Below are 72,089 nucleotides of genomic sequence, written 5' to 3' on the forward strand. Positions count from 1 at the left end.
CTTCATGAAGTGTTTTCTTGAGCCCGGAAGTGTACTGATTGTAGGGGTCAGGGACCCAGTACTTTCACTAGAAAGTGCCTTTGATGTGGGGGATGACTACAAAGGGTTCTTGTGAAGTAAATGGGTCCCCCTTTCAGGTCTGCCTTGGCTCCAGACTATCAGTGGGACAATCAGCCCCTTTGTGTGGACTCTAGATACTACCCTTTGAGGTGTAAGTGTGAGCCCTTCCCAATCACCTCCCAAGGAAGACCCATCATTTTGCAGATGCAGTTGACTATCCTGTGTTGTGGGTGTTTGAAGGGAATGCACAAGTAAAGCTGTTACGTAGCCTAAGCCAGATGAGCATTGGAGATAGACTGTGGGCATACAGGGCAGTGAATGCAAAGAAATGCCTACTTTATAAAAATGTCATTTTAAATTAGTAGTAATAAATCCGACTTTACCAGTAAAGAGGATTTATTCTTCCTATTCCAATGGTACTAAACATGATGCAGCTACTCCGCTCAGATCTGGAATTACAGCTTAAAGGTATTATAAGGAATTCCCAATTCTGGCCTATGAGAGGTGCCGGCCTCACAGTAATAAAAAATGACTTTGGGTAGTTTTTCATTAGCAGGACATTAGAACTAAAAAGTATCTGTCCTGCCTTATGCTTACATGCCACTCTGCACTGTGGGCAACCCAGGGCCTACCTTAGGGGTGACATATGTAAGAAGAGGGGAGTTCTGGACTTTGCAAAAGGTTTTAAATGCCACGTCAGGGTGGCAGTTAGACTGCACACACAGGCTCTGCAGTGGCAGTCCTGAGACATTTTTACAGGGCTACTTAAGTGGGTGGCACAATCAGTGTTGCAGGCCCACTAGTAGCATTTAGGCCCTCGGTATATGGTATACCACTCTACAAGATACTTACATGTAAATTAAAAATGCCAATTTTGGATACACCAAAGTTACCATGTTTTAGGGGAGTAGCATATGCACTTCAGCACTGATCAGCAGTGACAAAGTGCTCGGAATCCTAAGGCCAACAAAAAGATACAGCAGCAATGCAGAAGGTAAAGGCAAAACGTCTGGGTTAAAACCACCCTAGGGATGCCAGGTCTAACATGTGCCCCCACCCCAGCTGAAAGTGGAGCGAGCTACTCAACCCCTAGGGAGGTCTCCTCCCTAAGGTGGAGAAACCTGGATAGACCTTCAGCACTGGCGTGGTCTACCTCAGGCCTGTGTTCCAGCCTGAAGTCCATACCCTGTAGGGAGATGGACCACCGCAACAATTTTGGATTCTCGCTCCTCATTTGCATCAGCCACCTGAGGGGCCTGTGGTCAGTCTGAATCAGAAAGTGAGTGCCAAGCAGGTATGGCCTCAACTTCTTGAGGGCCCAAACTACAGCAAAAGCTTTCCCCTCTATAGCACTCCAGTGCTGTTCCCTGGAGAGTAGCCTCCTAGAGATGAATGCCACAGGTTGATCCAGGCCTTCCTTATTGAGCTGTGACAATACTGCCCCTACGCCAAGCTCTGAGGCATCAGTTTTGTACAATGAGCTCCTGGATAAGTCAGGGGCCTTAAGCACAGGAGCTGTGCACATGGCTTGCTTTAGGGAGTCAAATGCTTTTTGGCATGCCTCTGTCCAAACCACATTCCCGGGCTGCTTCTTAGAAGTCAGCTCCTCAGTCAAGGGGGCAACAATGGTGTTGTATCCCTTGACAAACCTCCTATAGTACCAAGTGAGGCCCGAGAAGACTCAGACCTCTGTCTGGGTTTCGGGGGGCTTCCAGGCCATGATGGTCTCAATCTTGGCCTGGAAGGGCTGAACCTTACCCAACCAACCAGGTGTCCCAAGTATACCACTGACTTCTGTCCTATTTGGTACTTACTGGCTTTGATAGTGAGGCCTGGTTGTTGCATGGCCTGAAGCACTTCCCTGAAGCGGTAGAGATGGTCCTCCCAGCTTCTACTGAAGACTACTATGTAATCCAGGTAAAGCAGCAGAGAAGGCCTCCAACCCAGTGAATACCTGGTTCACCAGCCTTTGGAAGGTGGCAGGAGCATTTTGTAATCCAAAGGATATCACTTTGAACTGGTAGTGGTCCTCTGTAGTGGAGAAGGCTGACCCCTTCTTGGGTTCCTCAGTTAGGGCGAGCTGCCAGTACCCTGATGTCAGATCAAATGCACTTAAGAACTTGGCAGCCCCTAACCCGTCAATCAGCTCATTCGCTGTGGGATGGGATGAGCATCAGTCTTGGTCACAGATTTGTCACAGAATTGAGCCCTCTATTTACCACATAGAACCTCAGTTTAGGTGTGGTGCCCATTTAGGCAGCTTTTGGTACCAGAACCCCAGGGCTGGACTAGGGGCTAACTGGAGGGTTCTATCACCCCTTAATCCGGCATCTTAGGGACCTCGCTCTTGATGCTGGCCCTTTCTAACAACCTGTAAGTCTTGTGGTTGGCAGGGAGGTTGTCTCCTGTGTCCACATCATGGGTACACAGGTGGGTACCCCCAGGAATAAGGAAGAAAAGAGAGGAGAACTGTTCCAATACTTTGAAGCAGTTCCTCTGCTGCTCAGGCGTCAAGGTGGGAGAAGGGATCACTCCTTCCACAGCCCCCTCCCTCTCCTTGGTGGCTAAGAAGTCAGGCAGAGGTTCACTCTCCTCCTCATCAGCTCCATCAGTCACCAGCAACGTGATGACCTCAGATGTCTCAAAGTGGGGTTTGAGGCGATTGATATGAAGTACCCTATGGGGTTGCCTAGGGGTCTTAATGTCAACCACATAATTGACCTTACTCTTCTTCTCAACCACATGGTAGGATCCGGACCAGTGATCCTGGAGGACCACAGGCTCCACAGGTTCCATTACTCACACTTTCTGCCCAGGCTGAAATTCCACAGTGGTAGAGTTTTGGTTGTCCCACTCCTTCATTACAGTCTGGTGGGCTCCTAAGTTGTCAGAAGCTTGTTTCCACATCTTGGCCATTTGGCTATGGAAGGACAGCATGTAGTTCACCACATCCTGTGGGTCTTTCTTGGAAGCCTGCTCCCATCCCTCCGTAACCAAGCTAAGAGGTCCCCTGACAGGGTGCCCATACAGAAGCTCAAAGGAGCTGAAGCCCACTACCTTCTGTGGTACCTCCCTGTAGGCAAACAAGAAACAGAGGAAGAGGATATCCCACTTTCTCTTCAGGACCTCAGGTAGGCTTTTAATCATGTCTCGTAGGGTCTTGCTAAACCTCTCAACAAGCCCATTGGTTTGGGAGTGGTAAGGGGTGGAGAACTTGTAAGTTACTCTGCAATCTTTCCACATGGATTGCATGTAAGCAGACATGAAGTTGGTGCTCCTGTCAAACACCACTTCCTTGGGGAAACCCACCCAGGTGAAAATCCCCATTTTGCCACTACAGGTGCAATGGTTGTCCTCAGAGGTGTGGCCTCTGGGTACCGAAGTGGATGATCCACCGAGACCAGGATGAACCTGTGACCAGAAGTAGTCTGGGGATCCATAGGCCCAACAATGTAGATGCCCACCCTTTCAAAAGGGGTGCTAATGACTGGCAGAGCTTTTAAAGGAGCTTTCAGCTTCTGCACTGTTTTCCCACTGGCCTGGCAGGACACGCAGGTCCTACAGAATGTGTCTAAGGAGGTCCTCATCTTCGGCCAAAAAAAGTGGGGACAAGTCTTGCAAAGGTCTTGTCTTAGTCCAGGTGTCTTGCCAGTGGTATTTCATGAGCCAGCTCCAGTAGGAAGGCCCTGTAGCATTGGAGGACCACCAGGGCCCTTGTTGTCCCATGCACAGGAGCCTTAGGCTCACTTTGTAGGAAGCCGTCCTCCCAGTAACTGTGATAGCTCCCAGAGACATCACCTGCTGCTTGGGCGTTGTCCTGTTGCCTCATGCGCTCAAGAGTTTGACACTCCCTCTGTGTCCTACAGAACTCCTCCTTGGCTAGTCCTCCTTTCACCTGCCAGTCTGAAGGTGTAGGCAGTGCCTTCCTCAGTGCACTCCAGCGTGGCCTCAGTGGACACCCCATGCATCTTACTTGTAGTACACTCAGGGACTGGTTTTCCATGCCCTCTTCCATGCCCCTTTTAGCAGCTGGCTGGGCCATTGTTCCAGGCCACAGCCCTTCCTGACTCCCTTCTCGGGCAGCCATTGATCTTGTGCTGGCACAGATCCATCAGGTAACCCTGACATCTCCTCATTAGCCTTAAAATCAGCCTCCTTCCAGGCAGAGGACTCTAGGTCATTACCTAACAAACAGTCTACAGGCATGGCAGGGCTTACAGCAACTCTAAGATGACCTGAATACCCCCCCACTCAATGGAACTAGGGCCACTGGATAGTGACCCTCTCTGTTGTCAGCCACCACAACTTGGTGGAATGCATTGGGAATTACCTGCTCTGGGGACACCAATTTATTACTTACCATAGTTATGCCGGCACCTTGTTCCTCAGAGCTTCAATACCTTGTCTACTGATGGTGACCCATTACCTATGCTTGGGAGTATTTGAGGGCCAGTGGAACTTAGGAAACTTAGGAAACATCTCACTGTCACCCAGGGACACTTGGTAACCCCACTTAACCCTCCCCCTATTAACTGCACTATGCTAGCCACCCCTTTGTTCTTAACTTCAGTGGGAGGGTGTGCTCTTTTTGGACACTTGAGGTCCCCCTTGTAGTGTTCATACTTGCCGCACACATAACACTTGGGCGTTTGGGGTTGCTGACTTTTGTCAGGGTAGATTGGTTTCTGATAGTCAATTGGGAAGGTGAACCAGACCCTTTGCCTTGTGAGTTGTTTTGTGAGCCTTTACAGAACCCCTTCTTTTTATCTCTCTCCCCTCTTTTCTCTGACCACCATTTTGGGTTCTCCCCCTGATATCTTTGAGGACACTCTGGTGCTGACCCAGATGTCGGTCTCCTCAGCAAGCTTCCTGGTTTCACTCAGCTTGCTGTACACCTGGTGCAGCTCTGGAAAACAGCTATCAAGCATGTGCTTCTTCAAAAACAAAGTGTACTGCCTATCAAAATCATTCACATTGCTGCTGTTCACCCAACTCTTCAGTGCCTTCCCAGCATAATCTAGAAAATCTACCTAGGTTTGTGTGTTGAGTATGCAACTGACCCAGCATTTTTCCCTATACCTTTCAGGTGTCAAACTAAACTTCTTGACTAAGATGGCTTTCATAGCAGGGTAGTTGGTCTGGTCCCCACCTCTAAAGTAAGAAGGATGTCTTTCCCCACCAGAGGAATGTACCGCCAAAGACTTCCTCCCCTGAACTCCTCTGGGACGCTGTGCACTCTTAGAGCCACTTCATAGGCTGTTATCCACTTACCCATGCCATCTCCAAAGCTCAGAAACTGGGCACCACATCTTTTGGAACGTTGAATTTAGACTTACTTGAAGACACTGCAGGTATGCTGCCACCACTTCCGTTGCTGGATCCCACTTCCTGGGCTCTTATGTCCAGCTCTCTCAAATGGAACTTATGGGTCAATTTCTTCTCTTCAAGAACCAGTTTTCTCTCCTTGAGGGCCTGCTCCAATCTGGCACGTTCCAACCTGAGTTTCCGCTTCTCCCTCCTGTCTGCAAGCTCCCCAGGTGACAGGTTCCTGAAAGAGACACTGCTTCCTGGTTTGGAAACCACTCTTGTTTCTGGCAAACTGTTAGCCCTTTCCGCAGGTGGTTCCACTTCCTCATAGGAATCCAGGATCAGGTCTCTGCCTCTGGGATGTCTTCCCCTGCAACCTGTGCTTCTGCCAAGGCCATCAAAGCCTTCTCTAGTTCCACCTTCTTGGCCTGAGAAATCCCTTGTAAACACTTGAAAGTCCTTGCAGAAATCGTTCTGCTACTGCACAGTGTAAAGTTCCAAACTGGTCAGCTCAAAGTCAACTACTGCATGTGCAAGTACAGCTTCACCAAAGAGAAACATCATTTAGCAGAAAAATTCAAAAAGTCCAATTAGGAAGAATTGAAAAATCAAAAAGAAAAATGCCAATTGGTACAGGTCAGGCAAAAATAGGTCTAAGTGTGGAGTTGATGTGTACACTGAATCACTATGTGGTACTGCATAAACATGAATCCTGTCCTCACCGCTGAACACCAATGTTAAAAATTCAGTCTCCAGTTGGCAGAGGTATGCACCTTGTCCAAGTAGGGACCATAATCCTACTCAGGGGAAGTCCATAACACATCATAAATTAGACTGTGCTCACTCTCTGGTAGCTAGGCACAAAGGAGGCAGGCCTAACTTGGAAGGCAATGTGGAACATACTTGTGCAACACACACACACACACAATAACTTCATTTGATACACCACAGAAAAAGACTTCACACGAATGTAGAAAAATAAAGTTTGTTTGTCTGGTTATTTTTAAGTTCAGCATGCTACAGATCCAATGCACAAATAGTGAAGTATTTACTTTCTGGACCTAAAAAGGTTAATGAGCAAATGTAATAGATCAAAGGGGTGGTGCCAGTGACCTCTACATCACATCATGATGGACTCTGGTTCTATCTTGCTTGTGCTACTCTCGGTGAGCAGTGAGCAGCTAGGCTGGGCAGAGCCGCTCAAGTTGAAATGGAGGCATGCGGCAAAGGAAAGCAGAGATGCTACTGGCAGGTCTCAGATGCGAGCAGCGAAGTTTGGCAAAAGCTGCTTGAGTTGAAATGGAAGGTGAGTGACAAAGGAAAGCAGGGCCACTGCGGCAAGGTGTCAGATGCGAACGGTGAGCTTTAGCAAAAGCCTCTCGAGTTGAAATTGAAGGGCTATTGGGCAGAGATCAGTAGGTAGCAGGGTAACACATCAAAGCAGGGAAGCAGTTCCTGAGAGAAGTAATTCCAGGCAGAGTTGCAATCCTGGCACACTGCAGTCTTTACTCCAGCAGCATTTTCTTGAGTCCAGAAGTGTACTGACTTTCCTGGGTCAGGGACCCAGTACCTATACTAGAAAGTGCCTTTGGTGTGGGGAGGGGTGACTACAAAGAGTTCTAGTGAAGTGCACAGGTCTCCCGCTCAGGTCAGCCTCAGGTCCAGACTATCAGTGGGAGGTAATTAGTTCCTTTGTGTAGGCTCTAGTCACTCCCCTTTGAGTTATGACTGTGAACCCTTCTCAACCTCCTCCCCAGGAAGAGCCGTCAGTATGCAAGTGCACGCAGATGCAGTTGAGTATTGTGTGTTGTGGGTGTCTGAAGGGAATTCACTAGTGTAGTTGTCACCTAGCCCAAGCCAGACATGTATTGGAGATAGGCTGTAGGCACACAGGGCAGTGCGTGCAGAGAAATGCCTACTTTCTAAAAGTGGCATTTCTAAAATAGTAATAATAAATCTGACTTTACCAGGAAAGATCATTTATTACTACTATTGTAATGGTACTAAACATGATGCAGCTACTCCTTTCAGACTGGAAACTACCGCTTAAAGGGATTACAAGGAATTCCCAATACTGGCCCATGAGAAGGGAAGGCCTCACAATAATGCAAAATGACTTTTGGGAGCCATTTAACAAGTACATAAAATGTTCCACCAAGCAGATGTAATTAGGTTTTCAGGAATTCAGGATGTGCAGCTTATGAGTGTTCCACAAGATTTCAGAGAGAAATGCAGCTTTCTGATTAGAAAAAAGTCCTGTATCTCTTTATATCCTTAATAGGTATACGGTATTTTAGAAAGGGAAGGTCTAGCAGGGTAAATTCATCAAAGTAGTAACACAATAACTTATTAATTGTTATCAGTGAATAGAGGAATTTCTTAACTAGTCACTTAAACATTTTATACATGCATAGAAGTTGTATCATATTAACCAGTGCATTAATACTATGCTGAGCGAAACAAGTATCACAGACAACAAGATGAAGCGTTTTTTTTTTACTAGACGTTAGTCAGAAAAGTACAGGAAAAGCTACATTAAAGTGTATGTGCAATCAAAAACATTTTATGGTGCCATTTTTTAATACAAAATATATGTATGTGTATCAAGCACAATCCTTGCTGAATGTACAATGTGTGAAAGAAGATGGTCAAATCCGTTGTTTGGAATATAAGTACTGTCTCTGGAAATAAGATGGAGGTCCCGCTTTTAGAGTAATGGATCAATTGTCTCTATAAATGTTGAGCAGTGGTCTGTAGTAAGAGTTTTTGTCTTTGATTTGTAGATCTTATGAGAGAACTCCTGCTGTAGGAGGTCAATGCGTTTCTGTGATTCTAGGCTTTTCAGGACTTTAGGCAAGTACCATGACCAATGCATTGTCTGCAGTAAATGCCAGATAGATACAATGCCACTCAGCATGCATATGATACCACTAGGTGCAGAGGTAAGTACAAGGGAGCAATTATTAAAGCTGCTGAAGGTCTCATGCAATCCCCCTGCTGCTGCAAGCTGCCCAGGGGAAACTCAGGTTATTGGGTTCTAACCCTATGAGCTCATGGTGTTTTCTCCCTGCTTATAGGGGTCATTGTTTGACGTCCCTGCCCCAGATCACTATGCTTCTGATGGTAGTCCCAGGCAGGGAAACCTAGTGATGGTTGCCCCTTCCTAAGTAGGCTAGAGCTACCTATGACCTGACAATCTTGTGACAGATGACCTGCCAGGCCAAGAATTTCTACTTGTTGAGACAACTGAGACACTGTAAATTAAAACACTGCTGTTCCTCCTCCTCTAAATTATTCAGGTAAACTTCAGGTAGAACAACAATACTGTGGTACAATGTATTGATACCGTGTTTCAGAAAGGACATGTTATATAATCTATATATTAAAACAAACTATATATTCTACTATAAGATCATAAACATGCAAGTTAAAAAGCAATATTCTCTTGATAAAATGTTAAAATAATTTAGAAAGTTACTGTATACCTCTGTGCCATCTGGGAGCATATTTTGAAGTCCTGTGCTCTCATTAAAATTTACTGCATTCAGGGATTTGTTGTTTTGGTTTATGTGAGCACAAACAATTTGGATAATGCATGAAGAAACTAAGCAGGAAACTAAAACCTCAGACACCTAGTATTATATAATTACGTACTAACATTGATAATAAATAAAATATTAAATATAAATAATAAAACATATACTCACTTAAAAGAATATCTCAAAATTGACTCAATCCCCAATCCATTTGAAATTATTGTCCTAACCAATGATGTGCGGTTAAATAACAATGGGTAATACACAGTTAAAAGCTGTAAATAGAATAAACCACAGGCACTACTTACTCATACATGGTTAAAAAGTGAAGATATACTGCTCGAACTGTTATGGAAAAAGAGGAAACCAATGGCAATTACAATACGTTTGATTTGTAACACATCAAGTAAATTAATTAAATGTAATATAGATGAATCTCCAAGCTATATTAAACAAATTCTAAAATGTACTCTCTATTTATGTGTATGGCAGATACATTGGAAACTGCAATTTGGACTCTGAAAATGTTTCAGAAAGAACAAAAGACATTTTACACTATATAACATTTACAAAGGGAGATCTTGATGAAATAAATCAAAACTAATTAGGTAAAATTCCATCTCATATCCTAAGGTAAAAAATACACAAATATATGTGAATTTTTAATGATTGTTATTTCTTAATATACCACTCACAGATTTAAAAATGCCAACAAATGAATCAAGATCCTTCACTTCACGAAAAGAGAATCAATGCTTAATCTGTAATTTGTATTCCAAAGAAAACACAATTATTGAAATAACAATGGAACTACAATTTTTATTCAAACCAGTGCTGTGTAAGGGAAGCTAAATTTAATGATTCTGTTAAAAACTTTATGGAGTATAACTATCTACCTTAAATGACAGAAATTGAAGTTAGAGGTTTAATGGATGATTTAGTTGCAAGCTCACTCACCTATTGTGCACCTGCAGGCAGAATATTAAAAGACTATGCTACAATCCCACAAACATTGGTCAAAATGGGTCTCAAAGTGTTTTGGTTAGGGGAGGGGCCAATGGTCAATTCTAGCTCCAGTCCTGCAAACAGTCAAAAAAGTGAATGAATTCAGAGGAGAGAGTCTATTTATTATTGTAACTCCAGTTCAACAAACTTTGACAAAAGTATATAAATAATGGGGAGTTAATTTAATTGTAAAAAGTGTCTACATTCCTGGGGTCCAATTCCACTAACAATGGTAGAAAATATGTAAATTAAGAGGGACTTCTTTACTATTTTAAATCCAGTCCAACAGCCATTAGGGAATGTGTATAAATTTAAGGGCCGGGCTAATTTACTATTCATACTCCAGTTTTACAAAGATTGTGGAAATTGTCTAATTTCAGGGAAGTTGATTTCCTTTTTTAACTCTACTCCCTCAAACATTGGGGAAAGTGTATCGATTTGGAGAGTATATTCACTATTCTAATTTAAGTCATACAAACATTGAGAAATTAATTCAGAGGGGAGGGTAATTTACTACTCTTACTACAGTCCCACAGAAATTGGGGAAAGTGCATAAATCTAGGAGGTCAAATTTAATATTCTAACTCAAACCCCACAGACACTGAGGAAAATGCATATATCTGCAGCATGAAGGGCTAATTTACCATTGGAACCTTGGTACCACAAACGTTGGAGAAAGTGCATAGATTTGGTTAGGCTACTTACTCACTATATTTTGTCTCATCATATTTTTGTGTCATGATTTGTTCTGTGGACCATAATCCTATTTCAATATGATGTAAAACCTTGCGGGGCTATTCACAAAATAACTTACACTTGTTGAGTAAATCACATGTGTAATTTACTCTTTCAGTTTTGAGTAAATTTACTACTTTTGGCTTTTCACAAAACCTGAGTGTAAAATTACTCAAAAATGTAGACTTATATGTCTCTACCCCCCTGAAAACGTGGTGGAGCATAATTTACAAGTATAAGTTACTATGGAAAAAACAATAATATGTCTAGTACCTCAAATGCCCAAACACTGGTAGTGCAACACCCTCCCATAGAAAATAATGCAGTTACTGACTCAAAAAACCCATACAAGGTAATGTGAAATATAATTAAATTATTTAAAGCAGGTAAAATATAAATACAGATAATTTAATATTAAAAGTAAGTTATAAAAATAGCATGTTTTTAATGTAATTATACATTATTTTACTAACTTTTTCATATTTAAAATTATAGTAACGCTAAAATACAAACAAATTACTTTTCAGTTTCAGTATTTTATTCGTTTGATACTGTGCTAATAAGGCAACACAAACATACATAAAAATCACATACTTAACATTAGAGTCTTCTATACTCAAGTTTCTCTTTATCATTCGTGTCTTCTTAATTTGCCCCAATCCATTCACTAAATATTAAAAACTTATGAAGTATATGTTCCTTGGAACAAAAGTTAACTTCTTTATAAGAATATAGAACTAAAAAACATTCTTGCTAAAGCATACCACTAATTAAGGAAAATACACAATATATAAAAACAGATACAAAAATGGAACCTAGTCATGTTGCCTACTGGAAATCCTTGGAGCCTATCACACAAAGTATGCTGATATAAACATGATAAATAACAATTAAAAATATATAAAACCACAAACTAACATAACTAAAATGTATACATTCCAGCTATAACCTATATTTCTATGGCAATAGAAAAATCAAAACATGTGCAAAGTATTAAACATTGAAGTGCATATAAATAGCCACATATTTTTACAGATGTCAGATTCTCTAACAGAGTGTGCCCACAATCTACTTATTCCGAACAATATCTAAGAACCTTCCAATAACAGGACATAAGTGGCCACCATTACAAATTATTATGTAAACTAGCAAATTGTGTGAATGCCAGATATTGATTTCACTAAATCTTGGTGGTAACAGTTTCTTTCTCTCAACATCAAGTGAGGAACAGAAAACCAAAAGTTGAGCAAGAGTCAGGTTAACATCCATCCTTAAATATACCCAGGTTTGATGCTTTTTAAATACGGTTGTGGGGGTCCTCTGTAGTTGAGTCATATGGGTTCGACCCTGACAAACATTTTGGTCACTTTCTCTAAGTCTCCCTACAGCCAGCCATTTTAGCATAATTTTCCTACATACCACTGATATAACCCTGATTTTAACAACCTTTTCTAGGGCAATGCCTTTGGGTATGTTGGCCAAGAGAGTTGGTATGGGCTCCTTTATGTCATTCTGCAGGCATGTTTTTAACCAGTACTTGAATGACCCTTCTTCAGCTGTTGACTAGCTAAGTAATTTGTAGTCCTTTGCTGACCCTTGAACTTAATATTAGTCAATCCCAATTCCAGTCTCAACCTGCTATTGAGTGTTCCTTTAGTTAGGCTCAAACATTTTTTCAAAATTTTTGTTTCTACATACTGAAGAAAGGCTAATTCCTTTTCAGATAATAACTCACATAGAGTAGAAAGCTAGAAATATTTAACATATATGTAACACATAAAATCTCTACTGATTTGCATCCCATCTTGGAATCAAGCCTCCACAAAGAACCCACCTCTGCTTTTGGCTTCTGTTGTCTGTTGCGATATGTGGGATTTAAAATTAAGATTTGTTTGAAATAGGAGGCTGAAATAGATGTACTCAATTACCATCTCCACCCAGGCCCCATTTAGCCACCACTTTGTCCTACTACCCTGATTTCTATTAGCAAATACCATTATTTTTGTCTTAGTAATATTTTTTATCAAGTCATTTACTTTACAATAAGAGGCAAATGAATGTAACTGTCTTTGCAGGCCCATGGGTGTCAAATCCATTATAGACATGCCACGTGCATAGAACATTGAAGAAATTGTAATACTCCCTAGTTTGGCAGAAAAACATGAGGAACGGAAATAACACCCAGAGCATCCACTACATAAAAAGAGAACAACATTGAGGCTAAGATACAACCATGTCTTAACCTGTTAGGGGTATTTATTTTCCTAGACAGAGAACCGCTATTTCCGAATTAAACCTTTGCCTAGGAATACTCATGGACAATCATAAACAATTTTAACAAGCCTGGTAGCACTTTCGAATTTGCTGTTTTGGCCTAGAGAAGTGCACGATTAATCATATCAATGCTGAGTATAAACTGATGAGTGCCACCTGAAGAGGCTAATGCATTTTCCCAGCATATTCATTGACCATTGTTTTCAATGCAAATCACGGTAGGCCCTCTTCCAAAGCCTAATTGTGTAGCTGGGAGAACCCACTATTTATCCATCCTTTCTTCTAAAGCATTCAGTAGATGTTTAGCATAAAGTTTACTTGGTATATATAGGAGTGTTATCATTCTATATTCTAAGGTAACTTAATCCCTTTCTGTAAATTGGAACTATGATTCTTCCTTTCCATGTTTCTGGAATTATATGTGATGTAATAATAGGAGGCGAACTCTTGAGCCCGCAACTCTTCATCCAGTTTTAATACGTTAGCAGTATGCCCATCTGGCCCTTGTTCCCCGAACCTATATAATCCCTTTATTAACTTTCAGATTTCTAATACAATAGGGATGAAGCCCTCCAAATTACCAGGAGCAGTCTCAGTGAGGTAGGTTTTAACAATCAACTCAGCTGCAGAGTTCATAAGATTTTCTTTAATTTTATACAGAATAGAAACATATTTAATCCAATCCTCCTCTTGTATGGTGGTCATCCAGTTTTTTTACATGACCTGACCCGTCCTTTCGGTTACCAAATTCCAGAAAAGCTGTGATTCTGATGGATACAACTACCTGTGGATTCCTCACCTTATGAATTCTCCAATGTGCCAGCATCCAACGGAAAATCTTCTTCCCAGCTCTCCACGTCGACGAGGACGTCACAATTGCACGGCTCCACGCGACTCCGTCTGACGTCACTGTGCCAATAAGAGGTCTTCGCTGGCGTGCTGACGTCAGTTGCCTTTTTTCCGTGCCTTAGGCACTAACCGTTTTCTCCTAGCTCTCGCTACTGTTGAAGGTGTTCCATCTTGTTTCTGGTTACAATCTTGTTTCTGGTTATAATATCTCCTCCTAGGAAGTCGGGATTTAAGCCTTGTCGAGAGTGCAGGGGTCACATGTGGGTTACTGACCCTCATGATGATTGCCTTTGGTGTTTAAGCTCTGAGAATGACGTTGAGGAGTGTGTATCCTGCCGGAGCATGAATCCAAAGGCTCTGAAGGAGAGAGAAGCCAAACTTTGGCTAAGGCTAAAGAAGCACAAGAAGCGACGTCGTCATGACTCTCGGCGTCGTTCGGCTCAGAGCCGTTCAAGGCCCAGGTCTCCATCTAGATGGCGCTGTGCAACGTGGGAGGTTAGTCCTACTGTGACTACACAACCTCAAAGCCCTCAGGCTTCTCCGGAGCTGTCGGTCTTCAAGGTGGTCGCGCCTCCAGAGAGTCCTCGCTTTTCACCTGTGGCACTGGATTCGGATGCTCAACCGGCGCAAGTGCCTCATGGAGACCAGCAGTATCCTGCCTTCCTGGCTCCATGAGAGGATCCAGCGGCATCTTTAAATGCCATGTTTTCTATGTTTAATGCTATGGCCCCTGCTGGTGCACCGGCTGGTCCCACGGGTCCTTTGGCATTTACGTTGGGCTCCCCGGCTCCTTACAAGGTGGCGCCGTTTATGAACTTCTATCCGGCTGAGACCTGTGGCACCGATGTCATCACCTTATCAGTCGGAGCCTCAGGTGACCATGGCGCTGATGGGATCAGCTCCGGCGCCGGATGGCTCCGGATTAGACCGTAGTCAGCCTTCTTCTCCTGGTCAGCGCCTTCCAGTCCTGAAGCCGGTGTCATCAACGTCGGCTAATTCTATGTCGACGCCAAGGTTCGAGGCCAGGCTGAGGTCGCGCAGAAAAACTTTAAGACTTTTGGAGGAACAGAGGTACCAAAGCAAGTTGCTGGAGGAAGGAGAGATTGTGGATCCTTTGGGGGAATATCAAGGACTTGACACAGCCAGTGGGCTAGACACTTCCCCGGAATGGGACCTTTCTTCTCCAGGGGAGTTTACGGAGGAGGAGGCCTCTTTCCATTCTGTGGTCAGGAAGGTGGCACATTTTTGGGATCTTACGTTGCCTGCTGCAGAGGTCAAAACTAATATTCTAACTGAGGTCCTGCATCCTTCTTCGGCTTCAGCGGATCCATTGCTCCCGTTTAATGATGCTCTTACGGAGCCTATCTTAGAGGTATGGAGGAAGCCTGTGTCGTCCCCAGCTATCAACAGATCTGTGGCAAGGAGGTATAGGGTGGCTCCTGGAGAGCCCGGATTTTTGTCAAAACATCCCGCCCCAGAGAGTCTAGTTGTTCAAGGCTTTTGTTCCACACGGTCTGCACCAGGCTCCTTCCCTGTGATTCCGTCGGACAGGAAGTCCAAGAGTCAGCAAAGAAGACTTTTTCTTCTTGTAGTATGGCCCTCAATGGAGCAAACGCTACCTCTGTATTAGGTAGATATGTGCACGCCCTGATGAATTCAGCTAGGGCTATGGTTCCAGACCTGCCACAGGAGGTGCAAGGACAATTTGGAGAACTCTTGTCGGATGTTCAAGCAGCCGCTATGCAGATAATCCAGTCTGGTCTGGATTCTACTGATTTTGTGGCCAGGGCGATGGGTACCTCTAGTGCTACCAGGAGGCATGCATAGTTGAAGTCCTCTGGCTTTTCCTCGGATGTCCAGTGTGCTCTCTTGGGCTTGCCTTTTGATGGAGAAATGCTTTTTGGTGCTAAAGCTGCCTCTGCCATAGAGCACTTTAAGGACAGTAGGTCCACAGCAAAGTCTCTGGGTCTTCAGGTTTCCACTACTACCCCTTTCAGGTCCTTTCAGAGGTTCAGGGGGTTTGGGCGTGGAGCCGTTTACCGTGGGAGACCTCAGTCCACAGTCCAACAGCCTGCCAGCCTCCCTTATAGGACCTTTAGAGGGCGGGGGAGGGTTCGGACAAGAGGGGCCACCCAGCAGCAGTCTGCATCATCCTCTTCCTTTGGAAGACCACAACAAGTGAAGCAACCCTAGTTTTCTGCCCATTTTCAGCCATACCTGTCCTGTAGGGGGAGGATTACATCTTTTTCTCTGCGAGTGGGAGTTAATCACATCAGACTCCTAGGTTCTGAACATTGTGAGGAAAGGATATGCTCTTCCTTTTCAAGAGTTTCACCCTCCCATCCCTCCCCTTCCCTCGTTTTGTTCAGAAGACCATCTCCTGTTGTTGCAGCAGGAGGTTCAAATCCTGTTATCAAAAGGTGCAGTGGAGTTGGTTCCAGAGCAGGAATGGCGTCAGGGTTGTTATTCGAGATATTTCCTGATTCCCAAGAAGAATGATCGATTGAGACCAATCCTGGACCTGAGGATTTTGAATTGGTTCCTCAAACAGGAGAAACTCAAGATGCTGACTCTGGCGCAGGTGCTTCTGGCATTGAACAAAGAGGATTGAATGGTGTCTGTCAACTTGCAGGATGCTTACTTTCATATCCCTATACTCAAGTCGCACAGGAAGTATCTCCGGTTTGTGGTGAGGTCAAAACACTACCAGTTTGTGGTCCTTCCGTTTGGTCTTACTTCAGCACCTCGAGTCTTCACGAAGGTGATGGCGGTGGTTGCGGCAAGTCTTAGAAGGAAGGGAATATCTGTATTCCCTTACCTGGATGATTGGTTGATCAAAGCCAAGTCTCCAGAACTCAAGCTGCATCACTTGCAGATGACAACTCAGTTGTTGTTCAGTCTCGGCTATTCGGTAAAAGTGCCCAAGTCTCACCTGGAGCCCTCTCAGTGCCTCCTGTTCATAGGGGCAGTACTGGATACAACATTGAATCAGGCATATCCTCCTCCTCAGCGGATTCAGGACATCCAGGCATTGATTCCAATGTTTCGAAATGGAGCGGTTGTTCCAGTCCTCAAGGTCCTATGCATGCTCGTGCTGTTCGCTTCTTGCATTCTGTTGGTCACTCTTGCACGTTGGCACATGAGAGCTCTCCAATGGTGCCTCCACAAGCAGTGGTTTCAGCACCAAGGGGATCTCGAGGAGTCGATAACGATCTCCAGAGATGCTGCAGCGGATATACAATGGTGGGCTGTGGACAGCAACCTTTCTCAAGGAAGGCCGTTTTCACTGCAACCTTCGGTGGCTAGGGTTATGACGGATGATTCCACTCTAGGGTGGGGAGCTCATCTGGGGGACCTGGAGATCAAGGGTCGTTGGTCTCCAGTGGAACAGACTTTTCATATCAATCTGTTAGAATTGCGGGCGATACGTCTGGCTCTCAAGGCCTTCCTTCCATCCCTTCACGATCAGTCAGTTCAGGTCCTGACGGACAACACTACCACGATGTGGTATATAAACAAGCAAGGAGGAGTGGGGTCGTACCTTCTCTGCAGAGAGGCTCTGCGCCTCTGGTCCTGGCTTCAGGACCATTGGATTTGCTTGGTAGAGAATCATCTGGTCGGAGTTCTCAACGCACATGCGGACACTCTCAGTCAACATTTCTCGGCCAATCACGAGTGGCGTCTCCATCCGGATCCGGTCCTTCACATCTTTCAGATGTGGGGTTCTCCAAGGATAGATCTGTTTGCCACTTGGGAGAATGCGCACTGCCTGTCATTCTGCAGCCTCCAGTGTCCGGTGCAAGGGGTTTTGGGGGATCTTCAGATCTCTTGGTGCAACCAGTTGCTTTCCGCGTTTCCCCCCATACCCTTGATTCCTCGGGTTCTGAGGAAGATTCGCCAAGATCGGGCTCAGGTCATTTTGATAGCCCCAGATTGGCCAAGAAGGGTGTGGTACACAGAACTTCTTCAACTCTCACTGTCCCCTCCAATCCATCTCTCTCTCAGGGCAGACCTCCTCTAGCAGTCGCAGGGGCAGGTTCCACACCCCAACCTCCAGAGCCTGCAGCTTCATGCCTGAGATTGAATGGACCAATCTGAGTTCTTTCTCTCTTCCACCAGAGGTAGTGGATGTTATTTTATCAGCCAGGCGACACTCCACTAAGGCTGTTTATGCCGGCAGGTGGGCAAAATTTGTAGCTTGGTGTGGAGAGAAGAAAATTGATCCTTTGAGGGCCCATCTGTCCGATGTTGTGTTGTTTGCATTAGCTTTAGCACAGAAGGGTTGTGCAGTTGCTACTGTTAAAGGCTATTTGGTGGCACTGTCAGCCTTTCTTTGCCTTCCGGATCAACCCTCCTTGTTCAAATCGTCCATTGTTATTAGGTTCTTAAAGGGTTTAACTAATAAATTTCCTCCCACTCCTTTTCTTATGCCTCAGTAGGATCTGAATCTCATTTTAACTTTTTTAATGGGTTTGCCGTTCGAACCCATGCATTCTTGCCCGTTAAGATTTTTAGGGCCAGATGTAGGAAACTCCAATTTTGCGACTTGCAAATTGCGAGTCTGACCGACTCGCAATTTGCAAGTCGCAAAATTGGATGCAGAAAGGTGTCTCAGACACCTTCTGCGACTCGCTATGGGGTCGCAAAGACCCACCTCATCAATATTCATGAGGTGGGTCGCAGTTTGCGACCCCATAGCGAGTCCCTGCACTCACAGGGATGGTGGCCTGCTGTAGTCAACAGACCTCCATGTCTGTGACTGCTTTTTCAATAAAGCAGTTTTTTTTTTTCATTTTGTAGCCCGTTTTCCTTAAAGGAAAATGAGCTGCAAAATGAAAACTAAACCGCAACCATTTGGTTTCGTTTTTTTCAGAAGACCACTGCCTGCTCTGAAAAAATATTTTTTTCGGCATTTACAAAGGGGAAGGGGTCCCATGGGGACCCCTTCCCTTTTGCGAATGAGTTGTGACACTGGTGGTAACTGCGAGTTGGTTTGCGACCGCATTCGCGGTCACAAAGCAACTCTGAATGGTGATGCGGTCGCAAATAGGAAGGGAACACCCCTTCCTATTTGCGAGTCGCATTCCCAAATTGGGAATGAGCATCGCGTTCGGCCGTTTGCATGCTGCAAACTGTGTTTTTCGCAGTTTGCGACATGCAAACGGCTTCGTACATCTGGCCCCTAGTTCTTAAGACGGTTTTCTTGATAGCTATAACATCAGCTAGGCGTGTTGGTGAGCTTCAGGTTCTTAGTGTTAAACCTTCCTTTACTTTATTCTTTCCTGATAAAGTGGTGCTGAAAACCAGGGCCTCTTTCCTACCTGAAGTTGTCACTCCTTTTCATATGGGGCAGTCTATTACCCTTCCATCTTTCTACACTACTCTTCACCCCTCGAAGGAGCAAGAGAGGCTCCATCGTTTGGACCCCAGAAGGGCTCTCAGTTTTTATGTTGAGAGGACAAAAGACTTTTGCTTGGAAGACGAGCTATTCGTGGGATAAATTGGAAAGAGGAAGGGCCATAAAAGAACAATATCCAAGTGGGTCATTGTTTGTGTCATGGTTTGCTACTCGTTGGCAAAGAAGGTTCCCCCTGAGGGTATTCAAGCCCATTCGACCAGGGCTAAGTCTGCCACTTCGGCCCTAGCTAGAGGGGTTCCGGTGGTGGATATTTGCAAGGCAGCAACTTGGGTGTCCCTCCATACCTTTGCAAAGCATTATTGCTTAGACTTGGAGGTTAGGAGGGACGGCCATTTTGCACAATCTGTAGTGCAGGATTTCTTGGTGTAACCAGTCAGGCACCCACGTCTGAGTGCGGTACTGCTTTGGGACTCTATTCATAAGGTGAGGAATCCACAGTTAGTTGTGTCCATCAGAAGAACAAGTTACTTACCTTCAGTAATGCTTTGTCTGGTGGATACATTAGCTATCTGTGGATTCCTCACAGTCCCACCTGCCTCCCCGTTGCCTGTCTGGTCATACCAAGATTTTTGTTTTACAAGTGTATATAGGTTTTGGTGAGTATGGCCCTCATTACAACCCTGGCGGTAAATCCCACTTTCCGCCGTGCTGATGACCGCCAGCGTACCGTTGCGGTGGTGTAATTCCACTACAGGTATTACGACCCACATCTCGGAATCCGCCACAATACAGACACCCACACAAGTCCGCCACACCAAAGGTCAGTGATATACTGGCGATACCAAAACCTACACCGTCCCGCCAACAAGAATACGCCCACACTATCACGAACCACGAATCAACGCAGCAGTCTTACAACCACGGTAATCCATTGGCGGTACACACCGCTGCGCTCAAAATACACACACATTTACAAAACACAACCACATTGGACAATTCAAAATACACACACCTGACAAACATACACACACCACACCCACAACACTATAAAACACACACCCACATTACCCACAAACCCTTACAAAGAACAATTTTAGAAGAAGCCCAGAGAGAGAGATTAGCAAACTCAACACCAGCATCCACAGGCACACAACACCATCACTCATACAACATTCACGCACCTCAAACAACACACACCAACACATCCCCCACACATCACAAGAGACAGCACCTCACACATCACCCACACCTCATCATGGCACCTCAAAGACTCCCAAGGTTTTCATGAGGAGGAGCTCAGGGTCATGGTGGAGGAAATCATCCTGGTAGAGCTACAGCGATCACAGGTGCAGCACACTTCCATTGCTAGGAAGATGGAGCTATCGCGGAAAATTGTCGACAGGGTCAACGCAGTGGGACAGCATCCAAGAACACAGGATGACATCAGGAAGAGGTGGAATGACCTACGGGTGAAGGTGCGTTCCGTGGTTTCAAGACACCAGATTGCTGTACGGAGGACTGCCGGTGGACCCCCACCTCCTCCCCCACAACTAACAACATGGGAGGAGCAAGTCTTAGCAATACTGCATCCTGAGGGCCTTGCAGGAGTAGCAGGAGGACTGGACTCTGGTAAGTCATATCTTTACTACTATATCCCCCACCCCACCTGCATGCCATCACATACCCCCACCCTTACCCTCAGTCCCATCACTCCATCATCTCACATATGCCCCACTATCACAACCCACTCATCCCAATACCAAGGCCCTGCATGCAACACCTATGCATGGACCACCATCACCAAAGGATGTCCAGTATAGATACCCACACAGACCCCAAACCAACTATCACAAAAGGGCAAACACTATTATGCAAGCACAGGAGTAAAAATGTAAAATGTAAATGTAAATTAGCACTTGTATAGCGCACTACTCACCCGTTAGGGTCTCAAGGCGCTGTACTCATACCACTATGGAACCCCTCCTGGCTTTTCCCTGTGAGGCACCCACTCCTGAGCACCCCCAGGGTGAAGCCAGGCATCCAAACGCTGTTGGGGCCGTTGTGGAGATTAAGCAAGCTATTGCCTAGAGTTGCAGAGTGGGACCCATGAATTAGATTAGGCACCGAGGCGAGAATTATCTGGTCAAGGGGAATTGAACCCAAGACCTGCCGAAGCGGGACTTGAACCCTGGTCTTGAGCCAGATCTCTGCTGCAGGGTCTGCCGCTCTAACCATTGAGCCACACTTCTGTTTACACACAATTGAGTAGAAGGTACCTCACCCAATGCACAAGATGGCACACACAGATACTAAAACTATGCATTTACACCCCAACAGGACCCATACCCAACGTCACCGGACAGGAGGTGCCAGTCATATCCAGTCCCCCCACAGAAGAGGTCAACAGTGATGACAGCAGCTCTGCATGCCTGGATCAAGATGACCAGACCGGCCCATGAGGGACCTCGGGACAGTCAGTTCCCCTGGCACTGTCACAAGCCACCACAGAACCCCCCCCCCTCAGGAAACACCACCACAGCACCCACCCAGTGGGCCCATCCCTCTGTCCCCAGGACAGGTCAATCAGCAGTGTGTCCACCACTACAGGGAACCCAGGCAAACCCACCAACCCAAGAAAATCAGGGACCTGGGGTCAGTGACAGTGGGCACACGGTTCAGGGGACAGAGGCACAGGATAACAGGGAAGCTGAAACTGAGAGGACTGCTGTGCGACAAGGGGAAGACAGGACCAGGGAACCCACTCTCCACGAGGCACTCGCCAACATCATGGGAGCATACCACCATTCCCAGGAGAACATGGGCACGGTACTGGCCAAGTTTCAGGAGACTCAGCGGCTGCAGGAGGAACACTACCTTGGGATCAGGGAGGACTTGAAGTCCATCAACAACACCCTGATCACCATTGCAGGGGTGCTGGCAGACCTTGTCAATACCATGAGGGACACAGTGGGACACAAACGGTCCCCTGACACTAGCCTGGATGATGAACAGCCCTCCATGTCCGCCGGCGCTAGTGGACAGGAGGCACCGCCACATGACCAACAGGCAACCAGCACCCCACCCCCTGCAGAAGGAGAACCACCCCGAAAACGGTCCCTGAGATCCAGTTACAAGACAGAGAACATTGCCAAGACCCCCGCCAGGAAATAAGACCCTCCCTTCTGTCCCACTTGGTCACCCTGTCCACCTTAAACTGCCATTGCTCCCCTTCCTATGCCCCATTGGACAATGCACCTGTGAGACCAAGAGACTGGACTCTGCCATGGACAATCGTCCACCATCACCCCAGCCCATTGCACACCCCCCTCCACTTATTAGCACAGAAATAAACACCCTTGAATCATAAAACAATCTGGAGTCAGTCTATGCTTTCACAAATGTGTAATTGCAACATCTTTGAAATATAGCAATGTCAATGTACTTGTTCACATACCAATGTTACACAGCAGTAGGCCAGCAGTAAACATAGTGAGACCCAGATCTGTGAAATGGAAAGCCAAGGTGACAAGTCAGGGTCCATACACAGAGGTAAAAAGGCAGATTTATGCTAGGTCCTACAATAGTATGAAATGTGGGAAGCAGTTCCATCATCTTACCTGTGGCTCACTGGAAGTATTGCATGATGATGTTGTTTTGGTTATCTACATCTTCTTCTTTTGCCTCCTCTTCTTCACTGTCCACAGGCTCCATAGCTGCCACAAGACCACCATCAGGCCCATCCTCCTGCAGAAAAGGCACCTGGCGTCGCAAAGCCAGGTTGTGCAACATACAGCAGGCCACGATGATCTGGCACACCTTCTTCGGTGAGTAGTATAGGGATCCACCTGTCAGATGGAGGCACCGGAATCTGGCCTTCAGGAGGCCGAAGCTGCACTCTATTATCCTCCTAGTTCACCCATTGTAGTGTTCCTCTGCCCTTGTCCTGGGATTCCTCACTGGGGTCAGTAGCCATGACAGGTTGGGGTAACCAGAGTCACCTGCAAATATCGAGGTACAACTGTTAGACATCCTCCAAACATTAGGGAGTCTCCCATACCCAGACAGCAAATGAAACTGTGTGGGGACTTTAGGTTCACCTATTAGCCACACACGGTGCCTCTGGAGTTGCCCCATCACATAAGGGATGCTGCTATTCCTCAAAATGTAAGCGTCATGTACTGAGCCTGGATACTTGGCATTCACATGGGAGATGTACTGGTCTGCCAAACACACCATCTGCACATTCATAGAATGGTAGCTCATTTCCTAGAGGGGGTCTTGGTAATTGTCTCTGGCTTCTGTCTGGATTGCAGGAAACGTTTGCGGGTGGTTCACCTTCTGCAGTGGGAGGGGTACTGGTGGCCTGTGAGTCCTGTGGCAGGGCCTCCTGGCCACTAGCGGCAGCGAAGGTGGAAGGCTGTTCAGATGTCCAGCTAGTGGAAGGGGCCCGCTGGTGTGAGACTGCCTCATCCATAATGTTGGCCATGTCTGCCAGCACCCCTGCAATGGAGATCAGGGTGTTGTTAATGGCCTGCAAGTCCTCTCTGATCCCCTGGTATAGTCCCTCCTGCGGCCGCCTGTTCTCCTGCACATTGTCCAGGATCTGGCCCATCGTCTTCCTGGGAATGTTGATAGGCTCCCAGGATCTCGGCAAGTGCCTCCTGGAGAGTCGGTTCCCTGGGCCTGTCCTCCCCCTAGCTCACAGCAGTTTGCCCAGTTGGGCTGTGCCTCTGTCCCCTGAACCGTGTGCCCACTGACCCCAGGTCCCTGATTGTCTTGGGGGCAAGGTGTGCCCTGGGGTCCCTGCAGAGGTGGACACACTGCTGTTTGACGTGTCCTGGAGACAGAGTTATGGGTATGCTGGGTGGGTGCTGTGGTGATGTCTCCTGATGGGGGAGGCTCGGTGGTGGTGTGTGACTGGGCCTTGGTAACCGGCTGTCCATTGTGAGCATGATGCATGTGGCATGAATGCATGGAGTTGTGTGTGTGAAGGCCTTGTGTAAGGGGGGTAGGTGGATGTCCTCTTGGCGATGTACATGTTGTGTGCTGGGGCATGTGTGTGGAAATGTTGATGGGAACAGGTATGGTGGGCCATATGTGTAACAAGCAGGACTGTTTGTCTAATGGTATTTTCCTGTGTGTTTCCTCTGCAGGTCAGCGCCCATCAAAAGAAGGGTATATGGTGTGCCATCACCAAGGAGGTGCAGACCCTGGGAGTCTATGGCAGGCAGAGCACCCACTGTCTCAAACGGTGGGAGGGCCTGAGACCCTAGGCACGGAAGACGGCGGAGGCTCCGCTGGGGATGGCCTCCCATTGAGGAAAGGCGGCACGTTGAACCCTGACTTCCCTGATGGCACGCTCACTTTGTGGCCTATCCAGAGCTGGATGGGCGCTTGAGGGCATCACAGCAGCCACAAGGGGGTGAGTACAGTGCCCATTGTTACAATTTATGCCTGGTAGGGTGGTATCCGGGTGGGGGATGTGTGTCAGTGAAGGCCCCTAGGCAAGGCCTGACATTGTGTGAGTGTGTTCCCTATGTGTGAGTGTGCTGTGTACACCAACAGTGGTGTTGGTGCAGCCATTGACCCAGTGTATCCTTTGTCTCTCCCCCCCTTTCTTGTTTTGTCGTGCTGTCCTTATGTGCATTAGCATCATCTGGCGGAGGAGCAGGGGCACCGGCGACAGAGGGCGATGCATCCCACAGGACCCAGGAGGTAGAGTTTACTGACGGAGAGGGCACCAGTGGGACGGAGGGCGAGGGGAGCACCACGGCGGAGACTGGAGGGGACAGTTCAGACACAGATACCGCCTCCGATGTAAGCTCCCTTGTGATGGTGGACACTTCTGTGACCACCCCAGCTACAGGTACAGTCGCCACCCGCGTACCAGCACCGCCCTCCCAGCAGCCCCTCAGTGAGTCCCATGTGCCCGCTCACACAGGAGGGTGGGCATCTCCTTCGCCCCAGGCATCTCAGGCCCTGCCCCAGTGAGCCCTGCTGCCCTGAGAGAGGAGGCTATTGACCTCCTGAGATCCATCTCTGTAGGGCAGTCAACCATTGTGAATGCCATCCAGGGGCTGGCAGCCCAGATGCAACAATTTAATGTATTCTTGGAGGGCCTTCACACTGGATTGGTGGCCCAACAGAGATCGATTCAGGCTCTGGCCTCCTCTCTGATGGCAGCCATTGTCCCTGTTTCTTCCGTCCCCCCTCCAACTTCCACTGCCCACTCCCATTCCCCTCAACCCCAACCTAGCCCAGGCACACATACTGACAAGCATGCACACCTGAAATCACCCACGAGTGTTACAGACAAACACAAGCACCACACTTCATCCCACAGGCACTCAGACAAACACCATCCAGTTGGAGACATAATAAAGTCCACTATTTCCACTGTTTCCCCCTCCTCCCCCTCGACCACCTCCATCCCAGCCACATCCACACTCACACCTGCATGCACTACATCAGCATCCACTACTGCCATCATCACCACACCAAGCAGAACACACACCTCACTTGCAGACAACTCTACAACATCCAATCACACGTCCCCTGTGTCCTCTCCCACTGTGTCTGTCCCCCTCTCCTAAGTACACAAACGCAAGCACTCAGACACCCAACAAACAGCCATTCACCTCACAACAGCATATAGCCCATGCACTCCAGCAGACAGACACCTCCAACAACTACTCCTTCATCCTCCACTCCCATTCCTTCTCCCTCTTCCCACCCCAATGTCCCTAAAAAACTTTTCCTATCTACCATTGTCCTCTTCCCTATCCCTACACCCCGCCCTGCAGGTATGGCCAGGGTATCATGAACCCAGCCAAGCTCCTCAGCCACACAGTCCACAGGCCCAGTCCTAACCGCAACCACTCGTGATGGAAAGGGATCCAGGCCACATGTACTGAAGGGGAAGGAGCCTGCACCAGCCAGCCTAAAGGGGAAGGAGCCTGCCCCAGTAGACAAGAAGGGCAAGGAGGCTGCCAACTGAAAGGCCAAGAAGCCTGCACCTGCCACCAAAAAGGCCAAGGAGCCTGCACCAGCAGGCAGGAAGGGCATGGAGCATGCACCAGCAGGCAGGAAGGGAAAGGAGCCTGGACCAGCAGCTGTGACTGAGCCCCCACCGCCAACCATGGTTGTGCATCTGTCTGAGGGTGCAGGGGATGTGCAGGAGCCTCCCCCCACCAGCACCACCACCACAGTGCATCCATCCAAGGGTGCAGGGGATGTGCAGGAGCCTCCCCCCACCAGCAGCACCACCACTGTGCATCCATCCGAGGGTGCAGGGGATGTGCAGGAGCCTTCCCCCACCAGCAGCACCACCACTGTTCATCCATCCGAGGGTGCAGGGGATGTGCAGGAGCCTCCCCCCACCAGCAGCACCACCACTGTGCAGCTGTCCGAGGGTGCAGGGGATATGCAGGACCCCCCCCCCACCAGCAGCACCACCACTGAGCAGCCATCACCGCCGGCGGACACTATGTAATCCTGCCTCCATAGGCTTCTGTGTGGTCTGCCCCATCAAGAACCAGTGGGCAAGACACCCACCTGAGAGACTGTGGCCTTGTACTCCCCAGGATGAAGCACAGGGCATGTTGCCCCATCCAGAACCAGTAGGCAAGACACCCACCTGAGGGACTGTGGGCTTGCACTCCCCAGGATCAAGCACAGGGCATGTTGCCCCATCCAGAATCAGTGGGCAAGACACCCACCTGAGAGACTGTGGCCCATCACTCCCCAGGATCAAGCACAGGGCATGTTGCCCCCTCCAGAACCAGTGGTCTTGTTCCATCTCCCGGTTGAGGGGCCCCCGTCCCCCTGAGTTGCCTGCCTATTTATCAACTGATGCACCTGCAGTGTTCTCTCCATGTTGAAGCAGGTGACAAGTGGGGCCTTGGACTTTGGCCTGTGGCCATGTGGTCCATGCAAATTGAGGACTGGGCTGTGTCCCTTTTTCTGTAAATTTGTAAATATCTGTTATATTGCCTAACTAATTATTTATTTATCTCCGACCGCCAGGGTCGTAATGAGGGCCATAGTGTATTTACTTACCTCCTTTTGGAGGGTTGCCTCTCTAGTATTTTCTGATACTGTGTTCCAAAAATAAAGTACCTTTATTTTTGTACAACCTAGTGTTTTCCTTTGTGTGTGTAAGTACAGTGTCACTGTAGTGGTATTGAATGAACGTTGCATGTCTCCTAGATAAGCCTGGTCTGCTCATCCACAGCTACCTCTAGAGATCCTGGCTTCTAGACACTGCCTACACTTCACTGAGAGGGGATACCTGGAACTGGTATAAGGTGTAAGTACCACAGGTACCCACAAAACACCAGGCCAGTTTCCTACAGGAGCCATAGAAAAAGTCATGTGAAACTAGAAAGGAAGGGGCTTCTAGTCCTGTTTCTTCTTAACAAGAAAAAAGTCTGTGGAAGGAGCCCCATTCTGGATTTAAGAAATCTAAACAAATATGTAAGGAAACAAACCTTTATCATTGTGACAATTCAAAACATCCCCCTACTTCTAAATCACGGAGATGGTATGAAATCTTTAGATCACAAGGGTGCTTACTTTGATATTCCAATGAACCCCATGCAGTGAAGGTTTTTAAGTTTTGTTGTAGCTGGCAGCTGTTATCAGTTCAAAGTTCTTCTTTTCGGCCTGAAATCAACTCCCTGTATTTTCATGGAATGACTCACTCTGGTAGGTGCTTTCTTAAGACAGAAAGGTCTTCCCATATCTGGACGATTGGTTAGTAAAACCACATCCTCATCAGGCCGCCAAAAAATCAACCAGGGCATGCCTGAATCCTTTTTTTAAAAAAATAGGCCTTATTCTAAACCTACAGAAATCAGTTCTTTGACCTTTCAGAAAGATAACATTTCTAGGTGCTATTCTGTATACTATAGACGAAAAGGCAGACCTCAGAAAACAACAACAAACCAAGTCAATATCTTTGGAAAGCACAATACAAAGAAAAAAGTCTGTTTCTGTTTGTCTCATCAAATCCCCATTAGGAATTACGTATTTGTGCATTCCTCTGGTGCTGTGTTGCCGCCTTCGAATACAGCATTTTTTGGATCCTGATTCAGGAACATTTTGATGATAAAATTGAGATCACTCCAAAGATGAAACCAGCTTTTCCATGGTGGACGAAGGAGACAAATCTTTAATCAGGCTGACCTTCAAACTTTAGATCCTGCATTTTGTAATTACAACAGATGCATCCCTAGAAGGTTGGGGAGCTCCTCTTCAAGATCTGGAAGTCAATGGCAAATGTGAGTCACATCAACTAAGTCTACATATCAATCTCCTAAAGGTCTAAGCTATAGCATTGAGTTTATACACGTTCCTCCCGAGGATAAGAGGATCAATGGTACTTTCACGTACAGACAGTACCACATCAATGCATCACCTCAACAAACAAGGAGGTACCAAGTCTCCTGCATTATCTTAAGAAATACAAAGAATATGGGATTGGTCAGTACACAATCAAATACCTCTAAAAGGAGAACATGTACTCGGGAGACACAATATTCTAGCCATCACATTAGGCAGACTGAAGAGTGCCTGCCACGAAAGAAAAAATCAACCAAGAGATTCTGCACACCATTTTTGCTCATTGGAGCAAACCAAACCTAGACCTCTTTATGACTCTCCAAAACCAGAAATGCAGGTTCTACACAAGCTGGCATCTACAGCCAGGGTTGTGGGGAAAGGCGTTTTTATTAGCATGGTCAGATATCTTTCCTTAGGCTATACTTCTACTGCCGAGATTTCTCAGCAAGAAAAAGAGGGAACCATACCAGATTATTCTTATAGCTCCAAAATGGCCAAGACAGAACTGGTTCACAGAGCTACGTCTCCTATCAGAGATTGATTCTCAGATTCCAGGAAGCAATTCCTGCCCCACCATTTGTCTTATGGCACATGTTGTCTTAATTGCCTAAACTGTGACAGTGTGATATTGCTATTTTCATGAGAATCTTCGCTGTGCCGCCATAGAGGGTTGTCTTATGCATGTAAGCGCAATTCTTGTTTTTGCCCCAGGGTCCAGATACACAATAGCATGGAGATGTTGAATTTCTGAATTGCTTTGGGAAATTCTGAGTCTTACCCGTGCACAACCCTAGTGGAAACCTATTGAATTTGCCTGCTCCACTGCATCGGTACACTACCCCCCATAGCAAGATATTTTATGATCTTAAAGTGTGCTCCCTTGAGCTCCATAACAAATTTATAGAGGCCCACTCAGACAGAGAAAAGCCTACATTTGCCTTGATGCATACATTTGAAAAGGGCCCCTATGTGATGCAGCACCGTGACCTCATTTTGAGCCTCCTCCACCAGTATGAAATGAAGAGTTATATGAACAAAACCCTGGCAACTGTTCTTTCAAGAACCTTATAACTAGAGAACCATCGAGGACAGTGGACTCCTGGGCTTCCATGAGTCCTACTTAGAGGGTCCGTGACTGTGTTGCAAAATTAAATAATGTTAACATTAATCAATTTGGATTAATAAGTACATATAAATAAAGAAGCAAAATTGAAAATTTGCAAACGTTTTCTATATTTGATTGTAAATTACAAAAAATATTTCCATGTTTCAGCACTTGTTTTGTGTATGCTTGTTTTTGTATTTTGTGTATTGTTCTAAATCATAGACATTTCTTAACCTGAGGGTCCTCAGCTTCCAATAATAACTCAGTGGGGGTCCGTAGATTCCAGTAAAGATTCAGTTGGGGTACACAGAAATCAAAAGGTTAAGAACCACTGATCTAGGCCCTTTTATGTACTTTACCATGCATCATGGGTCCATACAGGTAATTTTCCTATGTTGCATACTGTCTGCCTTCTCGTTCCTTCTCATAGGCTGGAAGGACTGGTTCTCAGTACTATTTCCAATCAACATAACACGTGATCAGACACCTGTGTGCTCACACTCTGTGCAGTTTCACCGTTCCCAACATGAATGCTTGTTTGTCAGCAGTCTTCGAATTTTGCTTCTATGAGGAAGCATCTTGTCTACAGCATGTTGGCTTCTCGAACCAAGACAAATCTCAGCCTTGCTTCTTGTTTTGCTGCAGAATCATTCCATAATTTCTTAATAGTAATGTCAACCCGGAGTACCTTGCTCATGTCGTCACGGCTCGTGTTCCAGAAAACGAATTATGACCTATTCCTATCCCTAGAAACTAATAACCCTGTGTCTAAGTGCTAATCTGAGTTTACACAAACACCAATGCTGTGCAAGCAGCCATCATTGTAGATTGACCATGGATGCCCTTTATTTCCAGACATGGTAAGTAGTGGGAGTGCCTTGCCTGGCTATTTAGCCTGAGAAGCGCGGCACTTTCTAACTGGCACTTGTCTCAAAGGGGAAAGGAACCTTCTAAAGATTTCGCATGTCAAAACGTATCCATCACTTTTCCTCACTGTCCCTTTTACCTTTCATTTTTAAAACATCATAAAATAAAATCTTTGAAAAATGAGTAAACACAACAAGCAATGAACTTGATTTGCCTTCATCCATTGAGCCTTCTTGATTTGCATAGTAAAGACAACATAACTCTTAAGTTCATTACAAAAACATTTTCATTCCTTTAAAGGCTGTCCTACTGATAAAGAATCACTGCGAGAATACATCGCCAAGAAGAGAGAAATGTTTCTGGCTCAGGTATTGCACAACAAATGTTCCTTACAATTCTGATAGATACATACTATGAATCATTAAACCGTGTTCAGTGCAGGAAAGGAACCAATCACTGTTTGATAAATGATTTCCATTTTGAAGCATATATATTCTCTTAAAGTTAATAATGTACTCCATTGCATACAAAATTTGGGCACGTCTTCCTGGATGTCAGCAAATAAATGTCTTCATTTCAGAGCTGGCGCTATCGTTAGACTAGTAAAGAGCAGTTGTACCGGGGCCCTTGGGATGAGCTGCGCTATTGTTATGGCAGTATCTAACTACCCACCCAGGAGGAGTGATAGGGACACTTTCCTTCCTCTTTTTAACGTCCATGTTCACCACTGATAGGCTATTGTGGCAGGTAGGAAACACGATGCATGCGATATATTAAAATGTCACGCAAAGCAGCAAGACAACTTGCTGTGCTGCTTTGCGTCACAGGCAGAGAGCAGGAATGCACCATATCTACTAAAATATGATGCATTCCTGCCCTCTCCCTGCTCTGGTTCACAATGCAGGAACCCTTGCACCATGGTGCACAGGTTCCTGTATTATTGACAGAATTGTTTTTGTGCAGTAAGTGACTCCTTCCTGCACAATCCTTGGAGACATTTTCCTCTTTCTACGTGTGCTCCAGAACACGTAGATAGAGGAAATAACGAGGAGAAATGAAGATATTTCTTCTTGTGGCTCCTTTGTTGGGAATGCATACTATTTTGATGCAATCCCAGGTTTACTAACCTTAGCAAATCTGGGATTGCTTCAAAATCCATGGGTGGATGCCTGGGAATGCCCATGCTTCAATCATGGAACGCCTTTCCAAAGCAGAGTAATGCAAGGCAGCGATTCAAGCATGGTGGCTTTGCATGGCTTTCTGAATCTCACTTAAGCTCTTGTGTCACCCTGCGTGATGTTAGGGCAACGCAAGGCCTTAGTAAATCTGGTCCCGATTCTACAAAGCCTGCGTTGTAAGTTTTTTATCATTTCAGTGTCAGTCAGTTAACTTGGTTATATTTGAACACACAGGCCCTCATTTTGTCATTGGCAGTAAAACCTGCCTACCACCGTGGTGACGGCTGCCAAAATACTGTAACCCGCGGCTACCATCCGTCCGCCCTATCATGGTCACTGCTGGACTTCCACCACAAGAAGGGCGGAAATCCAGCAGTGATCATACTAGCGGACTGTGGTAAGCTGGCACTGCTACCACCAGCTCCACCACCCAGTTGAACGCCGCCAGCCGTATCATGACCTGTGATACGGCCTGGCGGTGATCTGCTAGCAGGCGCTGTTGGCGGTAGCAACGCCCCTTCCTGTTCCCTGTCAGAAGACCTCCTAGAACAAGGTAAGTTGGGCTTCCGACAGTGGAGGGGGGTGTTGTGTGTGTGTCTGTGTCTGTGTGCATGAATGTGTGAGTGTGTGTGTGAATGCATCTGTGTGTGTTGTGTTGTTTGTGTGAGTGTATGCGTGTGAGTGAAGGCGTGTAAGAATGGTGAAATGAGTTTGTGTCTGCATGTCAGTGTGATTGTGTGTAAGAATGTCTGTGAACATGTCTGGAAGTATGCATGTGTTAATGCATGTATGCCAGTGTGTGAGTGATTGGGTGAATGCATGATGCCTGTCTGCTGGTTTGTGCGTGTATGGGGTTGGGGGAGTGAGAGGATCGGAGGCGGTGGGGGAGAGTTTTGATGGAGGGCGGTGGGGGAGCCACCTACCGGTGACAGGGAATTCCCTGTCACCGGTAGGGCTCCCCGCCATGGTTTTCATTGCGTTTCTAACACCACGAAAACCATGGTGGTAGACAGGTGCAAAATGCCGCCAGTGGTACTATGCCGGCCGCCTGGCTGGAGATTGACCGCAGCCAACCCGCCATTCTCATAATGTGGCGGTATGTACTGCCAGCCTGTTGGGGGTACTACCGCCACATTAACACTCGCCGCCAGGGTCATAAGGACCCCCTCAGTCTCACCTCGGAAATGATCTTGTCATGCAAGTGTAAAATATCAAGCAATCTAAGGAACCACAAAGAATGCCTTCTGGAATAGGTATCTATTTCTGTACAACTCATTATATAGATGTAAGAGAGATATCTGTACCACAGAATTCATGCTACAAAAAAGTACAGGGGCCCACAATTGAATAAGATAACTGTTGAAAATGATATGTCATTACTTTCATATTTGTTAAATTACTATCTGATTTTTTTGGATGTGGAAAATCTTTGAATGAACACAAGACTACTGTCGAATGAATTGAAAGAAATAAACCCAGATTTGCACAATTTTTATTTGACCTTTGTTATGAAAAGAAAAACGTTTCATGCTATGTGCACATTTTATAATAAAAGCGTTGTTGGACCTGGCTTTTTGACAGGGACATCCCCAAACTTTTTGCCTCCTTCCTCCTATTTTTTCTGACCTGTTGTTGTTGACTTTTGACCTCTGGGCACTTTACCACTGCTAACCAGTGCTAAAGTGCATATGCTCTCTGTGTAAATTGTACTATTGATTGGTTCATCCATGATTGGCTATTTAATTTACTTATAAGTCCCTAGTAGAGTGCACTATATGTGCCTAGGGCCTGTAGATTAAATGCTACTAGTGGGCCTGCAGCACTGGTTGTGCCACCCACCTCAGTAGCCCCTTAACCTTGTCTCAGGCCTGCCATTGTAAGGCCTGTGTGTGCAGTTTCACTGTCACTTCGACTTGGCATTTAAAAGTACTTGCCAAGCCTAGAACCCCCCTTTTTCTACATATAAGTCATCCCTAATGTGTGCCCTAGGTAACCCCTAGAGCAGGGTGCTGTGTGGGTAAAAGGCAGGACATGCCTGTGTAGTTATATGTCCTGGTAGTGTAAAACTCCTAAATTCGTTTTTAACCTACTGTGAGGCCTGCTCCCTTCATAGGCTAACATTGGGGCTGCCCTCATACACTGTTGAAGTGGCAGCTGCTGATCTGAAAGGAGTAGGAAGGTCATATTTAGTATGGCCAGAATGGTAATATAAAGTCCTGCTGACTGGTGAAGTCGGATTTAATATTACTATTCTAGAAATGCCACTTTTAGAAAGTGAGCATTTCTTTGCACTAAAATCTTGTTGTGCCCTTCAATCCACGTCTGGCTGGGTTTAGTTGACAGCTCCTTGTGCATTCACTCAGACACACCCCAAACACAGAGTACTCAGCCTCACTTGCATACATCTGCATTTTGAATGGGTCTTACTGGGCTGGGAGGGTGGAGGGCCTGCCCTCACACAAAGGACTGCCACACCCCCTACTGGGACTCTGGCAGACAGGATTGAACTGAAAGAGGGCTTGGTGCATTTCTTAGACACTCTTTGAGGTCACCCCCCACTTCAAAGGCACAACTTAGTATAAAACAGGGCCTCTGCCCTACCTCATCAGACACTTGCTGGAGAAGAAACCTGAACCAGAAACTACATCCTGCCAAGAAGAACTGCCTGGCTGCTCAAAGGACTCACCTGTCTGCTTTATACAAAGGACTGCTGCCTTGCTGTTGGCCTGCTGCCTTGCTGAACTCTTGTCTGGCTGTGAATGTGCTCTCCAAGGGCTTGGATAGAGCTTGCCTCCTGTTCCCTGAAGTCTCAGGACCAAAAAGACTTCTCTTTTTCACTTGGACCCTCCGTGCGCCGAAATTTTCGACGCACAGCTTGTTCCGCGGTGAGAAAAATGCCGCACACCGACGCTGATCGACGCGACGCCTTCGGGACGACCAGAACTTCGACGCACGGCCTCGCAAGGACAACCCCGCCCGACTTCCAGAAGATAAATCGACGCGACGCCTGCCGTGAGATTGAAACTTCGACGCACAGCCCCGCAGAACGACACGCAGCCGGAAAACAAGCAGGAAAATCCACGCACAGACCCGGGACATCTGGTAATCCCCGCGATCCACAGAAAGAGACTGTCCGCGTGCCGGAAAACGAGCACGACTTCCCAGCGTGAAAAATAACGACGCAAGTCTGTGTGTGCTGGGGAGAAATCGACGCACACACCATTTTTCCACGTATCTCTTCTCCTGTGGCCCTCTGAGGAGATTTTCCACCAGAAACCAGGTACTTTGTGCTTGAAACAGAATTTGTTTGCTTTTTAAAGACGTAAGACACTTTGGCGGTCATTCTGACCGCCGAAAGACCGCTCCGTGGTCAAAAGACCGCGGCGGCCATTCTGGCTTTCCCGCTGGGCCGGCGGGTGACCGCCAGAAGACCGCCGGCCGGCCCAGCGGGAAAGCCCCTTCAACAATGAAGCCGGCTCGGAATGGAGCCGGCGGAGTTGCAGGGGTGCGACGGGTGCAGTGGCACCCGTCGCGATTTTCACTGTCTGCACAGCAGACAGTGAAAATCTTTGAGGGGCCCTGTTAGGGGGCCCCTGCACTGCCCGTGGCATGGGCAGTGCAGGGGCCCCCAGGGGCCCCACGGCACCCGTTCCCGCCATCCTGGTTCTGGCGGTGGACACCGCCAGAAACAGGCTGGCGGGAAGGCGGTCGGAATCCCCATGGCGGTGCTGCAAGCAGCACCGCCATGGCGGATACCCTGGGCCAGCGGGAAACCGGCGGGAAACCGGCGGGAAACCGCCGGCTTCCCTTTTCTGACCGCGGCTTTACCGCCGCGGTCAGAATCGCCCAGGAAGCACCGCCAGCCTGTTGGCGGTGCTTCCGCCGCCCTCCGCCATGGCGGTCATGGACCGCCAGGGTCAGAATGACCCCCTTTATATCACTTTTCAGTGATATCTTTATAAATTCATATTGCAACTTTGATCGTTTTGACCTGCAAATACCCAGATAAATATTATAGATTTTTCTAAACACTGAGTGGTGTATTTTTGTGGTGTTATATTATGGTGTTGTATGATTTATTGCACAAATGCTTTACACATTGCCTTCTAAGTTAAGCCTGACTGCTCGTGCCAAGCTACCAGAGGGTGGGCACAGGCTGATTTTGGATTGTGTGTGACTTACCCTGACTAGAGTGATGGTTCTTGCTTGGACAGAGGGCAACCTGACTGCCAACCAAAAACCCCATTTCTAACAAGCGTCATTATGACCTTTTTGTGGCAGCCAAGGACATACAATTTATCTTAATACATTACCATTAGAAACAAGAATTCAAGAGCGAAAACATAAAAAAAAAATGCTAAATGTCTTATGCGGGAAAAGTGAAAATTCCAGTTAAACGCAGCCCTTTTCACAACTGGTATAATTCTTAAACTGGCTGCTAGGCGTGTGTAATGCTATGAGGAGGGTGTTGCATAAAAGGTGATTGGAGGTTCATTGTGTGTCAGAATTTTTATCATTTTGAGCAACAAACAAAGGTACTGACTGGCACACAGCAATGTAGTATTTTGCCTGAATAGACTGAAGATGTGTTTTTTGCATTTCCAGTGTCTTAGTCCAACTATTCAGATAGTTATTAGCTCTCAAGTGTGATTCTTGGAAGATCGGTTCTTTCTTTTATCCTTTCGATGTGAATGACAAAGTGTGACTAAGGTTGGTCACATATACTACAAATTCAAAACACTGAAACCAAAGAAACATGGCAACACCTAGGGTTGAGAGCAATGATAAATTCTGGGTCCGCAGTCAGCCAACATGGTTTTACCAGGTGGAGAAACCACTATTGGCTCAAGCAGGGACTACAGGAAGCACCACACCTCTGCTCACTGCCACCTCCCTCCTTCACCATGGGGGGGGGTACAGTGTTTAATTTGTGCTTGTTGTTTCCAGTGCCGAGCACCGGCCTTTATTTTTGAGGGCCTGCACTTATGGTTTTTGCCTCAAGCATTTACTGCGAGCAAAAGACACAGATGGGATAAGATGGAAGAAGAGAAAAATGAAAAAGTGTTAAAATGGGAGAAAGCAGAAAGCTGCAAGAATGATCTAGAGGAGGCAGTGACTTTAAATTGAGTGAAGAGGCCCCAGATGACTTCAGGATTACCCTGCCACAGTATTCTGTGTTCGCACATTTAATTGCAGCAACCGCATGTTTAAGAGGAGGGCTTTAGAGACCGGCACGGTTTTATTCACAAATTAAGCACCTTGGGGGGTAGATAACACTCCCCATAGTACTGCTGTGCCCTGATGTGCCCACGCACTACAAAATTATATAGAAAGAGAAAGAGAGCGAGGGCGAGCTGGCCCTGGAAAAAGCCCCCCTCTGCTGCTGGTTTATGTTTACAGAGGGAGCTGCTGGGGAGGAGGGACTGAACACGCACCCATAGTGTAAGACAAACGGGCAAATACTAAAAAAAAAAAAAAAGTCCCTTACAGAAGAGACAAACAGGACATAGCGTAATTCTACAGTACTTTGTGCTGCTCCCAAAGAGAAAAAAGCAGGACAAAGACGCAGAACTGACCACTAGCAAGCAAGGATTTTCAAAGGACACTGGAACCAACAAATGAAATCACTGGAACACACAGTAGAAATATACTTACAAGTATACAACATGTCGAATTTTAATGCTCGACCTAAAAAAGGAAAAAGGAAGCGCATTGTATTTTCAACACAGGGGCACGCGTGAATAGCTGTTATTGTTTAAAGTTTCCACACATTTGGGTACAGCACATTAAAAAGGGAAGTGCAATGAACATAGTCAGTTCTATTTATCCATTTGTATTCAAGGCTTCAACGCTGATGTGCACAGTATATAAAAAAGGAAGCGCACAGATTAAAAGGCAGTTGCCATTTATCTATGTGGTTATAATCCATGGCTTCAATGCTGATGCGTACAGCATATGAGAAGGGCGGCACATAGATTAAGAGACAGAAATCTGTCGTACAACACTGATGCACACGCAGACTGAATGCATAATGTATTAGCAGTTATCATACTTTTGGTTTAATTGTTATTTAGGAATACATTACCCCGCATTACAAGTTTGGCAGTCTTTCAGCAAGACTGCCGTGGTGGCGGCCACCAAAAGACTGCCAGTGTTGGCAGTATCCTGCCCGCCATATTAAAAGTCCACAATGAAGATCGTAAAAAAACAGCCACAAATCTGACGCTGCCAGGACACTGGCAGGCGTGAAAGATGCGGTTCCACTACTAGCACCGCCATGCAGACTATATTCCACCCTCCAGATTACGACCCACAAATCAGCACAGTGGTTCTTGCACGGCAGAAAACCATTAGCGAAGTGAACTGCTGCGTACAAAAACCCACCTCAGCCAGAACACAACACCACATTGGACAGTACGAATACCCACACCTGAGACACATAAACACACCACACACACCTGCTCAATCCACTGTATAACACCCCCACACAAACCACAATCCTTTGCAACCACAACTACTAAAACAGACAGCGAGGAGCGCACAAACGGAAGACTCTGCATTTGTACACCTTAGGCACTATCACACTCAACACTCAGCACACACCACACAACTGCACCATCAAGCACCACCCCACCAAGCACCCTCCACTTCACCCTTGCACACAACACACACCACTACCCACAACAAAACCACAATGTCCCGTCAAAAGCACTCACGCTTCACAGACAATAACTTGAAGGTCATGGTCGATGGAATCTTCAGGGTAGACCCACAACTGTTTGGAGCACAGGTCCAGCAAACCTCCATAGCTATGAAAATGGAATTGTGTCAGAGAATTGTCGACAGGGTGATCTCAGAGGGCAACCATCCATGCACAAGGGAGGACATCAGGAAAAGGTGGAGCGACCTATGGGGGAAGGTCGTTCCATTGCATCCAGACACCAAATTGCTGTGATGAAGACTGGCGGTGGGCCCCCACCTCCTTCCTCAGAGTTTGCAACATGGGAGGAGAAGGTCTTGGACATCCTGCATCCTGAGGACCTAACTGGAATACCCGGAGAACTGGACTCTGGTAAGTAATTATCACTCCCCTGGATACTCCTGTACTCCTGTCCAGCAAGCTTTCCCACCAACCTATCACTTCTCAAGTAACCCTATCATCCACTTCACCTCCCACCCAATCACCTAATGCCCCTCCCCTGCATTCCACACCACCACACAGTCAAAATGCCCATACAGTCCCTTCCAAGTGCACGGATAGCACTACCAATAACAATCACTACAACTTCCACAATGCACCAGCCCATCTACATCAAAACCTGCCATGTCCACTTCACAGTGCAACTCCTGCACGTATAACTTTTGCACCTGCTACACCAACTGGATGCTTCAAATGAGGACCACTACATGGCAATGACAGCAATGCAATCCTCATACCTCAAACCTCCATGGAACAAGGTACCTATGTCACAATCTACTACCCACAAACAATGTCTGCAGTGCTGCATCTGTAATTGCCATAACTGGGAATCAAGTCAAGCCACTCTATGCATCAGACAAAGAGACAACCAAGAACACCTCCACCATGTAACCATCTTCCACTCCATCCTCAGGTACCCATGCCACTGCCACCATGGAGAGGATGCCAGAGACAGCCAGCCCTCCCTAGGCTGAAGGCCCCAGTGAGGACAATGCCTCTGGATGTCTGGACATTGACGACTTACCTGGCATATCAGAAACACCTGGCTATTCCACCACTCCCAACCTCACCCTGACCACATCCAAACCCCCTACGCCCTGTGGCATCAACAGCACAGCCAATCCCTCATCCCCAAACCTGTGTCCCAAAGACTGTACAATCAGTAGTGTGCCCCACAGTACAGGGACCAGAGTCGACCCCTCACACCCAAGACAATGAAAGTCCTGGTGACACTGTGAGTGGTCACAAGGTGCTTGGGGCACAGGGGGCATGGGAGGGTACCTGTGGGCCAGAAGACAGGACAGCCATTGGAGTCAACCGACCAGAAGGACATCTTTTAACTCCCTGGAGCATACCAGCAATCCCAGGACAAGATGGGCCAAATTTTCACCATCTTGGGGAAAACCAAAGGCTGCAGATGGAATACCACCAGGAGGCAATGCAGCAGTGTCAGGCCCACAGAGCCACAATGGCCTCCAATGCAGAGGTCCTCAGGGACCTCACCACCATCCTGTGTGCTTCTTCCACCCACCAGCAGATCCCTTCCACTAGCCATACACCAACTGAAACCATGTTCCCCATCCGTGGCAGGGTAGTTCACTGGTGTTAACAGCCAGGGAACGTTAGGATAGCCTGAGTCACCTGTGTGAATAAAGGTAGGACCTGTTAAGATGCAGGTACAGCCACTGGGAAAATCGTGAAGACAGGTGCCACAACAGAGACACACATCCAAGTGCATACATACCAATGAGCCAAACCCTCTCACTCTGTAGTTGTGTCACCATTTGTGGGACATTGCTGTTCCTCAGAATGTAGGAATCATGAACAGATCCTGGAAATTTGGCTTTCACTTAGGAAATGTACTGGTCCGCCAGACAAACAACCTGAACATTGATGGAGTGATAGTTATTCCTATTCCCATACACTTGTTAATTTGCACTGGGAGGGACTAAAGCAATATGGGTGCCATCAATGGCCCCTCTCACATGAGGGATGTGTCCAATGTCATAGAAGTCTGCCTTCACAGTGGGCAAATTTGCAGGTTGGGGAACCTGATGTAGCTGTCCAGATATTTCAGAAAAGCACACATTACATCCTTCAACACAAGACCGAACATGGGCTTTTACATCTCTTCTGCCAAGCCCACTGTAACCTGAAAGGACTCTGTGGCAAGAAAGTGTAGCACTGAGAGGACTTGTTCTGTAGTAGGGATGGCATTGGGATTACAAATGGCAGGCAATAGAGCTGGCACCAACTTGGCACATAGATCCACGATGGTCAGACGATTCAGACGATAGGTCTGGATGATGTGCCTTTCTTCCAGGGTAGCAAGGTTGACTAGCAAATGGTACACTGGTGCATTTCTCAATCTCCCCATGACAGGCTATCCAGGATAAAGAGGAGAGAATGTAAAATGTGATAAGCACTGCACACATGTTGTCAGAACAATTTCTTGTGGCACACACCTAATACTGTAGACATGTCTGAACAGTTGACACATACTATTGGGCATGCAGAAACGTCATATTAACCATCCATGCTGCCCATTGCTGGCCCTGTACAATAGATAGTGGCACACAATACATTTGTAATGTTCCATGTTGTGTGCACAGATAGGTCCTCCACAGACCATGTACGTACTAATGCCAGTGACCTATATGGTTGCACCGCCTATGAGGCACCGAGTAGCTGAACATGCGCTTCATGTGACATCCACCCATATAACAGCACTGTGCTATGAATGTCACATGTAAAAGCCTAGCCATATTGGCAGAACATAGGCCTGGTCAGCATTCTGGACATATAACTACCATGACACACTTATTTTTCTGCAACAAGCCATTAACTATTCATAAAATGGCAGCCACCTTGCCTGCTTGCTCAGGACAGGCGAAAGTGACCTAATTCCACCGGTGTAAGTCATCATGGATGTAGGCAGTCGCAACCACTGTGTGACTTCTCATTGGTCTACATTGCTGCCAATAGGGGATTGGGGCCAAAGATGATCACCGCCGGTGGTGACGGTCATGTATGTGGCGGCCGTGACCGCCATTGTCTGCCGCCTAGCTCACTTGACTCCTGACACTCCTGTAAGAGACCTCCACGATGTGAGCTGCTGTGTACTGTCTCTGGGAGCCAACATGCCACGTCCTGCAGGTGATAGGGCCCCAGCCTTCACCCGAGAAGAGCTTGAGAAGCTGTTGGAAGGGGTCCTTTAACCCTATATGCACAGCTGTATGGGGCACTAGAAGAGCAGGTGAGCCCAATGTCACTGCCCTGTGTGATAGGAGTATGTGTCAGGGTGAAGGGCATAGGCATACCGGCCAGGGAGTACATGCATTCAGGGGGCATGGAGTTAAGGCATGTGAACCGTTACAATGGATTTTTGGGGGCAGATGGTGTGTCTGATGGCGTGGGGCAGATGGTGTGTCTGATGATTGGAGTCCATTGTTGTTGATGTGGGGCCAGTCATCATTACTTTCTCCTTCTGTCTGTGTCACCCATCCAGGTCAGAGCCCATCAGAAGAAGGGGATTTGGCATTCCATCGCCTAGCAAGTGCGGATCTTGGGGGTCCATAGCCAGCGGAGCACCCATTGCAGAAATCGATGGGAGGACCTGAGACGCTGGGCCCAGGAGACCGTGGAGGCCAACAAGGGAGGGGTGCCCGTGGACCCTGACCTCCTCAATGGCCCTTATTTTGGCAATGGCCTACCCTGAGGTGGATAGGCATTTGAGGGCAGCACAGCAGCCACAAGAGGGTGAGTACTGACAGTATCCTGGGACTTGACAGACCTTAAATGGGATTGGGGGGCTTACTGCTGGGTAAATGTGATTGTGGTCAATGCTACATGCACATTCACATTGGGAAATGGGTATCTGTCACCCTGGCAGAGTATCTATTGTAGATGTGTGACCATACTATGCTCTCGGTGGATGTACATTTCCCATTTCCATTCCTCTCCATGTCTAATGTGTAGATGCACAAATGACATGAGCACATGTATGACTCCATCCTGGCCATACAATGGTTGTGATTGCTTGTATCACCCTAAGTATTGTATATGACCAGCTCCATCCATGTGTATTAGTGAATCTGAGGTGTAAGTCCAATCCCATCTGTGTAGCCATCCTTTATGTGTGACTGTGTTTCTATCCGAGGAAATATACATTGTTTACTATAGCTGGCATAGACTGATTGTGGGGCTGGCATTACAGTTCCACCACATGAAGGGCCTCAGTGGGACAGGAGTATTGCCCTGATAGTTGACTATACATATTTATGTAATCTACAGAGTGTAGGGTATGTGTAGGGAAACAACCATGGGATACTGATAAATTATATTTTATGAGGGTATATTGCACAGATATTACAGTGATCGGAGCTATTATTGTGGGGATTTGGCCTTTCAACAGTGGGATGGTAGAAGATGTGGTAAGTTCCATGGGGGTCCCTGATTTTTCACCCTTGTGTGTTCATGCCATGTATGGCAAAGCCCTAGCAATTTCTATGTTGCAATACAGAGTAACTGCCTTCATCATGTCAAAATGTTAAATTGAGTGCACATCTGACGTCCTATGACTATTGCAGCTTGGCTTGGGCAATAGGTTGTGTCAGAATCGAAGTGGTATTGGTATGGCATGACATATTGCAAGTTCGTGTGATGATCATTACCAATCCAGGCTCCTTAGGCTGTCTTATGTGGTAGTGGGATGTGTAAATGTAGAACAAGCTGTGGTATTTGTCCATGTGTGACACATGAAACCACATTATTCCCCTCTAAGATGTATCTTGTCTGGGCTCAGTGACAGGGTATGCCATTTGTTGAATGGTGTTTGTGTGTGGCAGTAGTTGTCATGGTGCGTAGTCAAACTACTGTTCCTGCATGTGTGATGGCATTGAAATTGGTCCATGATGTTGTATGTGTGTTCCAGGGGTACATATGTTGTCACACTCTACCCAGTGGATGTGTGATATGTGGTACATAGCCCATGGTTGATGCAGTGAGCAGTATGCTGAGTAGTGATGGATGTTTTGGGGGTCTGCTGCTCTGACTGTCATAGGGTCTGACTGGTGAAATTGATAAACCACAGATTCACATGGTACACCTCAGATGTGACCTGCTTGGGTGTGTGCCTTGTATCTGCAGGATCCAAGTAGCACTTCATTGTGCCATCACTGTACTGAGTGGGCAGGCAGGTAACATGACAGCTAGATGCTGTGTGGTCTGTGAGTGGAGTTTTCTACAGTGTAATTTACATGTGACAGTGGACATGGAGTAATCAGGTGTAACTGTAGAAGCCTGAAGTGTTGTGTTCTGTCAGCTGTCCATCCAGTGGGTGAAGGTGAAAGGAGAGGTGAGATCTGTATTCAGCCATGCTATAGATACAGCATCCAGGGCATGATGTGCCAGCTAATATGCCTTTGGTTGGCATCATGGGGATGACTCTAGTAGTACAGTCCTACTTAGGTATTGTTGTAGGTGTGAGTGTTAGCATACAGTTGTGGGTAGTAGTGACATGTAAAAACATGATGTTGGTTATATGTATTGTCATATGCAGTTGCCTAGCCATGATATGTAATGTAAGTGATGCAAATGTTCATATGTGTATTTGAGAGGTATGTTTTGACCCTTTTCCACCCTATCTTTCTCTCTCTCCATCCCTCTCTTTCTCTTTCTTTGTGTGCATCAGCATCATCAGATGAAGGAGAAGAAGTACAGATGAGTGGTGAAGCAGCAGCCCACGCGACCGTTGGAGCTGGTACCAGCCATCTTCGGATTCCTCTGCCGGTGGCGGACCCGTCTGGGAACACTCCAGTACCATTATTGTCTGCCACTCCCCTACTAACACCGCCCTCCCTGTAGCTCCCCACCCAGCACACGTGCCCGCTCATCCAGCAAGGTGGGCATCTCCTTTGCCACAAGCACCTCTGCCCCTGCCTCAGTGAGTCCTGCTGTCCTCAGTGAGGAGGCTATTGACCTCCTGAGGTCCATCTCTGTGGGTCAGTCCACCTTTGTGAATGCCATCCAGGGACTGGCAGCTCAAGTCCAGCAGAGCAATGCGTTCATGGAAGGCATTCACAGTGCCCTGGCTGGCCTCCAAAGATCTTTTCAGGCTCTGGCCTCCTCATTGACAGCAGTTGTAAGAAAGTATTCGGAATGCAGGTAAGTTCAAATTCAGATTTATTTAAGGAGAGCAAACCAGCGACAGCCTCCTACTCCCAGTTTCACTCCAACTGCCAACATCTCTTCATTCCACGTTCTGGAACCTGCGGTGTCCAGTTGCTATGGAGCTAGCAAGTCCGACACCACATCTCCCTTCCTTAACAGTATTCCAACAATATCATGGCTACAATCTTGCAAAGAAGGTTAAACAGAAAATGTAACTTAAAGGAAGTGACAAATTATCCATGTGAGGAAACAAAGGTAAACATTACATTAAGATTATCCAAAACGACCCAATTACTACAGCTAACCCCGCTTTTCCTTCCCTATGTACAGAATACTTAATAGTATACACATTGTAGTTTATCTTCACATAACAAAATCATTACATTTCCTTGATAACAATACTTTCCTTACCTTACATGTTGTAATTTGTGAGTTTGTTTCTGGGTCATTAGCAACCCTTTGCATATCAGGGATATTCCCCTGAATGCTAGGAATCACTGCCCTTGACTCTGAAATACTAGTATGGTGTGTTTCTTTGTAAATTGTATCATCCTATGTCCATTCCATGTCATGTGTGTGTATATCCTTCCTATTACTGAATTTCCAATCCATGATTTCATTACATCTGGACATTCTGCCAAAATGGCATATTGTTTATCACTTAACAAGGCTGACTTGTTGTAAACTTTTCTTACTTGTAGTGGTTCTGAAAACTTGGCACAAACTTTCCTCATCTTGTGTCCTACACTTCTTGCATTTCCCGCATGTTCTTTTTAACCACAGAAGGTGACCATTTACTGCAAATCTTTTTATCCTACCAAACTAGATTATCTTTAGTGAAGTGTTCCCTACCCCTTAAACTTCTATAAGGACTGTATCCAAATCATGTGGGGGTTATTCTATGTGCCCAAATAGTGCTGTTCAGTTCCTTCTCCCAATCCTTTCCCGCACAGATGGCAGCTTGTATACTACCCATTAGTACCTTGTTAAACCATTCTACGTCCCCATTTCCAGCTGGATGATAAACAGGGGTTCTTTTAGCAATAATTCCATTCCTATTTAGGAACTTATAAATTGTGGCCCATTGTCGCTCTACACTTATTTAGGAATATCTTCTCTTAAAAATAGACCTTCTAGAAAAGCAACCACTTATTTCTCCTGTGTTTCTCCTTTATCATAATCTCAGGCCACTTAGAGTAGTTGTCCGTGGCGACAACTATGTGCTTAGATATTCCCCACTCATTCAAAATGGGTCCTAATATGTCTATGCTCACTTCTTCCCATGGGCATTCTGGGAATTTACGTTCTCCCAAGGGGGGTTTAAACACAATGTAAGACTTGTCAGCATTGGTGCAAACCACATAATTCTTCACAAATTTCTCAATTTTGACATCAACTCCGGGCCATCAATGCAAGGATTTTGCTCTTTTCTTCAATTTTACAATTCCTAAATGCCCCTCATGACTTATTTAAAAAATTTGTGATCTTAGCCCTTCAGGGGGTACTAGTCTGTCCCCTCTGAAAATGTACCCTGCCTCACTCAAGGATAATTCATCTTTAATTTCCCAATACTTCCTGCACTCGTTTTGTAGTTTGTCTTTCCTTGCCCAACCTTCGATTATGAGCTGTTTGATTAAACTCATATTCCCATTCTTCTTCTACTATAGCACTGTATTCATCATTAACGATTGACACACTGTAATTATCTTATTCATTTCCAATTTGTTCCTCTAAAGGTAAAGGAGTTCAGTTAAATATTCTGTGACCTTATTGATTTTCTCCAGTAAATATTCCACATCATACACATAATCCAACAATTTTTAATTAATTCTTGCAATGCGTGGTGTTGCTTTGAGATTCCCATCTGAAGTAAGTACCTTCACTAGTGGTTTGTGGTATGTTGTTAGTATAAGTCTTGATCCCCCATATGTACTGCCTAAATTTCTCCATGGCCCACACCACTGCTAACATCTCTCTCTCTCAATTACTGAGAATTTCTCTTCTGCTGGTGACAATGAACTGTGGTGACAATGTTGTGTGCACTGACTTTAAATCCATGGAAAGGACTGGCTCTGCAAATATCCTGTTTAATATTCTCAAAATTTGTTTGTAATTGCTCATCCCAATTAAATTCTTGCCTTACTTTTAATAGTTGTCTCAAATTATGTGTTTTCATGGTAAAATTCTAATACAAACTTAGCATAAAATTTTGCAGGTGAATCACTAATGGCCTTGATAATGTCCTTCTTGGGTGTGATTCCCTCACTTCCAACCTCATGTCCAAGATAGGTTACCAAATACACAGAGTATTTGCATTTCTTTAGCTCGGCTGTCAAGCCCACAGCTTCTTCAGTATTAACATGAATTTGTAATCATTTTCCTCCCTGCTGTGACCCATAACCAAAATGTCATCTTGAAAATAAATTACTCCACCTATCCCTTTGAACTGATTAAACATGTACACCCTCACTACAACCCTGGCGGTAAAATCTGCTGACCGTCGTACAGACGGCCGCCAACATACCGTGTCCGTGGCAGAAATCCACTACGGGTATTATGACCCACACTCAGAAATCCTCCACAATACAGACACCCACACAAGTCCGCCACACCAAAGGTCAGTGATAAACTGGCTATTGCAAAAACCACACTGTCACGCCAACAGAACTACACCCACACTATCACGACCCACAAATCAACGCAGCGGTCATTCAACCACATTGGCGGTACACACTGATGCGCTCAAAATACACACACATTTACAAAACAGAACCACATTGGACAATTCAAAATACACACACCTGACAGACACACACACACACCACACCCACACACTCACAAAACTATAAAACACACACCCACATTACCCACAACCCCTCACAATGACAATTTTGGAAGAAGCAGAGAGAGAGAAAAGCAAAGACAACACCAGCATCCAGAGGCACACAACACCATCACTCATACACCATCCACACACCTCAAAGAACACACCCCTACACATCACCCCACACATCACATCAACCACCACCTCACACATCACCCACACCACATCATGGCACCTCAAAGACACCCAAGGTTCTCTGAGGAGGAGCTCAGGGTCATGGTGGAGGAAATCATCCAGGTAGAGCCACAGCTATTTGGATCACAGGTGCAGCAGACGTCCATTGCAAGGAAGATGGATCTATGGTGGAGAATTATGGACGGTCAACGCAGTGGGACAGCATCCAAGAACACGGGATGACATCAGGAAAAGGTGGAGCGACCTACGGGGGAAGGTACGTTCTGTGGTATCCAGATAGCAGATAGCTGTACAGAGAACTGGCGGTGGACCCCCACCTCCTACTCCACAATTAACAACATGGGAGGAGCAAGTCTTGGCGATCATCCATCCTGGGGGCCTCGCAGGAGTAGCAGGAGGACTGGACTCTGGTAAGTCAAAACCTTACTACTTTATCCCCCACCCTACCTGTATGCCATTACATAATCCTCCCTTACCCTCACACCCATCACCCGAAACAACCCACAGATACCCCACTATCACAACCCACACATCCCAATACCAAGCCCTACATGTGACAACAATGCATGGACACCCATCACAGACCTGCATGGACACCCATCACCACAGCATGCCCAGTAGAGAGACTCACACAATCACCACTCACACAAGGGCCAAGGCAATAATGCAAGCACAGTAATAGAGGGAAACATACCCATTGCACAAGATGGCACGCACAGATACAATAACAATGCATTTACATCCCAACAGGACCCCTACACAATGTTACCGGACAGGAGGTGCTAGCCATATTCAGTCCACCCACAGAAGAGGCCCACAGTGATGACAGCAGCACTGCACGCCTGGATCAAGATGACCAGCCCGGCCCATCAGGGACCTCTGGACAGTCGGTTCCCCTGCCACAGTTCCAACCGACCACTGAACCTTCCCCCTCGGGAAACACCACCACAGCACCCACCCAGCAGGCCCATGCACTGTCCCCAGGACACATCAGTCAGCAGTGTGTCCACCACTACAGGGACCACATGCAAACCCACTAACCCAGGATGATCAGGGACCTGGGGTCAGTGGCAGTGGGCACACGGTTCAGGGGACAGAGGCACAGGACAACAGGGAAGCTGGGAGGACTGCTGTGCGACAGGGGGAGGACAGTGTGGTAGATTGTGAGATTGACAGCAGAATGGATAGAATGTTAGATGCAGTGCTGTGTTCTCTTTGACATCATATTAGAGTGTTGGGGATGGACGTTCTTGAGGGATTCTGGTGGATGTCGGTTGGATTTGAGGATAGGTGTCTCTGATGGTGTTCCTGATCTGTGGATGGGATACTCTCAATAAAGAGCCTACTGAACTTACTCTGGATTCAACTTCATTACAGACAGGCCCAGGGAACCTACTCTCCACGAGGCACTCTCCAATATCATGGTAGCATACCACCATTCCCAGGAGACCATGGGCACGGTACTGGCCAAGTTTCAGGAGACCCAGAGGCTGCAGGAGGAACAGTACTTGGGGACCAGGGAGGACTTGAAGTCCATTAACACCACCCTGGTCACCATTGCAGGGGTGCTGGCAGACATGGCCAACACCATGAGGGAGAAAGTGGCATACCCCTGGGCCCCTGACACCAGGTCGAACGATGAACAGCCTTTCACTTCCGCTGGCGCTAGTGGACAGGAGGTTACGCCACAGGAACAACAGGCCACCAGCACCACACCCCCTGCAGAAGGAGAACCACCCCGCACACGGTCCCTGCGATCCAGGCACAAGACAGAGAACATTGCCAAGACCCCCACCAGGAAATAGGACTCTCATGATTGTCACCCTTCTGTCCCACTATGTCACCCTGTCCACCTTGAACTGACATTTCTCCACTTCCTATGCCCCATTGGAAAATGCACCTGTGAATCTACCATGGATATTGCTCTACCATCACCCCTGCCCATTGCATATCCCCCTCTACTTATTAGCACTTAAATGAACACCCTTGAATCACAAAACAATCTGGAGTCAGTCTGTACCTTCACAAATTTATTATTACAACCTCTTAGACAAATATCAATGTAAATCTTCATTTGCACATACCAAAGTATGACAGTTGTTGGGCAGCAGTAAACATAGCAGAAGGCAGAATGTGGTACCCAGATCTGTGAAAAGGAAAGCCAAAGTGAACTGTCAGGATCCATACACAGAGGTAAAACGGCAGACTTATACAATGTCCTACAGTAGTCAGATATGAGATGAGCAGTGCCAGTCTCTTACCTGTGTCTCACTGGAAGTACTGCATGATGATGTTGTTTCGGTTGTCAATATCTTCTTTCTCTGCCTCCTCTTTCTCACTGTCCACAGGCTCAACAGCTGCCACGAGACCAACATCAGGCCCAGCCTCCTGCAGAAAAGGCACCTGGCGTCGCAAAGCCAGGTTGTGCAACATACAGCATGCCACGATTACCTGGCACACCTTCTTGGGTGAGTAGTATAGGAAGCCACCTGTTAAATGGAGACACTGGATTCTGGCCTTCAGGAGGCCAAAAGTCAGCTCAATAATCCTCCTACTTCACCCACGTGCCTCATTGTAGCGTTTCTCTAACCTTGTCTTGGCACTCCTCACAGGGGTCAGTAGCCATGAGAGGTTGGGGTAACCAGAGTCACCTGTAAATGTCGAGGGATATCTGTTAGACATACACCAACCCTCAGGGACTAAACCATACCCAGACACCTATTCGTACTGTGTGGGGACCTTGGGCTCACCTATTAGCCACACACAATGCCTCTGGAGTTGACCCATCACATAAGGGATGCTGCTATTCCTCAAAATGTAAGCGTCGTGCACAGAGCCAGGATACTTGGCCTTCACCTGGGAGATGTACCAGTCTGCCAAACACACCATCTGCACATTCATTGAATGTTAGCTTTTACGATTTCTGTACACCTGTTCATTCCTGGGGGGGATACAAATGCCACATGTGTACCATCAATGGCACCAATGATGTTGGGGATCTGTCCTAGGGCATAGAAGTCACCTTTCACTGTGGGCAAATCCTCCACCTGGGGGAAAACGATGTAGCTGCGCATGTGTTTCAGCAGGGCAGATAACACTCTGGACAACACGTTAGAGAACATTGGCTGAGACATCCCTGATGCCATGGCCACTGTTGTTTGAAAGGAACCACTGGCCAGGAAATGGAGCACTGACAGGACCTGCACTAGAGGGGGGATACCTGTGGGATGGCGGATAGCAAACATCAGGTCTGGTTCCAATTGGGCACACAGTTCTTGGATTGTGGCACAATCAAGTCTGTAAGTGATTATGATGTGTCTGTCTTCCATTGTCGACAGGTCCACCAGGGGTCTGCACACCGGAGGATGACGCCATCTCATCATCTGCCCCAGCGGATGTGGCCTATGGAGGAGAATGGTGAGCAGAGGGTCATGTACCACATAGTTTGCACAAGGGTTTTGCACTAATGTGATTAAATCAGTGTGTGGCGTTGTCTGTCCATATTTGTGCCTAAATGTGCTGTGATGCAGTTAGGTGCCCTGCCATGTGCCACCCTGAAATGGCAGCTGCCTGACCTGTAAGGAGGGACAAGGGGAAATTAGGTAACTGCGCTGGCGTTGTGGAGCGTTGCGGTGGGCGGTCAAAGACTGCCGCACAATTCAGCATTGGCTATCATTGGGCCCTATGGGTTCCAGGAGCCAATGACAATGTACGCCAGCGGTGACGGTACGCACCGCCGCAGACGTGACCACCATTTTCTATCTGTTCGCATACTTGATACCTGACCTTCAACAAGAGAGGACCTACATTGCAAGTGCTGCTGTGAGCTCAGTCTGGAATCGACAATGGCTCGAGTGTCTGGGGAAAGGGCCCCTGCCTTCAGTGTGGAGGAGTTGGAGAGAATAGTGGATGGGGTCCTTCCCCAGTATACGCTACTCTACGGTCCTCCAGACAGACAGGTGAGTAAACTGTGAGCATGATGCGTGGGACATGAATGTATGGAGTGGTGTGGCTGGTAGAAACATGTTGGGGGGGCTTACGCCTGCATTTGAGGATGGTGAGTGTATGTGTGTCAGGGCATGTGTGGGAACTGGTGGCCAATAAGTATGATGAACCGGACGGGGGAGTAAGTTCCTTTCTTACTGTACCTTTCCTCTAGGTCAGTGCCCACCAGAAGAAGGGTATTTGGCGTGCCATCGCCAAGGAAGTACTGACCCTAGGGGTCTGTCATAGACGGAGCACCCACTGCCGCAACAAATGGGAGGAGCTGTGCCACTGGAGCAAGAAGACAACGGAGGCCCAGCTGGGGATGGCCATCCAGCGTGGAAGGGGTGCCCGTCGCACCATGACCTCCCTGATGTTCCGGATCCTGGTGGTGGCCTATCCGGAGTTGGATGGGTGCTTGAGAGCATCACAGTAGCCACAAGGGGGTGAGTACAGTCTCATCCAGCTGACTTCGTTCATTTTATGAGGTGTCTAGGTGGGGGATGTGGGCTGTGGGTTCCCCTAGGCCAGGGCAAACTTGGTAGGGTAGGCCCCTTGTTAGGCAGGCTCTGTGGCACTCCAACCCCAATAGTGGTAGTGGCCATCTACAACCAGTCAGGCTCCTGTGGGTTCCAGGTGTGCAGCACATGGGTTTAGGCATGGTCCCCCATGGGCAGGTGATTTTCCTATGAACATTTAGTACATGGCCTAGTGCATAGGGCAGCTCCCTGTGTGTTGTGTCCGCCAACCGTAGTGGTGTTGCTGGCATTGACCATGTGTCTCCTCTGTCTTTCCCCCCCTTTTTTTTCCGTCACCCTGTCGTTGTGTGCATTAGCATCATCTGGCGGAGGAGCAGTGGCACTGGAGCAGGAGGGAGCTGCAACCCACATGGCCCAGGAGGGTGAATGTATGGAGTCTGAAGGCACCAGTGGGACTGAGGGCGAGGGGAGCTCCACGATGGCGACAGCAACTCCTCCTCTGATGGAAGCTCCCTTGCGGTGGCGGGCGTATCTGTGCCCACCGCAACAACAGTTACAGCTGCCACCCCCCCACCAGCACCGCCCTCCCAGCAGCCCCTCAGCATGTTTCCCGTGCCCGCTCACCCAGTAGGGTGGGTATCTTCCTCGCCCCAGACACCTCAGGCCCTGCCCCAGTCAGACCAGCTGCCCTCAGTGAGGAGGCTGTTGACCTCCTGAGATCCCTCACTGTTGGGCAGTCAACCATTTTGAATGCCATCCAGGGTGTCGAGAGGCATTTGCAACAAACAAGTGCATACCTGGAGGGCATTCATTCTGGCATGGCAGCCCAACAGAGAGCATTTCAGGCTCTGGCCTCAGCACTGATGGCAGCCATTGTCCCTGTGTCTAGCCTCCCCCCTCCAACTTCCTCCACCCAGTCCCAATCCCCTCAACCCCAGCCTATCCCAAGCACACCTTCAGACCAGCATTCACCCAAATCACCACACAAAAGTGGCTCAGGCAAACATAAGCACCACACATCTCACAGGCACTCACACAAGCACCATTCCCATGCAGACACACCGACATCCATTGCCTCCACTATGTCCCCCTCCTCCACGTCCTCCACCTCCCCCCAATCTCATCTCCACTCACACCTACATGCACTACATCCTCAGCCACTACCTCCATCACCAGCACGCCCATCACTACACACCGCTAACGTGCAATCACCACCCCCACTACCATTCACATGTCCCCTGTGTCCTCTCCCAGTGTGTCTGTGAGCCCTTCTGCCAAAGTACACAAACGCCGGCACACACCCATTCAACAGCCATCCACCTCACAACAGCCCCCAACCCATGCACCTTCACCCAAACTCAGCAGACGTACACCTCCTACAACCACCACCTCTTCCTCCACTCCGAAACCCCCTCCATCTTCCTGTCCCAGTGTGTCTAAAAAACGTTTCCTGGCTTCCATTGACCTCTTCCCTAAACCTCCCTCCCCCCCGGCCTTCCCCTAGGGCCAGGTTGTCTATAGCCCAGACCAGCACCTCAGTCACCAAATCGTCATCCACTGTGGTCCCTGCAAGTCTGGGAGGATCGAAGGGGGCACACACCAGGGTGGCCAGTGTGCCACCTACTGAAGCCAAGGACCATCCAATTCCATCACCTGCCAAGATAAAGAAGGGGCCAGCATGCAGAAGAGAAGAGCTGCGCCACCCACCCATCAAGGCCTCATCCAGAACTAAAGAGGACAGTGCCAAGGTTCCAGCAGTGACTTCCAAGGTGGGGAAGGGACACAAGAGCAGAGCAAAGTCACTTCAGGGCACGGAGCCTCCGGGTGAGGGACTGGTGACCCCCATTTCTCAAGACAGCCCGGCAACCTGTACCGCGGTGAGCAACTCCGCAACGACCGCCACCTGCACCGCCATTTGCACTGCCACCTGCACGGCAGCTGCTGCTACTACAGTCACCAGCATCATCCCCAGTGGGCAGCCTTCTGAGGCTGCAGGAGACGGCCTGGTGTCTCCCTCAACTACTACAGACACCTGCACCATGGGCAGCACTGGCAGCATCTCCGCTGCAGATACCGCCGCAGCCACCGTCACCTGCCCCGCGACATGGCCAGGCAGGGCCACTACAGCGGACATCAGCACCATCCCCAGTGGGCAGCCGCCGAGGCTGCAGGAGACGTCCTGGACCCTGCACACACTACATGAGCCACCACCACCAGAACTGGCACTACCAGCAGTTTGCAGCCTAAGTCATCGCAAGTTGGAGTGTGTCTCTGCCTCCATGAAGTATCATGCTACCTGTTACTGGAAAATCTTGTGGCTCAGACACCCAGGTGAGGGAATGGGAACTTCCACACCCCAGGTGCAGCATCAGTGGCCACCAAGCCCCTTCCAGAACCAGTGGAGAAAAGCATCCACTAACCCAGTCCTTAGCAGGATGAAGCACTCTGGGTATCAAGCCCCCTCCAGAACCAGGGGAGAAAAGCATCCACTGACCCAGTCCTTAGCAGGATGAAGCACTCTGGGCACCAAGCCCCCTCCAGAACCAGTGGAGAAAAGCATCCACTTGAGAGACTGTGGCTTTGCACTCCCCAGGAGCAAGCAGTGGGCAACCCACCCACTTGAGAGACTGTGGCTTTGCACTCCCCAGGACCAGGAAGTGGGCAACCCACCCACTTGAGAGACTTAAGAGACTGTGGCTTTGCACTCTCCAGGACCAGGCAGTGGGCAACCCACCCACTTGAGAGACTGTGGCTTTGCACTCCCCAGGACAGGAAGTGGGCAACCCACCCACTTGAGAGAGTTGAGAGACTGTGGCTTTGCACTTCCCAGGACCAGCAAGTGGGCAACCCACCCACTTGAGAGACTTGAGGGACTGTGGCTTTCCACTCTCCAGGACCAGGCAGTGGGCAACCCACCCACTTGAGAGACTGTGGCTTTGCACTCCCCAGGAGCAAGCAGTGGGCAGTGCACCCACTTGAGAGACTTGAGAGACTGTGGCTTTGCACTCCCCAGGAGCAAGCAGTGGGCATGGAGCCCCCTCGAGGAGCAGTGGCATCGTCTCATCATCCGGCTGAGGTGTCCCCCCTCCCCTTCTCCCTGAGGTATCTGTGTGTTTTCCTCCTGATGCCCCTGCAGTGTTCTCTCCGTTTTGAGGCAGGTGTCATGTGTGGGCTTCACCCATGCTTTTTGGGACCAATGGTCCACGGACATTTAATGGGACAGTGTACAGACTTCTGTACTTGCTGTTAATATTTGTATATACTGATGATTATAAGTTATCTTGGCCTATCTGATTGTTTAATTTGGTCCTTGCATTCTTCCAGGGGGTGACGGGGTGTATCCGTGATGTGATTGGATATGTGTGTGTGTGTTGTTGTGGGTGGGGGTTAGGGGGTGCGGGTGTTGCGTGTGTGTGTCACTCTCTTTTCCCTCCTCCCCTCCCCAGTGTGCTAGGTGCAGTACTCACCGTGGTCCTCACTGCCGTCTTTGATGTTCCTGGTAGATGAGGAGGTAGACCAGCATCGGCAGGACCTGTAACTCGGGCTCCATGGTGTCCTGGTTGTTCGTAAAGTGTCGAAAGGTGAGTGGTTTCCCTCTGTGTTCTGTTTCCGCTGTGCTTTTGATGGCGTTTTTACTGCCCCAGAAAAGCTGGCGGATTGGTGCCTTGTAATAGTACCGCCGCGGTGTTTGTTTCTACGGCTGTGGCGGTCGGAGTGTTAAATTGGATGTCTGTGTTGGCGGTTTCCACCATGGTCGTAATTTCATTTTCTTTCTGCCGGCCTCTTGGTGGTGTTAGGATCAGGATCAGGAGGTAGAGGAGGGAGGTACCCAGTCAGACTCAGAGGAGTCCCCTGAGGTTGCTGGGGAGGGTTCTTCCAAGGACCTGCCAGATAACATGCCACTGGTAGTAGTAGGGCACTATGTCACTCCGAAAGGCCAGGTTACTAGGGTCCAGACAGTTAGGGATAGGTCCAACTCTGCCAATTCCCACCTTTCTTCTGTATATCACAATTCCCAAGCCTCCCACCCTGAGGATAACTTAATGGAAAGGGAACTCAGAAAGCTGAGGTTGGAAGAGGCCAGGCTGAAGCTTAAACAGCAGCAGCTGGCCTTAGACAGGGAATCACTGGATGTCGAAAGGGAAAGGCAGAGGTTGGAGTTAGTTCCCCATGGTGGCAGCAGCAGTGTTTTTGAAAGCAATCCTGTTAGAGAGCAAGATTCCAGAAACCTGCATAAGATAGTTCCCCCTTACAAGGAGGGGGATGACATTAACAAGTGGTTTGCTGCACTTGAGAGGGCCTGTATGGTACAGCTGGTCCCTCAAAAGCAGTGGGCTGCTATCTTGTGGCTATCTTTCACTGGGAAGGGTAGAGATAGGCTCCTTACTGTCAGAGAAAGTGATGCTAATAACTACAAAGTTTTGAAGGATGCACTCTTGGATGGATTTGGCTTAACCACTGAACAATACAGGATTAAATTCAGAGACACCAGAAAAGAGTCCTCTCAAGACTGGACAGACTTTGTAGACTGTTCAGTGAAGGCCTTGGAGGGTTGGTTACGTGGCAGTAAGGTGACTGACTATGAAATAATAAATCAAAGTACACTGTTCCAAGACTTCACTGGCTTAATAGGGGACCTGAACTATCAGGAGCAAGAGCCCTCAAGCATCACAATGGATGGCAAGTATCATCATCGGGAAGTGCTCCTCACTAAGCCGGCTGTGCAATGCTTAGTGGGCTCCCCGAAGGGGGCTCTTATGCCATATTGCTCAGCTAGAGTAAGCGTAATAGCCTACGCTAGACGTGAAAAAGTGGAGAGAGCAGGAAAACCTGTTAAAATTGGTTATTCATCATACCAAAACATCAAAAACTTTAATCAGTACAGGGTAGATGAAGACCAAGGTTAAAAAGAATAGGTGAGAGTCAAATAAGAGTACAATGCTCGAATGACTCTTCAAAATAACAAGTAAATATAGAGTGAGGAACTATAAATTACCTAGTGCCTCTACATATCAAGGCCAACATGTTTCACGTCCTAACGGTCCCACTGGATCCATTGACGCTTCATCAGGACCAAATGCAAATCATCTTCTCCAAAAAACAAACTCCGATATAATAATCAAAATATCTAAGTCTCCTGACTAAAAAAGGTGTAGCAGTAACTTACATTATAGTCACCTAGTCAGGATGCCCTAAAAGACAGAAAAACATGAACAACACTGTACATCAATGAAAATTAGGTGTGCTGAAAAGTGTGGAGTCACACATCACACGTGGAAAGTGCAAAAAGTGCAAAACCAAAAGGCAGTAAAAAGGCTTACCATCCCTTATTTAGAGAGTAGGCTCCTTGGGACACATGTACTGTGGACTTAAATTAATCTCTGTTCGAAATAACAAAACATAGTGAGATATATCCACCTAGTATGTGTAATACATGAGAATAATCTGAGCCCTAATTAGTCATTTAGCCAAAGTATAATACAATGCAGTGGTGTGGTGAATAGTGGTAACCGTGTATCTCCTATAGTAAATGGGCAAAACCACTTCATATGTTAAAATTGTCATCAAAATTGAGCACAAAATTGTTAAAGAAATGCCCCTAATTGAAGGTACTGCGGCCACTAGCACGGTAAATATAGACGGAGATCTATTGTATCCAAATCAGAATGTCGATATGTAAAATTACTAAAGAAACGGAGGAGAAAAGGGGAAACTTACTGATCAATGAATGGTCCCGCATTCTGGACCTACCCTCGGTACAGCGTCCCGCATGCATGGTATGCGAGCGTTGTCTGAATTCTTAAAAAGGTAGCGCGGCGGGAGGCAAGGGAATTCCTTCCAGCCTGCGCGTTTCACCGAAGTATTGAAACAAACGAAGGACGTACGGGAGGCATGGGCGTAATCAAAATAAACAAAGGACTATATTCCATGGGTTCCTTTCAATCGGAAAGTCAAAAATAGAGAAAGGAACGGATCAAAAGAGGGTTTTTGAGTTAAATCAAGGTCGGCAGCCCATAATTGTGAAAAAGGTGATTCCTTAACTGAAAAATCTTTTGGTGTTAGTTCAACCAAAGAATTTTAGATTGACAAAAAAAGAAAGAAAAGGGAGTGTTAACATGGACTTATGTACACGCTATACAAAATAGATCATCATTATGCTGAAAGGGTAGTAGATAAATGATTTAGCTATCAAGGTAATATTATGCGCAGTTGTGCAAATAATCAATAGAGCTAAACCACAAGGACACATTGCTCAACAATATTAGGACAGGGACGTCCAAGGAATATCATCGTTCAGCCCATTAGTGTTAGTCCCTAATTTAAAAATCCATCTTTGTTCAATTTTGAAGAGGCTTCCTGAGTCATCAGGGCGGATGTACGGGACATCTATTACTACCCACCACATCTCATCCGGTGTGTGGGGTGCCTCAAGGAAATGAGCACATAATTTGGTAGTGACTCTTTTGCATCTGATGTTGCTTCTATGTTCATTGATGCGTAACTTAATCGGTCTAGTAGGCATCCCAATATAGCGTAAATTGCAAGGGCATGTAATCATGTAAATACAGTTTTTAGTATTGCAATTTGTATCTTTCTTGAGATACCAGGTACCTATAGGATTAAGTTGGATTGTTTTAAGATGTTGGGTCAAAGAGCAAACATTACATGTGCCACAGGGGTGATGACCCTGTACCGGGGGAAGATCCCATAATGTTCATTGACTGGGTACCGGGTACACTGGTCGTGGTCTGGTGTGGACTAAAATGTCCTTAATGTTTGTTGTACGTTTGAATGCGAAGAGTGGTCTTGGTAACTCAGTGCCTCCACATGTGAGTATTGGCCAACGTTTGTTAATCAATCTCTTGATGGAATTAGACAGTGGTGTAAAAGTGGAAACACATGTCAGTCTGGTCTGTGATGTTTTTTCTATAGTTGTCAATAGGGCGTCCCTGTTGTTGTTCCTAGCTCTCTTCCGTGCCTGATGTACCAGTTTAGAAGGATAGTGGCGTCTGAATAGTTTATCTTCCAGTATATCTGCTTGCTCATCAAATTCTTGGGGTAAACTTCAATTTTGTCTTCATCGTAGGAACTATCCTACTGGAAGATTATCCCTTAGGGATTTTGGATGGTGACTGTCATATAGTAGAAGTGAGTTACGGTCTGTGGGTTTTTGATAAATACTGGTAGACAATTTACCATTGTGAATGGTGATTATCAAATTTAGGAAGGGTAAATGAGTGGCCGACACCGAGGCAGTAAATTTCAAAAAGGGGTCAAGGGAATTGACCCAGGTTATGAAATGATCTGCATTTCCAAGTGGGCCCTGCCATATAATCAAAATGTCGTCAATATAGATTTGAGGATCCTGGAACAATGGACCAAGTGCTCCCAAAAGCTAGGGGTAGCAAGGGTAAATCCTTGCCCACTATCCCTCCCTCACCAGAAGATTCCCCTTTTGAAGAAAAGGAATCCTCTCCCTGTGCAGACCCTACACCAGATGAGCTGGCAGCAGACACTGCTGGGCTTTTGGGTGCAGGGGGGCCTACTAGGGAAGAGCTGAGTGTGGCACAGCAGACCTGTCCCACACTAGAGGGTTTTGAGACAGCAAGCTGTCAAACAGCAGAATGGGGATGTCAGTGATAGCCATAAGGTGTATTGGGAAGACAACCTCTTGTATACCCTAAACCTGGAGCTGCCAGGAGATTGGTCATCCCTTTCCAATACAGAGAGTTTCTTCTTACCTTGGCACATGACATTCCCTTGGCTGGGTATCTGGGCCAAAGTAAAACTTGGGACAGGCTTGTTCCCCTGTTTCACTGGCCTCATATGTCAGAGGACACCAAAGAGTTTTATCGCTCTTGTGTGACCTGCCAAGCCAGTGGCAAGACTGGTGGCACTCCAAAGGCCCCCTTAATTCCACTTCCTGTGGTTGGGGTACCCTTTGAAAGGGTAGGGGTTGACGTAGTTGGCCCCCTTGCCCCTTCAACAGCTTCAGGCAATAGGTTTATCCTGGTCCTGGTGGTAGTGGACCATGCCACTAGGTACCATGAAGCCATCCCCTTAAGGTCCACTACAGCTCCTGCAGTGGCAAAGGCCCTCCTGGGTATCTTTTCCAGAGTGGGCTTCCCTAAGGAAGTGGTGTCAGACAGAGGTAGTAACTTCATGTCTGCATACCTCAAGGCAACCCCTAAGGTGTCCTGAGCTGAGGTGACTCTGACTTTTAGAAATCCTCCATCTTGCAGATGGAGGATTCCCCCAATAGGATTAGGGATGTGCCCCCCTCCCCTCAGGGAGGAGGCACAAAGAGGGTGTAGCCAGACCTAAACACACCCCTAAATTGAGTATTTAGGGGCCCCCAGAACCAAGCAAGATAGATTCCTGCAACCTGAAGACGAAGAAGGACTGCTGACCTGAAGCCCTGCAGAGAAGATGGAGACACCAACTGCTTTGGCCCCAGCCCTACCGGCCTGTCTCCCCACTTCAAGAAAAACTGCAACAGCGACGCGTCCCCCAGGGTCCAGCGACCCCTGAAGGCTCAGAGGACTACCCTGCATCTAAAAGGACCAAGAACTCCTGAGGACAGCGGCCCTGTTCCACAAAGACTGAAACTTGCAACAATGAAACAACTTTTAAAGGACTGCACGCTTCGCGCCGGAAGCGTGAGACTTTCCACTCTGCACCCGACGCCCCTGGCTCGACCTGTGGAAAAACAGCACTACAGGGAGAACTCCCCAGCGACTGCGAGCCCGTGAGTAGCCAGAGTTGACCCCCCTGATCCCCCACAGTGACGCCTGCAGAGGGAATCCAGAGGCTCCCCCTGACTGCGACTGCCTGCTTCAAAGAACCCCACGCCTGGTAAAGACACTGCACCCGCAGCCCCCAGGACTTGAAGGATCCGACCTCCAGTGCAGAAGCGACCCCCAGGTGGGCCTCTCCCTTGTCCAGGTGGTGGCTAACCCGAGGAGTCCCCCCCCTTGCCTGCCTGCTTCGCTGAAGAGACGCCTGGGTCTCCCATTGAAACCAACTGCAAACCCGACACCTGTTTGCACTCTGCACCCGGCCGCCCCTGTGCCGCTGAGGGTGTACTTTTTGTGCTGACTTGTGTCCCCTCCGGTGCACTACAAAACCCCCCTGGTCTGTCCTCCGAAGTCGCGGGTACTTACCTGCTGGCAGACTGGAACCGGGGCACCCCTATCTCCATTGAAGCATATGCGTTTTGGGCACCACTTTGACCTCTGCACCTGTCCGGCCCTGAGCTGCTGGTGTGGTAACTTTGGGGTTGTCCTGAACCCCCAACGGTGGGCTACCTTGGACCCAACTTTGAACCCTGTAAGTGCTTTACTTACCTGTGAACCTAACAAATACTTACCTCCCCCGGGAACTGTTGAAGTTTGCACTGTGTCCAATTTTAAAATAGCTTTTTGCCATTTTTGCCAAAACTGTACATGCTATTGTGATGATTCAAAGTTCCTATGATACCTGGGTGAAATATCTTTCATTTAAAGTATTGTTTGTAAATCTTGAACCTGTGGTTCTTAAAATAAACTAAGAAAATATATTTTTCTATATAAAAACCTATTGGACTGGAATTGTCTTTGAGTGTGTGTTCCTCATTTATTGACTGTGTGTGTACAACAAATGCTTAACACTGCCCTCTGATAAGCCTACTGCTCGACCACACTACCACAAAATAGAGCATTAGAATTAACTCTTTTTGCCACTATCTTACCTCTAAGGGGAACCCTTGGACTCTGTGCATTCTATTTCTTATTTTGAAATAGTACATACAGACCCAGCTTCCTACAGTGAGGTTCTTTGGCAACGGACTAGCCTGCATGAGAGGAAAGAAAGAGAAAAGAGAAAGAACATAAGTGATCACTAGACAAAGGAAAGGCAGAAGAAAAGACATTAGAAGAGAGGAAACAAGAAAGACATGCACAAACTGAGCACAAAGGACTATATCATCAGTGTATATTGAATACAACTATCACACAGCCCATCGAGTGTAATTGTCTTCCATTACCAGGGAGAAAGAAGCCCTACAGAGTCTCACTCTCTCGCCTCAACAGAAGTCACCTGAGGCATCTCCGCACTGTCCTTGGTGGAGAAATTGGCGTTGCCTTCGAGTCCTGTGGCTCAATTTCTCCTGCATCTACACAAAGTCAAAAGTTGGAAAACAAGGTGACAAGTCAAGTTCAACCTCCACAAAAAGAACAAGAGTATCTGGCCTTTCTGACACCAGGAACAGATCTTTCTATTTTCTTAAATGCTATGTATAGCATTTTCAATAAAACAATGGTCCCCTCTGATGCCTCTGCTGGCCCCATGGGTCCTTTGGCATTTAGGCGGTCATTCCTACTTTGGCGGGCGGCGGTTGCCGCCCGCCTGGCGGGAACCGCCAGAAGACCGTACCGCGGTCAAAACACCACGGCGGTCATTCTGTCTTTCCCGCTGGGCTGGCGGGTGACTGCCAAAAGGCCGCACGCCCGCCCAGCGGGAAAGCACCAGCAACGAGGAAGCCGGCTCCGAATGGAGTCGGAGGAGTTGCTGGTGTGCGACGGGTGCAGTTGCACCCGTTGCGATTTTCAGTGTCTGCCAAGCAGACACTGAAAATCAATGTGGGGCCCTGTTAGGGGGCCCCTGCAGTGCCCATGCCAGTGGCATGGGCACTGCAGGGGCCCCCAGGGGCCCCACGACACCCGTTCCCGCCAGCCAGGTTCTGGCGGTGAAAACCGCCAGAACCAGGCTGGCGGGAAGGAGGTCGGAATCCCAATGGCAGCGCTGCTTGCAGCGCCGCCGTGGAGGATTCACAGGGGCAGCGGGAAGCCGGCGGGAAACCGCCGGCTTCCCTTTTCTGACTGCGGCTTTACCGCCGCGGTCAGAATAGCCCCAGAAGCACCGCCAGCCTGTTGGCGGTGCTTCCTCCGTCCCCTACCCTGGCGGTCTCGGACCGCCAGGGTAGGAATGACCCCCTTAATCTGGGAGTACTAGTCCCGTATAGGCAAGTTCCATTCATGCCCTTTCTGCCTACGACTCCGTATGAGTGGTCTTGGTCGGCAACTAAGAAGACACCACCTCAGTCAGAGATGACGGAGCTGGCGGCGCCGATACAGACATGAATAGACCTCGACCGGCGTTGAGTCAATCTACTCTGGTGCAGAGAAGGGATCTGGCTTCACCTTTGACACAGTAGGCTTCATCGACGTTGGTGAATTCTTTTTCGATGCCATGCCGGGAATCCAGGCTGAGATCAAGGAGGAAGGTTTTGAGGCTCTTAGAGGAACAGCAGTTTCTGATGGGTACAACTACCTGTGGATTCCTCACCTAAAGAATTTTACTCATGCGCCAGCTTTCAACTGAAATTTTCTTCTAGCTCTGCACGTCGATGATGACGTCACAATTTCCCAACTTCCACGCGATGCCGTATGACGTCATCCAGGCAATAAGAGGTCCTCGTCGATGTACAGACGTCAGTTCCCTTTTTTCCGTGCCTTCGAGTAACGTTTTTTTCTTTGAGGCTACCAGGGAGCTACAGTTTCACTTCGGTGCAACAATGTCGCAGCCAAGGAAGTTGGGTTTTAAACCCTGTAGGGAGTGCGGAGGTCGGATGTCGGTCACGGACCCACACGAATATTGCTTGAGGTGTCTCAGTTCTGACCACGAAGTCGAGGCGTGTGGTTCATGTCAACGCATGAATCCAAAGGCCCTGAAGGAACAGGAGGCCAATTTGTTCCTGGCACGGTCCAAGAAGAAGAAGGAGAAACATCATCACAGGGAATCTTCTTCTAAGTCCTCGAGATCTCATCGGCATCATCGGGACTCTCGGCGCCAGCATGGATCACGGCGCCGATCGAGCAAGGACCGCTCCCAGTCGAGGTCACCATCGGCTCGATGTCGCCCGACTTGGGAAGTCAGCCCAACTGTTACGCCTCCGCCAACGACGACTCCAGCTTCACCAACGTCTCCACTGTCGGTTTATGAGGATGATCCGCATCAGGAGCCGAGGGCTTCTCCGGAGCAGATGGAGATGCCTGAGCCAACGCCAGCTTCGCCTCAAGCACCGGCTCCACAAAGTTATCCGGCGTTCCCGGCACCGGGCACGGACCCGGCTGCGTTCCTTAATGCAATGTTTAATATCTTTGCCACCATGGCGCCCGGAAGTGTGCATGCGGGGCCGTCAGGTCCATTGGCCTTCGACATGGGTGCTCTGGCTTCTTATAGACCAACGCCTTTCATGCCCTTTCTTCCTTCAGGAAGTACTGGTTTGGTGCCGGTACCTATGGCGTCGCCTAGAAGACCGGTGATGCCAACGACATCCGCCACCCCGCCGCCGATGAGTTCGCCACAGATCCAATCAACATTAAAGATGCCTGTGGTGCCGAGGGATCTGTCGTCCGATGACTCCGAGGATCGGCGCCGTCCGATGTCTTCGGCGTAGGCTGACGCCTTATCAACGCCGGGGATTGAATCCAGGCTCTGGTCCAGAAGGTTGGCTCTGAGGCTGTTAGAGGAGCAGGAGTATGAGACCGTGAGTCTAAGAGAATGGACCAGTCAGCTAAGAAGGCGTTCTCTTCATGTAGCATGGCTTTGAAATCCACAAATGCTACTTGTATTTTAGGTTGATATATTTATGCTCTTATGGACGAGGCCAAGGGGCACCCTGGATTGTCTCAAGAGGTGCAGAACCTTTTGTCTGATGCTCAGGCGGCGGCGACCCAGGTGATTCAATCTTGACTAGACACCTCGGATTCGGTGGCCAGGGCTATGGGCACGTCCATAGCGACAACAGACAACACTGCTTGACCTGCCTTTTGATGGAGACAAACTTTTTGGAGCAAAAGCAGACTCTACCTTGGAGCGGTTTAAGGAGAATAGGGCCACGGCAAGATCTTTGGGACTGCAAGCAGCCACCTCCTCTTCTTTAAGATCATTTAGGAGGTTTAGCGGATTTGGTTGTGGCTCTTCCTTTCGTGGTTGGCTCCATGCAGCAGGACAGCAATCTTCAGGAGCTCTCCCTTATAGATCCTTCAGGGGTAGGGGTAGAGTTTGCACTAGAAGGGCCGCCGAGCAGCACTCTGCCTCTTCCTCTTCCTCCAGAGGGGTGCAACAGGGAAAGCAACCTTAGTTCTCCATCACTGCCTGTTCACACATCTCCTGTAGGGGGGAGACTGTCTCACTTTCTTCACCTGTGGGAGTCAATAACATCGGACTCCTGGGTCACCGATATTGTGGGGAAAGGTTATACTCTTCCCTTTAGGGAGTTTCCTCCTCCCATTCCTCCCCGCCCATCCTTCTGTTCGGAAGACCATCTTCTGTTACTACAACAGGAAGTGCTATCCCTTTTGTCTAAAGGCGCAGTGGAGTTGGTTCCAGAGCAGGAAAGGGGTCAGGGCTGCTATTCAAGATACTTCCTGATCCCCAAAAAGGATGGTCGGTTGAGGCCAATCCTGGACCTTAGGATTTTGAATTGGTTCCTCAAGCAGGAAAAGTTCAAGATCCTGACCCTGTCACAGGTTCTTTTGGTGTTGAATGAAGGAGATTGGATGGTGTCTGTCGGCTTGCAGGATGCTTACTTCCATATTCCGATCCTCAAGTCGCACAGGAAGTATCTCCGGTTTGTGGTGGGGTCGCAACACTACCAGTTTGCGGTCCTTCCATTTGGTCTTACATCAGCGCTTCGAGTCTTCACAAAGGTGATGGCGGTGGTTGCAGCAGAGCTCAGAAGAAAGGGGATAGTGGTATTTCCTTATCTGGACCATTGGTTGATCAAAGCCAAGTCTCCGGAGCTCTTGCGGCATCACTTGCAGTCGACAACTCAGTTGTTGTTCGATCTGGGCTTTTCGGTGAACGTGCCCAAGTCTCACCTAGAGCCCTCTCAACGCCTCCTGTTCATAGGGGCAGTACTGGACACAACATTGAATCAGGCCTTTCCTCCCCCGCAGCGGAGTCAGGACATTCAGGCGTTGATTCCAATGTTTCAGAATGGAGCGGTCATTCCAGTCCTCAAGGTCCTTCGTCTGCTCGGTCTGTTTGCTTCTTGCATTCTGCTGGTCACTCATGCACGCTGGTACATGAGCGCTCTTCAGTGGTGTATCTGCAGGCAGTGGTTTCAACACAAAGGAGATCTCGAGGACTCGATAAGGATCTCCAGAGATGCTGCAGTGGATCTTCAATGGTGGGCTGCGATCGGCAACCTTTCTCAAGGAAGCCCGTTCTCGCTGCCTCCTCCAGTGGCCACAGTTGTAACTGATGCCTCCACTCTAGGGTGGGGAGCTCATCTGGGGGACCTGGAGGTCAAAGGTTGTTGGTCTCCAGTGGAACGGAGCTTTCACATCAATCTGTTGGAACTGCGGGCGATACATTTGGCTCTCAAGGCCTTCCTCCCTTCCCTTTGCGGTCAGTTGGTTCAGGTCCTGACGAACAACACTACTGCGATGTGGTATATAAACAAGCAGGGAGGAGTGGGTTCGTATCTTCTCTGCAGAGAAGCTCTTCGGCTCTGGTCCTGGGTTCAGGACCATCAGATTTGCTTGGTAACAAATCATTTGGCCGGAGTTCTGAACGTTCGTCGAGTGGTGTCTTCATCCAGATCTGGCCCTTTACATCTTCCAGAGGTGGGGATATCCACAGATAGATATGTTTGCCACTTGGGAGAACGCGCACTGCCCGTCGTTTTGCAGCCTCCAGTATCCGATGCAAGGAGCTTTAGGGGACGTGTTTCAGATGTCCTGGAAGGGTCAGTTGCTTTACGCGTTTCCTCCCATACCCTTGATTCTTCGGGTTCTGAGGAAGATCCGCCAAGACCGGGCCCAAGTTATCTTAATAGCCCCGGATTGGCCAAGAAGGGTGTGGTATTCAGACCTTCTCCAACTCTATCTGTGCCCTCCGTTCCTTCTCCCTTACAGGGCAGACCTCCTCTCGCAGTCGCAGGGGCAGGTTCTACACCCCCACCTCCAGAGCCTGCACCTTCATGCATGGAGATTGAACGGGGCAATCTGAGTTCCTTTTCTCTCCCGTCTGAGGTGGTGGAAGTTATTTTATCGGCCAGGCGACACTCCACCAAATCGATCTATGCAAGCAGGTGGGCCAGATTTGTGAGTTGGTGTGGAGAGAACCAAATTGATCCCTTGAGGGCCCACTTGTCTGACGTCTTGTTATTTGCTTTAACCTTGGCACAGAAGGGTTGTGCAGTTACCACTGTTAAGGGTTATTTATCAGCGCTGTCGTTTTTTCTGTGCCTTCCAGATCAACCCTCCTTGTTTAAGTCGCCTAGTTCTCTCCCTTTTCAGCAGCATGTGTTGCCTGTAGGGGGAAGGTTGATTCATTTTCTTCAAGAGTGGGAGTTGATAATATCAGGCTCGTGGGTACTAAACGTTGTAGAAAATGGGTGTGCACCTTCCCTTCCAGGAGTTTTCCTCTTCCTTCCCTCCCCAACACTCTTTCTGCTCAGAAAAACACCTGCTGTTGCTTCAGTAGGAGTTTCAACATCTGCTGTTAAAGGGTCAGTGGAGTTGATTCCGAAGCAGGAAAAGGGTTAGGATATTTCCTGATCCCCAAGAAAAATTGTCGTTTGAGGCTCATTCTGGACCTGAGGATTTTGAATTGGTTCCTGAAACAAGAACAATTCAAAATGCTGACCCTGGGACAGGTGCTTCTTCATGTGGCGCTGGATAAGGAAGACTAGATGTTTTTTATCCACTTGCAGGATGCTTAATTTCAAACCCCCATTCTGAAGTCACACAGGAAGTATAGCAGTTTCACGAAAGGGTCACTGCACTACCAGTTTGCGGTCCTTCCTTTTTGTCTACTTCCGAACCTTGAGTATTCACAAAGGTGATGAGAGTGGTTACAGCGCATCTCAGAATGAAAGGAATTTTGTTATTCCCTTACCTGGCCGATTGGCTGATCAGAGCCAAGTCCCCAGAGTTAGTGCTGCACCATCTGCAGGTGACAACCCAGTTGTGGTTCAACCTGGGCGTTTCATTGAACATGCCCAAATCTCACCTGGATCCCTCTCAGAGTCTCATGTTCATAGGGACAGTATTGGACACAACATTGAATCATGCCTTCCCTCATCCTCAGAGGATTCAGAACATAGAAGCTTTGATTCCAATGTTTCAGGGTGGAACAGTTGTTCTAGTCCTAAAGGTCCCATGCTTGCTCTATCTGTTTGCTTCCTGTATTCTGCTGATCACTCATGCACATTGGCATATGAAGGCTCTCCAGTGGTGCCTACGCAAGCAGTGGTTTCAACACAAAGGAGATCTCAAGGAGTCAATAACAATCTCCAGAGACACTGCAGTGGATCTTCAATGTTTGAGTGTGGATGGCAACCTATTGCAAGGGAGGCCTTTTTGTCTTCCACCTACGGTGATCACTGTCATAATGAATGCTTCCACTCTAGGGTGTGGAGCACATCTGGGGGACCCGGAGATCAAAAGTCTTTGGTCTCCAGTAGAACAGATGTTTCACATCAATCTGTCAGAGTTACAGGCGATACGTCTGGCTCTCAAGGCCTTCCTCCCATCCCTTTACTCAGTCGATACAAGTCTTGACAGACAGCACTACCAGGATGTAGTACATCAGCAAACAGGGAGGGGTAGGGTTGTATCTTCTATGCAGAGAGGTTCTGCGATTCTGGTCCTGGGCTGAGAACTTTCGGATTTGCATAGTAGCAAACCATTTGGCTGGAGTTCTCAACATACATGTGCGCAGTCTCAGATGGCACTTTTTAGCAGATCATGAGTGGCGTCTCCATCCGGAGGTGGTTCTCCACGTCTTCCAGTTGTGGGGGACCCCCTAGATGGATCTGTTTGACACTCAGGAGAATGCGCACTGTATGTCGTTCTGCAGCCTCCAGTATCCGATGCAGGGAGCATTGGGGAACGCGTTTCAGTTGAGCTGGAGTGACTGGCTGCTTTACGTGTTTCCTCCCATACCCTTGATTCCACGGGTTCTGCGGAAGATTCGCCAAGACCGGGCCCAAGTCATATCAATAGCCCTCGCTTGGACCAAGATGGGTGTGGTACACAAACCTCCTTCAGTTCTCTCTGTGCCCTTTGCTCCATCTCCCTCACGGGGCAGACCTCCTCTAACAGTTGCAGGGGCAGGTTCTGCACCCCCATCTCCAGAGCCTGCACCTACATGCTTGGAGATTAAACAGGACAATCTGAGTTATTTTTCTCTCTCCCCGGAAGTGGTGGATGCAATTTTTTGGCCAGGAGACACTCCATCAAGACTGACTATGCTGGCAGATGGGCAAATTTGTCAAGTGGTGTGACGAGAGGCACATTGATCCTTTAAAGGCCCATATATCTAATGTTTTGCAATTTGCTCTTTCCTTAGCACAACAAGGTTGAGCAATTGCGACAGTGAAAAGTTACCTATCTGTGCTGTCAGCTTTTATTTGTTTACCTGATCAACCTTCTTTGTTTAAGTCCCCTCCAATGGTTTGACTAATAGGTTTCCTCCCACTCCATTTATAATGCCTCAGTGGGATTTAAATTTAGTCATAACATATCTGATGGGTTCACCATTTGAGCCATTGCATAGTTGTCTGTTGAGACTTCTTACATTTAAGACTGTTTTTCTAATAGCTATCACATTGGCTAGACATGTGAGTGAGCTTCAGGCTATAAGTGAGAACCAGGGCAGCATTCCTACCTAAGGTATTGACACCTTTCCATTTAGGAAAATCTATTACCCTTCCGTCCTTTTACCCTCCTCCCCATCCCTCTAAGGAGGAGTAAAGGATGGATCATCTGGATCCGTAGAGAGTGCTAAGCTTCTATGTGGACAGGACAAAAGATTTCAGGACAGATGAACAGCTTTTCATTGGCTACACGGGCAAGATGAAGGGCAAAGCCGTCCACAAGAGAACTCTCTCAAGGAAGGTCATCCTTTGCATAAAAATATGTTATCAGCTAGCAAAGAAGAATCCTCCTGAGGGCCTTAGAGCTCGTTCAACCAGAGCTAAGTCTGCCACTTCTGCATTGGCTAGAGGGGTGCCCGTTGTTGACATTTGGAAGGCAGCAACTCAGGCTTCCCTCAACACTTTTGCAAAGCATTACTGCCTAGACTCTGTAGTGAGGAGGGACGGTCAGTTTGGCTGTTCAGTGCTGCAGGATTCCTTGGAATAGCTAGACATGCACCCACCTCCAAATGCGGGACTGCCTTGGAATTCTATTCAAAAGGTGAGGAATCCACAGGTAGATATATCCATCAGAAGAACAAGTTACTTACCTTCAGTAACACTTTTTCTGGTGAATACAGTATCTACCTGTGGATTCCTCACTGCACCACTTCCCCGTTGCCTGTTTGGATATACCAAGAATGTTATGAGTTTTATATATTGTACTCATATGTAACATTGGTAAATTATATATTCAGAATGTGTGTTTATATAGGTGTATGTATATCTATAAATAAATTATTGTATGGAGTTTGCACATGTTGTGCTTGTGATGTTGGGGTTCACACGTTTGCCTCGAAGGCACAGTATAACATGTGGGTGAAACTGATGTCAGCTCGCTGGCGAAGACTTCTTATGGCTCAGATGACGTCAGATGGAGTCGCATGCAGAGCTGTTTCTTTATGATGTCCTCGTCAACGTGGAGACCTAGAAAGGAAAGATTTCCGTTGGATGCTGGTGCATTGGGAATATTCAAAACATGAGGAATCCACAGATAGATACTGTGTCCACCAGAAAAAGCATTACCAAAGGTAAGTAACCTGTTGATCCAGAACTTAAATGTGTGTTGACTGTTGATGCAAGCAGTGTGGGGTTGGGTGCAGTCCACAGCCAGTTGAATGAATCCCAAACTCAGACCATTGGTTATGCATCTCAAGTTTTGTCTGATAATGAAAAACACTATTCAGTTATTGAAAACAAACTGTTGGCATGTTGGTGGGCGTTCATGACATTCAGAAACTTTGTATGGGGAAAGCGATTTGTGATGCAGACTGATCACAAACCGTTAGTTTACATATTGAGTAGCAAAATATCAAAAGGTTTTACTCCTCATATCTCAAGACTTTCCCCAGCGTAGCTACAGTTGGACTTCATACCTAAATATATATACCAGGTGGTAAAAATGGATGTGCAGATTTTTTATTAAGGCTATCCATATTAGTGGAAGATGAAAAAGAACTGTTTGGTGAGGAGGATGAAGAAGAGTTAATGGTGGATTTACCCCAGTTAGGGGCATTCACTGAGCAGGATTGGCATGAAGCACAAAAAGAGGACACCACTTTAAATTTGCTCATGATATAGATGATATAGAACAATGTTCACCCAAGGAGGGAAATCTTGATTTTTAACTTAAGACATTTATCAAAGCTAGTGAAGAATTATCTGTGGAGAAAGGTTTAGTGTTGAGAGCTGACAAACTTGTTCCTCTCATTGCTTTGAGACATTCCATCATTGTTGGAGCTCATGAGGATCATGTGGGCACCACCATGCCCAAAAGATGTGTTTGTCTTACTTTTTGGTGGCCTACCATGGACCATGAAATTGATCAAATAGCCAAGGATTGTGTGATTTTTTCAAGTTGTGATAAGTCTTTGAAACTAAGGACTCCACCGTTATGTCCCATTGAATTGCCTACAGGATCTTGAGAGAAATAGGTATAGACATTGTAGTGCCATTTCAATCACTAGCCAGCACTCCTACGTTTGCGCTAGTCATGGTAGATTATTATAGTATGTGGCCTGAAATGAAGTTTGTGACTGAAATAATGTCCAAAGCTGTGGTTGATTTTCTGAGAGAGGTCTTTCTTAAAGAGGGCTTTCCAGCTACAATAGTATCTGACAATGTGGCCCAATTTGTTTCAAATGAGGTGCACATTTTTCTGAAAACTAGAGGTATTGAACATCTAACAAGTTAATTGTATCATCCCCAAACTAATGGACTTATGAGAGAATAAATAAAGTGCTGGGGGAGTGCATACAGTGGGCTATTGCCAACAAATGGGTGGTGGCTAATGCAGTAAAAAGCATGCAGTGGTTTTACTGTGCTACTCCGCATGTAGCAACAGGAGTTTCTCGAATTGAATTATTATGTGGAAGAAAGGCTATCACTTGTTTTTGCCCAGCTTGGATGAATAAGTGGGTGAAAGCG

This window comes from Pleurodeles waltl, chromosome 4_1 (genome assembly GCF_031143425.1).
Source record: "Pleurodeles waltl isolate 20211129_DDA chromosome 4_1, aPleWal1.hap1.20221129, whole genome shotgun sequence".
In the NCBI taxonomy this organism is placed as follows: Eukaryota; Metazoa; Chordata; class Amphibia; order Caudata; family Salamandridae; genus Pleurodeles; species Pleurodeles waltl.